This window comes from Lolium perenne, chromosome 4, assembly GCF_019359855.2.
Source record: "Lolium perenne isolate Kyuss_39 chromosome 4, Kyuss_2.0, whole genome shotgun sequence".
Classification (NCBI taxonomy): Eukaryota; Viridiplantae; Streptophyta; class Magnoliopsida; order Poales; family Poaceae; genus Lolium; species Lolium perenne.
Window position 1 is genome coordinate 401,052,882 of NC_067247.2, and position 70,603 is coordinate 401,123,484.

The following is a 70,603-nucleotide window of genomic DNA, read 5'->3' on the forward strand; positions in this document are numbered from 1 at the left end:
GGTTTTTATTCAAGTTGGAGGTTTTCTCTAAGTCTTTAACTCATTTACCTATCAGTCTGATGAAAACAGTTTCTATTGTATAAATATTACTTCTTGCTGTAAAATTTAGTCGCCTTGTCTAGTTTCTAGTATGAATGTAATTACAAATTTTCAAGAAAGGGACACCATTTGGTTTTGCTTGGTCATAGGAATTGTAGAAATACTTTCCTTTTTACACTTGTTAGATTAGTTTTTGGTATTTTGGGATGCGTGAGTGTATTGGTTATTGATCTTTAGTGTATTATTTTTTGTCACTAATCACTTGATTCGATGTAGAAAAAGGAGTATTTCTTCTACCACCAAACAACTAGGTTAATTGTGATGATTAAAAAGAATCCGAGTATTGCCTTTTAAATTAGGAAATTTCCAGTTTCTTATATATTCTCTCGGCATTCATTCCCTTGATGTGTGTATGTAGGTGTTGTCACTTATAGAGGACGGGATGCCAAGCCGCTCGGCATGGTCTTGGTCATTGGATTACATGCATGTTACATATATATACATCATCATCAAGTTGTGTATTGTGCATCGTGATGATTCTTTTTTTGGGCTGACCTTCAAAGTGCATTGTTATTTGATTCATGTTCTTATTGCCATTGTTGTAGTCCTAGTGAATCTCGTCTATTTTAACTAAAAGATAATTGCTGGACCAGTGCTCCCTTGTGTCATGTGGGTCAAGTTTACTCCAAATTTATTCTTGCCAAAACTCATTTAGAACTGATATCATTTGTGTTTTTTTTGTGTAAGGATGTCGAGGAGGAGGACTAGATGATGGCAGCTGCAGCTGGATGCTTCTCGCAGCCTGATGATGTTGTTGGGTCCGACCCCAAACTCAGTCTGACCATGATGTCCAGCCCATACACAAGGTAGCTCGCCTCCGCCGCCACTTCAAGATGGCCCCTTTTTCTTGTTCTGGTGTGTCGTAGCTCATCATCTCATACTGCATGTACCTAATGGATGTTCTTGTTCAATGGCATGCAAAAAATATTCCTCTCAACTTGATGAACATTCTTTTATGCCCCTCTGTGATGCCTGGCCTGGCATAGTGTCTCTTGTTTATGTGTCGAGAGTTATTACGTGCAATGTTGCAATGTTGTCCGGTTTGGGGGGCTCGGGCTCGCCGGGCAGCTCGGGGAGCAGGAACACCTCGTGATGGAGAGAGACGGCTGGATCGAACACGAGATACGCGGCGGAGGAGACCCCCCAGGGCTCCGCGCGCGGGGACGGCGGCGGCGGAAGCGTCGCCGACCAGCGCGTGGCCGGGTTGTAGACGAAGCACGTGCCCTCGGTGGCCTCGCAGAGGAGGAGCCCGTTGCGGTGGTCCACAAAGGCGGTGCACCACGTGGTCGGCGCGTCGGCGAGACGGGCGTCGATGCCACCGCCTCCGCCGCCCACGCGAAGAAGTAGGTGTCGCTGGGAGATTCTATATAGTGACATGTCTCATTCTGAATATTATCATGTAAGTTGCTGTGAAATCCTCGCTATCTATTAGATGTTTGCATATTAGTATTGTTGTGAGCTACAGGTTATCTCGTTATTACTATATGTGTCGTTGCCATGTCTATGAAGATTTGCTTGGAGATTATAGTGACATCCCTCATTCTTAGTATTATTATGGTAGCAGATGTCAAATTAGATGTTTGCATAGTTGTACGGTTCTGAGCTGCAACTGATCTGGTGATTATTGTATGTGTTGTGCATAGTTACCGTGGTGTCTTTCATTAATATAGTGTTTCTCCAAAGTGTCATGTTTTAGCTCGCGTGTGACTGATACAAAACAACTAATGTTGCATACATAAGATGAGATTGCAGCATAGATTTGAACCTTTCATAAACGAATCAGTAGCTATCTATGATGTCTATGTTAGTTGGTTCATGGTTGATTTTCTCGCGCTTGATAAGAATCATTCGAACTGAATATTTGCACTATATAGCCATTTTGGTTAACATGCACTTGGGCTACATTTTGTATATTTCTTAGTGAAGATAGACTAACATGAAGTTTTATTTATATGTTCACTATCAGCTACAAGAGACATACTTGTGTATGGGATGGATCGTGCTGCAATTTGGTACAGCGGACCGGCTTGGGCTGTCACCCTTGCCAGCGGAGAAGATGGCGCAAGATGAGGTAATTGAGGACTTGTCGAGCGATTGCACCATCAAGGTGGGGCTCATCGGGGGCCTTGCCAAGAAACTAATCTTTACGGTTCTGGTTTGCTATTCGAATTGCTCGCTAAACGGATATATAACTGTCCTAATCTTGTTAACATCTATGCGTAGTTCGTAGGTTATCATGATTCTTCTCATAACTTCACTGTAGCTATTTTGTTGTGACCTAATGCTGTTTGTACCCAGTTTTGTTAATTTGTGATGCTCTAGCTGCTAGTTTCCCATTTAGTAGGTTTGACACTAGTTGACGTCATGCTAATTTTGCATTGTTACTCGTGGGATGGTTGCACTTGTTGGAGCTGAGCTTGAGTACTAGATCAGAGTGGTTGCTCTTGTTTGATACAACAAACACAGTATTTGCCAAAGATAGATGGATTCTGTTTGCAACTTTATTGATGCATCAACTGATGGCTATCAAAAGATTGATTTCTGCTCCTAAGATGTTGCAGATTTGTTGCCTTTGTGTCGCTGTTCAATTAGTATCCATACATCATGCCCGATGCATGCCTTAATCCTCATTTTGTGTTTCAAATAATTTATACATGTATCTACAGTGCCTATTATAAATATTCATTGTGAATTCTGGTACTTAGGTGTAGTACTCTCCTTCTTAGCGACAATACTGAACTCGTGTCTCTTTTGGCTGACTAAAGGAATGCCATGCCAATTGTGGGTCAACCTCATAGTGCAAGTTATATTATATTTCTAGTGACAATTGAAATCAATGATATAGCTTAAATTCACATGACGCGTTGCTTTTGTAAAATTCGTTGTTGTGTATAGTCGAAACCCTCTTTTAAATTTATTCTTGTTAAATTTGCTCTGCTGACCATCATGTTTTGCTCTTGTTTGAAGATAACGATGAGGTCTAAATGGTAGCCATGCCTTGGAAGCCGAAAGACAAGAAGACACCATGTTCCTTGCTCGAGCTGGGGCCTCTATGCAACAGGTTTTCTTCTAGCACGACAGCTACACGATATATATGGTTACTACAATGCTTTGATTCGACGTCTCAGAAACATTCATGTTCTGCATTGACTTTGCTTGATGTTCTTTTTTATGTATTAGTTTTGTTGTATGCACCTTAGTGTCTTTTTTTAAGTATACGATCTGGATGTCCAATATAGGGCAAAGGTCATGGCTAAAATTCTAATACTACTGCTAATTAAACTTGTATTTGTTAATTAGCTGAAAAACTACTATTGTTTCTTGAAGAAAAATCATAAGTGGCGTTGATTTTTCTGGTCTTGCATTATTTGTCTATCACAAGCTAGCTAGTTTGTTTATCACTGATCAGGCTGGATTTATTATTTTGGCTATCCTCTGGACGAAGCTAGCGGGTTGTCACTGTTGCTTTGTCCTTTCCTGCTTATTGGTTGGTGTCGGCCCTGGGCTGCACTGATCTATTTTCTGCTATTGCCATTGTAGGTTATATGAGGCTGTGGTCGTCGTTTTTGCTGGCCTTTTCGGATTGAGCTGCGCTGGTTGGCTGCAGCATAACTCTAGGGCTTCGTGACCGAACACCTGTGTCTTGAATTCTGAAGGCTGGGAGTTTGACCATTTTTATCACTAGAGTCTTGGACATTTATATGATTGATGATATCCAGATCGTCTCTTTATACATGCGGTGTGTTGCTAGCTGCTGGATGCAGGGAAGTTGATCATATTGTTTCTGCATTTCTTATGGGCATGGAGGTTGTTGAGCTGCGGGAGGGCGAGAGATACTTTCTGCAGCTCGGCTGGTAAACATTGAGCCAGAACATCGACAAGCTTGCTTGCAGCAATGCAGGCATGGACGGGACGGTTGGCTGCGAAGTGGGATCAAGGTGCCCATGGCCATGGAGTGGACAAGCTATAGAGATTTATCCTTGAATGAAATGAAGCTGATGATGTTTGTATGTAAATAGGTTAGACTTGCTGGGCATAGAATTGGTGTGTCTACTGCTACGATTGTCGACTGAAGTCAAGGATGATTTTTGTAGAGGGATTTGATTTTTTGATGTGAGTTGTGTTTGATTTGGATGTCTAATAAATAGATTTACCCAAAACTGATTCTATACTGTGATTTTGAATATGAAGTGTACTGTGCATGTGCATTCAGTGTCATATCAGAATGAATTGGCTTTGGTTTAAATTACATAATGAATATGTGTGTGTGCTTGCAATTCGACAGCGAGGTCCACCTCCCTGCACAACCACCTTGATATAATAGTAATAAGTATGCTGTTGTTGTTCCTTGTTAGCTAGCCAGCACCCATGGATGGGTCGATTTGCTAGCTCGAGCGAGCGACTGCACACAGATTATTTTGGTTGGTTCCAGCTTGGGCGTAACTGAGGTTATATTCATTTTTATCTCACTAGACGGGTAGAGCAAGCAAATTATGTTGATTACCGTCAAGCCGCCTAGATCAGTAAACATTGTATATTCAATAAACTACCGAGTTGAGGGCAAGGAACATTGAGAAGCACACACGTGTATTAATTAATTCATCATTTTTAATGGATAATAAACGTGTTGATCAAAGGTATATTGGGGAACGGGGCAAATCAGATCAACATTGTGGAGTGGGTATAGAGGTAGAAACCGAGCCGCCTGGCATGCATCAAAGTAGTATGCCTAATAAAATAGAGACACCTCGTTTTTCGCTACGTTCTGTTTTATGAGGAGACTCAATCGTTGTGACTCGTCATTATGTGGACAGCTGTTTCCACCATCAAGCAAGGAAACGAAGAGTTAGGGAGAGTCTAACACCAAACTTTCACACCCGCGCGCTCATCTTCTTCCCGCCCTGCCTCGGCAAAATTCGAACCAGCCAGAAGCCCAGAGCTGCTCTATAAGTAGGAGCCCATCGCGAGGCACCGCGTGCGGGAATCGCGTGTGACTTAGACTTTGACTTTTACTTGTCGAGGAGAGGAGAGGAGAGGCGGGCACCGTCGTCGTCGTCGCCGGCCGGCTGGCTGGACACAGATCGAGCAATGGAGGCGACCATGGACGTTGTTGTCTTCTCAATGGCCTGCGGATCCGTAGGATGCAGGCGAGCGAGGAGGCGAGCAGCGATCCATCCGTAGGATGCAGGCGAGCGAGGAGTCGATCCGTCCGTCGTCGTCGTTGAGGTATTTATATAAGAGCAAGTTTATGATACTGTCATGTTTTCATATAATTAAGCAGAATCAGCAGAACAACTTCTGAATCACAAATCACAGATGCCCAGTCAAATTTTCTGCTTGTGCACACATGCATTGCATGGGCACCTGTTTAGTTGATGGATAACAAGTGGCTTCTGCAAACAAAATCGTAATTAAACAATAGGAATGCTGTCATGGACAGGAGGCACCAGACCAGGCTGCCAGGGAGGGAGGATGAACATATGATGGCCATCAAAATTATTTTTTTGATGGCCAATAAACACTTTTTTCAGATCTATTCCTACGATGCGATAGGCAAAGCCCACCAAACAAGCAGTGCAGCCTAGTGTACATGAGAGTCAGGTCATTTGTTCACAATTTTGTCGTCACTTTTCCGGCTCAGTTGTTCATTAGTAGTGCATGCGCATCGACGCTAGTTAGGGCATCTACTGTGACTCTGTAAGACAGTGATTGAGCGGCGTAGGTAGCAGCCAGACTGCGGGGATCCAGAGTGACTCGGTCTAGTGAGCGGCGAGTAGCGACAGTAAGCCGTCCAGGGTTCCTAGGGCCCCAAATCCCCAATCCCTAGGCAGGGAGTCAAAAGACACACACATGTGGCCTACAGCTAGCAGTGGCTATCCGGCGAGGCGGTGACCTAGGCTCTCCTCTAGTCCCATGTCTTCTCCAATTTTTCTGCTGCGCAAGCCCGCCGGGCAAAGCGCACAGCACAACAAAAGTGACGGGAAATTCATTCCCCAAATCACTTCATGGCAAAATCATTGCATCCTATTCTCCGTCAATACCAAACTTCCTAGTGTTACCAATTTGGTAGGATGAATAATTTAATCCACCATTGTTTACAAATTGCAATTTATCTAGGGGAAAGTACAGTCAGAAAAGAATTTGATTTTCCCTGCAGAAGAATTAGTTTGGTTTTCAAAAGAAAAGGATATGATGCAACTAAATGTTCTTTGTGCTCTATTTTAATTTGGCCAGCCCAAGATTTTCTTTGAAGCTCCTCCATTGCTAGGACCAACATCTTTATAGAAGGTAACCAGCAACTCGTTAGCTCCTCCATTGCTACTAGTATGTTCATGAGAAATTTGGAATTCGTGTTTTCATGAAAAGTAGTACTATCTCTATCTATAAAATGATGTCATAAATTTATGTAAATTTAGATGTAGACACTCTTTAGATTAGTCATAGTGGAAAGTAACATAGAGTAGTAACATACTCTATGTTACCACCTTTATAGAGTGATGTTTTGGCTCCTGGGTGCATATGCTCCCTTTAGTTTGAACTGCGACTTTAATACATTTTGAAATGTCAAAAAATTTCAAAAAAAAAATTTATGTGTACATCTTCACATGCTAAGTGCGATCAAAATATTTCCATGAAAAATCAACTTGTAGTTTGAGCTGTGTAAAAAAGACAAAATTTAGTGCTGAAAATGAGGCTTTTTGTGAGACTTATTTTGTCTTTTATTGATCGATCACAAAAAATATCGTTTTTTTGCGAAACTGCACGAACGCACATAGACTGTCGAGATGTACGTGCGAATTTTTTTTTAATTTTTTTTAACAATTAAAAATATGTTTTTTGGGTGGAGGGAGCATATGCACCCAAGAGCCGAATTGAATTTCCGAACCTTTATAGTGTAGTAACATCCAAGTGGTATACTTCCCACTAACTAGCTATGTTACTATATAATGCATACATCCAACAGAAATTCAATTCGGCTCCCGTCCAAGTAGTATCATAGAGCAGCAGCCAGCCGATGTGGTCGGCGGCATGCTAGGGGTGCGGGTGGCGAGGTGGCGCCGGCGCAGGTGACTTGCCGGCGAGGGCGATGACGGCCGGTGGAGGGGGTCGCGCGAGAGAGGGAAGACGGCGAGGAAGAGATCTCGGGAGCAGGGAAGGAGGAGCCGGTGGTTGGGGAGAGCGGCCGGCGGCGGAGGCGGTTGGGTAGCCGGGATGTTGGGCGGGCAGGGTTATGGCTCTGGCAGTGAATGGGTGACTCCAGGCCATGACGTCGGGAGGGGTGAAGGAAGGGATGCTGGGCGGTGGTCTGCGGCCGGAGGGTTGGCCGGATCGAGCTGGCCAGGATCTGCCGGAGACGGTGGGGGTGGAAAGGGGATCGACGGTGTGGGTGGGAGGTGAAAGAAACGAGGAAGTGGGCGGCCTAATTTAGCAGATACTATTTCGGACTCGAAAATATCTGTCTTGCAGCGCGGCAAACCAAATCCAAACTAGTAGATTGTACCGAATGAGACGGAGGACGATGCCCTACAACACCCGCCGACGCCTCCACCTCCGCCGTTCAACCCGTGGGCTCCTCGACTTTCACCACCGGCGGCACCGTCGTATGTTCCGCCGATTGCCAACTGGCCGTGGTAGAATACCGGAATTCGTCGTGCTCGACGACGACGACGAGGAGTAGGCTAGGGTAGCAGGCGGTACATGTGCCTTTTAGTATTTATATATTTTTATTTTCCTTTATCCAATATGTAAATTATGTTTATGTTTGAAAGAATGCATAACCCAAAAAAATTGCGCCGTGCAGCTGGGGGCACCCAGCGCAAACAGACGCGCGGTCGATTTTGACCATTTTGACCGACGCAAACGGACGCGCCCGTGGCCATTTTAGACGTTCGAAATGCGTCTGGCCATTAGAGATGCCCTAAGCCAACATTACGCGCCCTGTTCATTCCTCACCTTGTTGCGTCTAAACAAATCTTAAGTGACGTAAATGTTGCTACGCCGCTTTACGTATAAAGTAAAGTTGAATTTAAAAGAGTTTGACTCGAAGCTAAAGGTATAATTACCCATGGATGGAGGGAGTTTGACTCAAATTTTGTTGACTTTAATAACTAAACTTAAAACGCGATCTAGTTTTTTTTTTTTTTTGAGATCAAACGCGATCTCCTTGTGAGAGCACGGATGTGATCAGTGCTAGCTTTTGGACTTCTCCGACTTTTATTAATCTTACGCGTGCGTGCGTGTGCATGCGCAAAACACAAGGAGAAAGTTAGAGAGTCGTCCCTTGATAAACACGTACAGTACATGCAGCGGGGGTCTCCAATTTTTCCCGTCGCCTCGCTAAATGCGCGGCATCCTCGATTCACTCTCCATCTAATGACACACTACGGAGAGCCGTCTCCCCGGATCTCCTTTCTTCCTCCATCGCCCGCGTTGGCCGCCATTCGCATGATTCGTGTGGTCGAATGCCATCCTTGTTCTAGCTAGTGGTCGAATGCCATGCATGATTCGTGTGGAGTGAATCTCATCTTGATGCATGTTGTCCTCTAGCTACTAGTAGTAGCTACTCCCCCTTTCCAGGAATAAGTGTACTTCTATCTTTCTTCTAAATTAATCTTATTTGTATTTGATCAACTTTATAGAAATAAGTACCGACATATACGATGTCAGATTGGTAGATTACGAAACTAAATTTGAAAATAGATCTAGTGACATGAGGTTAGTGACGTAAATGTTGTAAAGTAAAGTTAGGGTTTTTTTTAACAAGGAGAGCCCCGAAGGGCCTGAAAGCTTATATTAAAACACAAAGAGTGGAGGTGTACAATATTACACAAGACCCCAAAAGATTGAGAAAATAATACATAGGTCCCCGATTTATGTGGAGGAGACCTCTCTGGAAGATCTGAGAAGCAATCAAGTCCCTCCCTATCTCCTCTGCCGACCCAGAGGTCAGCTGCACCGTCGCCGAGCACCGCCGCGGGGACGGAACCACTTGCTTCAATGCCGGCGTTGGGCGCGGCCGCCGACCTAAAAGAAGGCCTCTGATGGAGGTTGAAAGGACGCCGGAGCTCACCGGATTTAACGAGACGACATGCAGCCGTCGAGATGAAGCTCGCCGAAGTTGCTTCCAAGCTTCGGAAATCCCAGACACAGGAATTCTCAATAGCTCCATTGATGTCGAGTAGCCCGCCTTCTAGCACAACACTCCTGCCACGGGTGGGAGAAGGCGGGCGAAGAAGTTCGGAGAAGCCAGGATTCGGCACAAATTGGCCGCAGAAGCCAACGACGTCGCCACCGTCTTCATCTTCCTCCTCGCTGCCAGGTCGATGTCGAGGACACCGAGGATGCAGCTCTGCGCCCAGAGGTGCTTATTACCGAGGGCCTCGGCAGGAGGAGCATGCGATTTCCACCCCCACCTGAGGGGCATAATTGACATCGCCGGTGCCGCACCTAGTCACCGGGAGGAAGAGGCCCCTGCTCCTCTCTGAATCACAACCGCCCGAAATCATCCTTCCCCACCCCTCACCACCTCGGCCGGGCGGCGAGAGAAGGACGGAAAGAGTGAAGGGGTGTAAAACAGAGAAAGGGAGCAAACCTTGGGCTTGTTGATATGAAAATATAGTTTAGGTCGATTCTACTAGTACTATATAAATTATATATTGTAGATGTCAACTTTTTTTTCTTTCTAAATATCCAATCAAATTTTATTAACTTTGACTAGACTTAAAACACGATCTAATTGTGAGTCTTTGTTTTTTAATTCGATGATGGCCGGTAATCTAAACTTGCTAGCTAAAACATCGTCCGATTAACACATGCAGCGGGGGCAGTTAATAATAAAGTCTCCAATTTTCTCCGTCGCCTCGCTAAACGCGCGGCAATCAATCTTTGATGAGCACTATTTACTTACTTTCTTCCTCCATCGCCCGCGTCGCCGGCCCCTGCATCCCCGCTCGCCGGCACGGCGGCACCCACCCACTCGAGTCCCTCCCCGCGCACGGCCGTATCCCCGGCCACGGTCATATTATGCTCGTCCGCGGCATCAAGCGCCGCTCCAGCTGATCGATCGATCACCCGGGTAAAAGGTCGCCGGCATGGAGGCCTTCCAGCGTCGACGCACCTCGGTCAGCCCCTCCCCCTCCTCCCTCATCCTATGCCCTTCGTCTTCAACTGCCGATTTGCTCACGCCGGGGCTCATCCCCTTCCCTTAATTTGGTCCGGACTTAATTCGGAACACCGACCCAATTGGAGGGGGACGCGCGCGCAGGCTGCCCAGTCCACTCCGGTCTTGAGCTAGCTCAAGGGAGACGTCGACCAGCCCTGCAACTGCAAAAGGTATTTTCTTCCCTCCCCCACCCCCTGCCTCCTCTTCTGTACGTGTTACAGCCTAGTTAGATTCCCACGATTGAATCATCCGGCTAGCTGCCCATCTGTCGTGCTCCACGGTGAGAATGCAAGAGCAGTACTAGTACTGGGTAGGCGGAACCTGCTAGCATGCAAGTCTGGCCATCACGATTTCCTTTCTTGTCCTTTTCCCCTTTTGATGCTGAAAACAGAGGTTGCCAATGCTATCCGTGACAAGCATGGTGAAAAGTTCGTGCCGGACCTTCCTCTGGGGCGGGAGATGGAAGAGCTGTCCTCAGTTCCCAACACCCCGAACTCTAACACAGGAAGCATGATCGAGTGGAAAATGGTCCCAAGATCAGTCCGACGTCTTCGAGTACGCCAAGAGCCGTTAATTACATACCCACACTCATTGAAGGTGATGAAGCTAGCCGTCGGTACCATAACGGTGGACGCGAGTTCGTTGAACAAGTGCTGCAAGTTATTGTTTGCAAAGAGTTCATTTTTGATCTTCTCTAAAGCTCGAAAACATATTAACTAATGTATTGCATTTGTCAGAATATAATTGGATATGTACGGTATAAGTGGCATTTCAAATCAGCAAGTATTTTCCAAAAATGTGTATAGTAACTCTAAATTGCCTTGTGCATAATGTAAGATGTGCTGAACTTGAGTGATCTCGTACCTGGTTGATCAATGTGACGTAGACCAATGATAATTTAAGCCGCTAGGTATTTGTTGTCTCTGTATCAAGCATGTATAGAGAATTCATGCCTAACAAAGGAACATATATTTTTTTCCAATATATTATTGTGTTTGATGACTTCCTGGTTCGGTTCATTTAGGGACTGAATTTGTTTTGAGGGAAGTCAGGGTGCAGTGTAGTTTGCTTGCCATCACAACCTTCTATTCTCTGTAACAGGAGGCTTGCCTATGCTGAATGAGCACGGTGCGATCTAGACAGTTTAACATCATGTTCCTTTTTCTTGCAGCCTTTTTGAGCTAGCATTTTCAAATCATAGTGCACTATTTTTGTGCACAGGAAGACCCTGGGCATGCCCATGATGGCCAGTACAGCAAGACCCATGGGTAAGTCTTGGTGCCAATTTTCCAGTGTAGAGTGAGCGAGTAGTAGTAGGTGTAACCGGCGATTTTGACCCTACTGTATTTCTCATGCAGGACTGCTCATGCTTTGAAGCCAAAGACTTCACTCCAAGAGCATACTACGTTGCGAGCAATACCAACTCAGAGTGCCCTGAGGAGGTCGAGGCGTTGTCGCAAACTCAGAGAGCATAACCTTACGCTGTCGTGTGTGGTGTTGCGGTGGATGGACTCCGTTGCGCGCCGTGGGTCAGTACCATCTTCGGATGGCTTTGGTTAAGAATTTGCAAAGTTGAGATGTTTTCTTGGTATGGCTTTACTTGATTTCTGTTGTTTTGCTCTTCTTCGCTCTAGACTATCAAGTGTAGGTAGCTTGTGCTATGTGATGATAAGCTAGCACGCAGTCTTACTTGTCTGTTCTTTTTCTTTTTGTGGGGAGTAGGCTTGTCTTGCTTGGTCGCAAATTGACTCCTCCTAATATCTAAATCACTTCTACCATTCTAAACCTTTTGGACATACATACATATATTCTGCACATTCAGGTTCATTTTATCTGTTAATGTTCCTCCAGATTATACCCTGCTAGTATATTACATGATGATTATTAAATAACTGATTTTGGATTCCTCTTTTCCACCATGAGTGTATCAGCAGTGTAATCTATTCAGGTTCATTCTATATTATTAAATGATGGATTATCCAATATCCATTAACTCCTATCAAATCTATTAATTTGTACTAAATAAGTTATGTAGCTTCTAGCTCTTTTCATGGAACCTGAATAGATGGTACTCAAGTAAAATAATTTATTTTGTCAAATGGTCATATGTACGACAACTTGACAGTTTCTTGTTTTTAGTTCAGCTCATCTCTCGCTTCTTGTACACTATTTGGTGCAATGTTTTTCTAATCACACCATGTTCCTTGCAGGTTGCTTTGGCTCTTGGGGATGCGAGGCAGCAGCATCAACAAGAGGCAAGTGGAGTTAGACGTGGCTTGGAGGTACCAGCTAAAACCTCTAGCTAAAACCTCTGGCTTGAAAGTTCTAGTGGCCTAGCTTTTTCTTAAAACTCAACTTACATGCTCACAACAATGCCCTCCAGCTCAAAAAAAGCCCTCTTCTATTAACTTCCATCACCTTAAGTGATTCGTTTTCTCCCAAAATACGGGTAAAAGGAATCTGTTCATGCTTTGGAAGGGAGTATTTTCTAGATATTTTGCATTCCTCCTATGTAGTTGGCAACTGAATTATGTACGGAGATGGTCTTTTTATTTTCTTTTGACCTGGAAATGGTATATTCACTTTATACTAGTGATGTGTGTGTTGAATTCGGAAGAAATTTGGGAGTTTGACCATTTTTATCAATAGAGCTCTTTGGACATTTATATGATTGATGATATCCTTTGCTAACTAGTACTAGAGATGATTTTCACAATTTAGACTAGGCATGATTTACATATGTCCTCGTAGTTTCGTGTCAAGCTACTTTCCGTCAAGACCTGAAAGCATTCCTTGTTAGGAAAAAATTACCTTTATGCATTTCCAGCTTTATGGGTGTGCGTAAAGCTTACGAGCTAGATAGTTCTACATTTGTTGTAGTTCCAGTTATAATAGACAACAATTTTTCTACATGTGCGAATGAAATCTGAATCAGACCAGCTCTAGTGTTTGATAACTTGATCAAATTGACAGGTGGATAAGGAACCTTGGAGGAGTAGCTTTGAGTTATTGCCTGGACACAATCAGAAATACTCCCTCCAGTCTCTTTTAATTGACTCGGATTTAGAACAACTTTGTACTAAATTTGAGTCAATTAAAAATGACCGGAGGGAGTACATAAGAAGCTGGTATAGTAACCGGCTTTTACTTCTTGGTTCTTTTCCACACGATAATTATACAATCCCTGGTCCTTTCACACTACATGACATGAAGGTACCAGCTTAGGTGAGGTCATGTAGTAAGAAACGATGGTAGCATATTCATCGTTAGTCTTGCATCTTAGCGAGCATCCCATTCGAAGAAAAAATATTTATATTTTTCATACTCTGCAATAGATAAGCACAAGTATTGCAATTCAATGCAGGAGTTTATTTTTTGTTCATCATCCTATAGGAATACAAATATGCTTATTTGCGGACTAAAGCACGACCAAAATTTGCGCTTTCTGCAGCTTTTCACTCTCCAAATGTTACCGGGATAAGTGTTGGACAAACGAGAACACTCAAGCTATTCTTAGTTAGCTTCAGGAATTGTATATCATGCTTTTCGGTAAATATTCAACATGGATTGATACTTTGTTCATTAAACATGTATATGAATCAAGTGCATTTGGATCTTTGTCTTGCTCGTGGTTTTATTTTAAAAAAGGCTCAGAGATCTAGCAAATATGTTTGAACAGCAACCAAGTACGTTCAGCATCAAAACTGTTCAATTCTGAAGCTTTGTTTTTGTTTTCATCGTAAATTTTCGAGTTAGAAATTTCCCTGTACCGAAGCTTTGTCGTTGTAGGGTTACGTATGCTCCAAGCTAGGATACATCAAGCTGCTAGCTTAGTAGTAGCACGTGCGCAGCTGAGAAGCGTGCCCACGGTATAGGATTCAGGAGTGAGGCATGCATGAACGAAAGCAATAAATAATTTAATTGATAGATGGATTGATATCGATTGATAGGGAACGGGCATCAGCAAGTCTACTTGTTGTTGACTTGGATGAAAAACCATATAGAGAATCCAATGATCTTATTTTCTTTTCTTTTTTGGTGATCTTCGCTTGATGTAAGGGCAGAAAATAGCTATGTAATGACTTGCAGTGGGGTTTGTCTATGCAATACTCTCTATTGCCAGTCCCCCTTTTGTACCTCCAAATTGATTTGCTGTTAAAAAATTGTACTAAAATATCTATGTACACTATGCAATTACTTTGAGTTGTTATGCACGCACAGTGTGCACCATGATCGCCAGGGGATGTTTAACATTCTTTTGTTTTGTTATTTTTTTATCTACTCATTCCTTGTCTCTTTGCACAATATGTTCTTACAGTCACAGGCTCAACTTGCACAGTTGCACCTAAAAAGAAAGATTGGTGTATATCATATATCTTTCCCTGGGTTGTTAATTCATATTAACAAATCCCTTGCATATGATTTGTGCGCAGACTAGACACATGTACCTGATTAAAGATGCAATAGTAGTAGTAAGACCTTGTGTATAACTGCTGCCATCACGGGAACAATTAATCACCAGTTCACCACCAAGTAGAGAGAGAATTTGTCTTTTTCAAATTTCAGAGCTTTATTGTCACTTCTTGCAAGGAAATTCCTGGGAATAGAATGTTAATACCTCCAGTTTGCTGCCATAGCTAAGAGTTTTCTGCATTCATCAAGCATGACCATTTCTTGTCATGCAACGACTGAAAACTGTGAGACCAAATATGTCCTGTCTACAACCTGGCAAGAAAGATGCTCTAATGTCACTTGAAACAGATTTGACAAGAATTTGTCTTAACGGCGAGGGACGCCCTCTCCTAGTTCTTCAACTTCTGCACTTCAGTCCAATTGATTTCATGAGCTTATGAAGTTCAAATTTAAATCATGGAAATCGAGGGTGCATCCAGATACCTTTCAACTATTGTCGTGGACTGAATTGTTTTGTGCGGATTTATTCATGATTTAATATGTTAGTGATTTGAACGTAGTATTTCATAAGGTGGGGATTCCCACGAAAATTACCAACACTCAGACTATTACCATTTGTTAACAGGGAAAAACTTTTCTTATAGTATGAATCATACTTATCCTGCAACTCTTTTGAAGAATGTGTATCAAACCATGAAATAAGGTACTCCCTCTGTCCCGTGAAGGATGTTTCAACTTTATTTAGGTACTCATGTATATAGACGAGTTTTAGGTAGACTCGGATCTAGACAAAGTTGAGACATCCTTTTCGGGATGGAGGGAGGAGTAAAAGATAAGCCTACTGTTAAAGACCTGATTTTATTGGCGAATAAGTAAATGTGGACAATAAATACCTAAGATATCTTAAGTTAGAAAGCATACAATGGGCTATCGATCCCAAACCTTGCATGACATCAACAGCTGAGATTACAACATTCTTAAGACTAACTGCATCCGCCTGTTAATATAATGGCAATACCATTAGTCACAATCTCAAACGTAATTATTTGGGCACAAGTAGAATTGCAACCGCAAAATTATTCCAAGTTTAATCAATGCAGTTTTCACAGCATACCCTTGCTCCTGATGTGATTGGCGATCGCCGTTTGCTTGATTTTAGAGCTTGATTGCCCGGAATAAGAATAGACTATTCTCCTTTTCAAGTGTTGGCAATGTAGCTTGTTGTAGCTGATCTGTAGTAGATATCCATCTTTGAACCTTTCATGAACGAATCAGTAGCTATATGTGACATCTATGTTAGTTTTTTCATGGTTCTTCTTCTTGCACTTGATAGGAATCATCAGATCTGAATATTTGGACTATATAGCCATTTTGGCTAACATGCACTTGGGCTGCATTTTTTATATTTCTCAGCGAGAACAGATTAATATGAAGTTTTATTTATATGTTTGCTATAAGCTATAAGAAACTTGCTTGTGTATAGCAAGGATGACCAAATCAGTCCTCGTGCTGCTATTTGGCACGGTGGAGCAGCTATTTGGCATAGGTCATACTAGATTTTTACTTGTGGGCTGAGTGCACTTATTGGATCAAACATGTTGCTTCATGATTGATTGCATATGCTAGATCTGCCTCTCTTGTATGAGCTGTAGGTCGTCTACTACTGTTTTCCGATAACTTAATGGCTTGATCTAAACATGTATTGAGGTCTTTGGAACTAGTTTTGTTCTCAATGTACTATTGTTCAATGTCTGTTTCTTGATGTGTATATTGAGGTCTGGAAAGCTAGCTATTGCATCTGCTGTGCTTTTGGTTTGGGAAGTGCAACATTTGGTGAGTGTGGAGCGTTGCTCCATTTTACATTGTCTTTACCTGGGACCTCTTTATCTATATACAAATCAAGCAAGCTACATGTTGCATGTACATATCTTACTTCTTTTAGTTCTACACGTAGTTTGACATTGTCAACATTTACTTCGACCTTAGTTTGATTAATATGGTTTTTATTCAAGTTGGAGGTTTTCTCTAAGTCTTTAACTCATTTACCTATCGATCGATGAAAACAGTTTCTATTGTATAAATATTACTTCTTGCTTTGTAAAATTTAGTCGCCTTGTCTAGTTTCTAGTATGAATGTAATTACAAATTTTCAAGAAAGGGACACCATTTGGTTTTGCTTGGTCATAGGAATTGTAGAAATACTTTCCTTTTTACACTTGTTAGATTAGTTTTTGGTATTTTGGGATGCGTGAGTGTATTGGTTATTGATCTTTAGTGTATTATTTTTTGTCACTAATCACTTGATTCGATGTAGAAAAAGGAGTATTTCTTCTACCACCAAACAACTAGGTTAATTGTGATGATTAAAAAGAATCCGAGTATTGCCTTTTAAATTAGGAAATTTCCAGTTTCTTATATATTCTCTCGGCATTCATTCCCTTGATGTGTGTATGTAGGTGTTGTCACTTATAGAGGACGGGATGCCAAGCCGCTCGGCATGGTCTTGGTCATTGGATTACATGCATGTTACATATATATACATCATCATCAAGTTGTGTATTGTGCATCGTGATGATTCTTTTTTTGGGCTGACCTTCAAAGTGCATTGTTATTTGATTCATGTTCTTATTGCCATTGTTGTAGTCCTAGTGAATCTCGTCTATTTTAACTAAAAGATAATTGCTGGACCAGTGCTCCCTTGTGTCATGTGGGTCAAGTTTACTCCAAATTTATTCTTGCCAAAACTCATTTAGAACTGATATCATTTGTGTTTTTTTTGTGTAAGGATGTCGAGGAGGAGGACTAGATGATGGCAGCTGCAGCTGGATGCTTCTCGCAGCCTGATGATGTTGTTGGGTCCGACCCCAAACTCAGTCTGACCATGATGTCCAGCCCATACACAAGGTAGCTCGCCTCCGCCGCCACTTCAAGATGGCCCCTTTTTCTTGTTCTGGTGTGTCGTAGCTCATCATCTCATACTGCATGTACCTAATGGATGTTCTTGTTCAATGGCATGCAAAAAATATTCCTCTCAACTTGATGAACATTCTTTTATGCCCCTCTGTGATGCCTGGCCTGGCATAGTGTCTCTTGTTTATGTGTCGAGAGTTATTACGTGCAATGTTGCAATGTTGTCCGGTTTGGGGGGCTCGGGCTCGCCGGGCAGCTCGGGGAGCAGGAACACCTCGTGATGGAGAGAGACGGCTGGATCGAACACGAGATACGCGGCGGAGGAGACCCCCCAGGGCTCCGCGCGCGGGGACGGCGGCGGCGGAAGCGTCGCCGACCAGCGCGTGGCCGGGTTGTAGACGAAGCACGTGCCCTCGGTGGCCTCGCAGAGGAGGAGCCCGTTGCGGTGGTCCACAAAGGCGGTGCACCACGTGGTCGGCGCGTCGGCGAGACGGGCGTCGATGCCACCGCCTCCGCCGCCCCACGCGAAGAAGTAGGTGTCGCTGGGAGATTCTATATAGTGACATGTCTCATTCTGAATATTATCATGTAAGTTGCTGTGAAATCCTCGCTATCTATTAGATGTTTGCATATTAGTATTGTTGTGAGCTACAGGTTATCTCGTTATTACTATATGTGTCGTTGCCATGTCTATGAAGATTTGCTTGGAGATTATAGTGACATCCCTCATTCTTAGTATTATTATGGTAGCAGATGTCAAATTAGATGTTTGCATAGTTGTACGGTTCTGAGCTGCAACTGATCTGGTGATTATTGTATGTGTTGTGCATAGTTACCGTGGTGTCTTTCATTAATATAGTGTTTCTCCAAAGTGTCATGTTTTAGCTCGCGTGTGACTGATACAAAACAACTAATGTTGCATACATAAGATGAGATTGCAGCATAGATTTGAACCTTTCATAAACGAATCAGTAGCTATCTATGATGTCTATGTTAGTTGGTTCATGGTTGATTTTCTCGCGCTTGATAAGAATCATTCGAACTGAATATTTGCACTATATAGCCATTTTGGTTAACATGCACTTGGGCTACATTTTGTATATTTCTTAGTGAAGATAGACTAACATGAAGTTTTATTTATATGTTCACTATCAGCTACAAGAGACATACTTGTGTATGGGATGGATCGTGCTGCAATTTGGTACAGCGGACCGGCTTGGGCTGTCACCCTTGCCAGCGGAGAAGATGGCGCAAGATGAGGTAATTGAGGACTTGTCGAGCAGTGCACCATCAAGGTGGGGCTCATCGGGGGCCTTGCCAAGAAACTAATCTTTACGGTTCTGGTTTGCTATTCGAATTGCTCGCTAAACAGATATATAACTGTCCTAATCTTGTTAACATCTATGCGTAGTTCGTAGGTTATCATGATTCTTCTCATAACTTCACTGTAGCTATTTTGTTGTGACCTAATGCTGTTTGTACCCAGTTTTGTTAATTTGTGATGCTCTAGCTGCTAGTTTCCCATTTAGTAGGTTTGACACTAGTTGACGTCATGCTAATTTTGCATTGTTACTCGTGGGATGGTTGCACTTGTTGGAGCTGAGCTTGAGTACTAGATCAGAGTGGTTGCTCTTGTTTGATACAACAAACACAGTATTTGCCAAAGATAGATGGATTCTGTTTGCAACTTTATTGATGCATCAACTGATGGCTATCAAAAGATTGATTACGCTCCTAAGATGTTGCAGATTTGTTGCCTTTGTGTCGCTGTTCAATTAGTATCCATACATCATGCCCGATGCATGCCTTAATCCTCATTTTGTGTTTCAAATAATTTATACATGTATCTACAGTGCCTATTATAAATATTCATTGTGAATTCTGGTACTTAGGTGTAGTACTCTCCTTCTTAGCGACAATACTGAACTCGTGTCTCTTTTGGCTGACTAAAGGAATGCCATGCCAATTGTGGGTCAACCTCATAGTGCAAGTTATATTATATTTCTAGTGACAATTGAAATCAATGATATAGCTTAAATTCACATGACGCGTTGCTTTTGTAAAATTCGTTGTTGTGTATAGTCGAAACCCTCTTTTAAATTTATTCTTGTTAAATTTGCTCTGCTGACCATCATGTTTTGCTCTTGTTTGAAGATAACGATGAGGTCTAAATGGTAGCCATGCCTTGGAAGCCGAAAGACAAGAAGACACCATGTTCCTTGCTCGAGCTGGGGCCTCTATGCAACAGGTTTTCTTCTAGCACGACAGCTACACGATATATATGGTTACTACAATGCTTTGATTCGACGTCTCAGAAACATTCATGTTCTGCATTGACTTTGCTTGATGTTCTTTTTTATGTATTAGTTTTGTTGTATGCACCTTAGTGTCTTTTTTTAAGTATACGATCTGGATGTCCAATATAGGGCAAAGGTCATGGCTAAAATTCTAATACTACTGCTAATTAAACTTGTATTTGTTAATTAGCTGAAAAACTACTATTGTTTCTTGAAGAAAAATCATAAGTGGCGTTGATTTTTCTGGTCTTGCATTATTTGTCTATCACAAGCTAGCTAGTTTGTTTATCACTGATCAGGCTGGATTTATTATTTTGGCTATCCTCTGGACGAAGCTAGCGGGTTGTCACTGTTGCTTTGTCCTTTCCTGCTTATTGGTTGGTGTCGGCCCTGGGCTGCACTGATCTATTTTCTGCTATTGCCATTGTAGGTTATATGAGGCTGTGGTCGTCGTTTTTGCTGGCCTTTTCGGATTGAGCTGCGCTGGTTGGCTGCAGCATAACTCTAGGGCTTCGTGACCGAACACCTGTGTCTTGAATTCTGAAGGCTGGGAGTTTGACCATTTTTATCACTAGAGGTACTGGACATTTATATGATTGATGATATCCAGATCGTCTCTTTATACATGCGGTGTGTTGCTAGCTGCTGGATGCAGGGAAGTTGATCATATTGTTTCTGCATTTCTTATGGGCATGGAGGTTGTTGAGCTGCGGGAGGGCGAGAGATACTTTCTGCAGCTCGGCTGGTAAACATTGAGCCAGAACATCGACAAGCTTGCTTGCAGCAATGCAGGCATGGACGGGACGGTTGGCTGCGAAGTGGGATCAAGGTGCCCATGGCCATGGAGTGGACAAGCTATAGAGATTTATCCTTGAATGAAATGAAGCTGATGATGTTTGTATGTAAATAGGTTAGACTTGCTGGGCATAGAATTGGTGTGTCTACTGCTACGATTGTCGACTGAAGTCAAGGATGATTTTTGTAGAGGGATTTGATTTTTTGATGTGAGTTGTGTTTGATTTGGATGTCTAATAAATAGATTTACCCAAAACTGATTCTATACTGTGATTTTGAATATGAAGTGTACTGTGCATGTGCATTCAGTGTCATATCAGAATGAATTGGCTTTGGTTTAAATTACATAATGAATATGTGTGTGTGCTTGCAATTCGACAGCGAGGTCCACCTCCCTGCACAACCACCTTGATATAATAGTAATAAGTATGCTGTTGTTGTTCCTTGTTAGCTAGCCAGCACCCATGGATGGGTCGATTTGCTAGCTCGAGCGGCGTTGCACACAGATTATTTTGGTTGGTTCCAGCTTGGGCGTAACTGAGGTTATATTCATTTTTATCTCACTAGACGGGTAGAGCAAGCAAATTATGTTGATTACCGTCAAGCCGCCTAGATCAGTAAACATTGTATATTCAATAAACTACCGAGTTGAGGGCAAGGAACATTGAGAAGCACACACGTGTATTAATTAATTCATCATTTTTAATGGATAATAAACGTGTTGATCAAAGGTATATTGGGGAACGGGGCAAATCAGATCAACATTGTGGAGTGGGTATAGAGGTAGAAACCGAGCACTTTGGCATGCATCAAAGTAGTATGCCTAATAAAATAGAGACACCTCGTTTTTCGCTACGTTCTGTTTTATGAGGAGACTCAATCGTTGTGACTCGTCATTATGTGGACAGCTGTTTCCACCATCAAGCAAGGAAACGAAGAGTTAGGGAGAGTCTAACACCAAACTTTCACACCCGCGCGCTCATCTTCTTCCCGCCCTGCCTCGGCAAAATTCGAACCAGCCAGAAGCCCGAGCTGCTCTATAAGTAGGAGCCCATCGCGAGGCACCGCGTGCGGGAATCGCGTGTGACTTAGACTTTGACTTTTACTTGTCGAGGAGAGGAGAGGAGAGGCGGGCACCGTCGTCGTCGTCGCCGGCCGGCTGGCTGGACACAGATCGAGCAATGGAGGCGACCATGGACGTTGTTGTCTTCTCAATGGCCTGCGGATCCGTAGGATGCAGGCGAGCGAGAGGCGAGCAGCGATCCATCCGTAGGATGCAGGCGAGCGAGGAGTCGATCCGTCCGTCGTCGTCGTTGAGGTATTTATATAAGAGCAAGTTTATGATACTGTCATGTTTTCATATAATTAAGCGAGAATCAGCAGAACAACTTCGAATCACAAATCACAGATGCCCGATCAAATTTTCTGCTTGTGCACACATGCATTGCATGGGCACCTGTTTAGTTGATGGATAACAAGTGGCTTCTGCAAACAAAATCGTAATTAAACAATAGGAATGCTGTCATGGACAGGAGGCACCAGACCAGGCTGCCAGGGAGGGAGGATGAACATATGATGGCCATCAAAATTATTTTTGATGGCCAATAAACACTTTTTCAGATCTATTCCTACGATGCGATAGGCAAAGCCCACCAAACAAGCAGTGCAGCCTAGTGTACATGAGAGTCAGGTCATTTGTTCACAATTTTGTCGTCACTTTTCCGGCTCAGTTGTTCATTAGTAGTGCATGCGCATCGACGCTAGTTAGGGCATACGTGACTACGTAAGACAGTGATTGAGCGGCGTAGGTAGCAGCCGGGCTGCGGGGATCCAGAGTGACTCGGTCTAGCGAGCGGCGAGTAGCGACGATAAGCCGTCCGGGGTTCCTAGGGCCCCAAATCCCCAATCCCTAGGCAGGGAGTCAAAAGACACACACATGTGGCCTACAGCTAGCAGTGGCTATCCGGCGAGGCGGTGACCTAGGCTCTCCTCTAGTCCCATGTCTTCTCCAATTTTTCTGCTGCGCAAGCCCGCCGGGCAAAGCGCACAGCACAACAAAAGTGACGGGAAATTCATTCCCCAAATCACTTCATGGCAAAATCATTGCATCCTATTCTCCGTCAATACCAAACTTCCTAGTGTTACCAATTTGGTAGGATGAATAATTTAATCCACCATTGTTTACAAATTGCAATTTATCTAGGGAAAGTACGGTCGAGAAAAGAATTTGATTTTCCCTGCAGAAGAATTAGTTTGGTTTTCAAAAGAAAAGGATATGATGCAACTAAATGTTCTTTGTGCTCTATTTTAATTTGGCCAGCCCAAGATTTTCTTTGAAGCTCCTCCATTGCTAGGACCAACATCTTTATAGAAGGTAACCAGCAACTCGTTAGCTCCTCCATTGCTACTAGTATGTTCATGAGAAATTTGGAATTCGTGTTTTCATGAAAAGTAGTACTATCTCTATCTATAAAATGATGTCATAAATTTATGTAAATTTAGATGTAGACACTCTTTAGATTAGTCATAGTGGAAAGTAACATAGAGTAGTAACATACTCTATGTTACCACCTTTATAGAGTGATGTTTTGGCTCCTGGGTGCATATGCTCCCTTTAGTTTGAACTGCGACTTTAATACATTTTGAAATTTCAAAAAATTTCAAAAAATTTTATGTGTACATCTTCACATGCTAAATGCGATCAAAATATTTCCATGAAAAATCAACTTGTAGTTTGAGCTGTGTAAAAAAGACAAAATTTAGTGCTGAAAATGAGGCTTTTTGTGAGACTTATTTTGTCTTTTATTGATCGATCACAAAAAATATCGTTTTTTGCGAAACTGCACGAACGCACATAGACTGTCGAGATGTACGTGCGAATTTTTTAATTTTTTTAACAATTAAAAATATGTTTTTTGGGTGGAGGGAGCATATGCACCCAAGAGCCGAAATGACTTAAACATTGACGCAAAATGACATGGATCACATGGCTATAGCTTTGTGGACTCTGACTGTATTTGTTCAGACAAGTGAATCTTCTAAGTATGTGTTCAGAACCATCCATGGAATAGCCTTGCTCATGGTTTGCTCCATGATGGTTTTAGTATCATAGGGGTCTTTCAATGGTTTTAATGTGTATGCATGGGCTTATAACTTATAAGCTGTGGGGTATGATATTTGTCTCACCTTCTTGCTTGAAAATGGCCATGCTATACTGAAAGAAGTTACAGAAGGAAATGAACCAGATCGACAAACCAAAACATCTACAATTGGTAATTAGTGCTGCTTCTCCGTGGACTATGTGCACATGATAAAATGAAGGTCGGAAAAGCTACCGTGAGTGTCAGATCAGTCTGCATCAATGGTGTGGATTTTCACTCAGATATGCATTTTTAGACACTGGGTTGTCGTCTCTAAGTTCTAGAAAGCAGTAGAACAACTAATTGTTCACGCACATGTCCTATGACGGCATAGAAATACTGTCTTGCATCTCCTTTTCTATATATCACTATCAATTAGCTCAAGATGAAGCAGAGGGTACAATTCTTGATTCCAATTCAATTGGCACAGCTGAGCAAATTAAGCAAACCTGGTACAGCGGAGGGCAGAGGGCCTCGAAGCAGATGGAGCAGTCGAGCAAGTCCGGGTCGATCCGCATGCTGATCCCCGCGTCGCCGTCCCCGCCGACTCTCCGCACCTCCCGACCGCACCCGCCGTCCCCCGCCACTGCCCGCTCCCCGCCCACGCCATCCAATTTCCGGGCCTTGGAGTGTGGTCCTCCACCGACCGCGCCGTCGCCGTCACGCTTCCTCCTGTCGACGCCCCCGGCGTCGGTGGTGTCTGCGGCTGGGGCTGGGGCGGGCGCGGGGGCGTGAGAATGGTCTTCGTCGGCAGCGTCGGCGAAGGAGAACTTGGCCATGGATTTCCCCGGGGAACTTCGCCTGGCTTTGCTTGGTTTCTGGTGTTGTACACCAGCGAGGGGGAATGCACGATGAAGGAGGTCTTTTTTCCCTCGACGGTTATCAAAACTAACTGTATTTTTTGAATAGGAAAAAGATACAGAAAATAAATTTGGTTTCGTTGTACAGTATTTGTTGGAAAATTTACACCTGCAACATGATTTCTTTCACTAATCCTGCAAAAGAAATTGTCCACATAGAAAAATATTCAAATCAAACTAGCTTCTCAAACCCATTGCATAATTGGGTAAAGCACATTTCAGCCATCAAAATTATTTTTTTGATGGCCAATAAACACTTTTTTCAGATCTATTCCTACGATGCGATAGGCAAAGCCCACCAAACAAGTAGTGCAGCCTAGTGTACATGAGAGTCAGGTCATTTGTTCACAATTTTGTCGTCACTTTTCCGGCTCAGTTGTTCATTAGTAGTGCATGCGCATCGACGCTAGTTAGGGCATCTTTGTGACTACGTAAGACAGTGATTGAGCGGCGTAGGTAGCAGCCAGACTGCGGGGATCCAGAGTGACTCGGTCTAGCGAGCGGCGAGTAGGGACAGTAAGCCGTCCAGGGTTCCTAGGGCCCCAAATCCCCAATCCCTAGGCAGGGAGTCAAAAGACACACACATGTGGCCTACAGCTAGCAGTGGCTATCCGGCGAGGCGGTGACCTAGGCTCTCCTCTAGTCCCATGTCTTCTCCAATTTTTCTGCTGCGCAAGCCCGCCGGGCAAAGCGCACAGCACAACAAAAGTGACGGGAAATTCATTCCCCAAATCACTTCATGGCAAAATCATTGCATCCTATTCTCCGTCAATACCAAACTTCCTAGTGTTACCAATTTGGTAGGATGAATAATTTAATCCACCATTGTTTACAAATTGCAATTTATCTAGGGGAAAGTACAGTCAGAAAAGAATTTGATTTTCCCTGCAGAAGAATTAGTTTGGTTTTCAAAAGAAAAGGATATGATGCAACTAAATGTTCTTTGTGCTCTATTTTAATTTGGCCAGCCCAAGATTTTCTTTGAAGCTCCTCCATTGCTAGGACCAACATCTTTATAGAAGGTAACCAGCAACTCGTTAGCTCCTCCATTGCTACTAGTATGTTCATGAGAAATTTGGAATTCGTGTTTTCATGAAAAGTAGTACTATCTCTATCTATAAAATGATGTCATAAATTTATGTAAATTTAGATGTAGACACTCTTTAGATTAGTCATAGTGGAAAGTAACATAGAGTAGTAACATACTCTATGTTACCACCTTTATAGAGTGATGTTTTGGCTCCTGGGTGCATATGCTCCCTTTAGTTTGAACTGCGACTTTAATACATTTTGAAATTTCAAAAAATTTCAAAAAAAAATTTTATGTGTACATCTTCACATGCTAAATGCGATCAAAATATTTCCATGAAAAATCAACTTGTAGTTTGAGCTGTGTAAAAAAGACAAAATTTAGTGCTGAAAATGAGGCTTTTTGTGAGACTTATTTTGTCTTTTATTGATCGATCACAAAAAATATCGTTTTTTTGCGAAACTGCACGAACGCACATAGACTGTCGAGATGTACGTGCGAATTTTTTTTTAATTTTTTTTAACAATTAAAAATATGTTTTTTGGGTGGAGGGAGCATATGCACCCAAGAGCCGAAATGACTTAAACATTGACGCAAAATGACATGGATCACATGGCTATAGCTTTGTGGACTCTGACTGTATTTGTTCAGACAAGTGAATCTTCTAAGTATGTGTTCAGAACCATCCATGGAATAGCCTTGCTCATGGTTTGCTCCATGATGGTTTTAGTATCATAGGGGTCTTTCAATGGTTTTAATGTGTATGCATGGGCTTATAACTTATAAGCTGTGGGGTATGATATTTGTCTCACCTTCTTGCTTGAAAATGGCCATGCTATACTGAAAGAAGTTACAGAAGGAAATGAACCAGATCGACAAACCAAAACATCTACAATTGGTAATTAGTGCTGCTTCTCCGTGGACTATGTGCACATGATAAAATGAAGGTCGGAAAAGCTACCGTGAGTGTCAGATCAGTCTGCATCAATGGTGTGGATTTTCACTCAGATATGCATTTTTAGACACTGGGTTGTCGTCTCTAAGTTCTAGAAAGCAGTAGAACAACTAATTGTTCACGCACATGTCCTATGACGGCATAGAAATACTGTCTTGCATCTCCTTTTCTATATATCACTATCAATTAGCTCAAGATGAAGCAGAGGGTACAATTCTTGATTCCAATTCAATTGGCACAGCTGAGCAAATTAAGCAAACCTGGTACAGCGGAGGGCAGAGGGCCTCGAAGCAGATGGAGCAGTCGAGCAAGTCCGGGTCGATCCGCATGCTGATCCCCGCGTCGCCGTCCCCGCCGACTCTCCGCACCTCCCGACCGCACCCGCCGTCCCCCGCCACTGCCCGCTCCCCGCCCACGCCATCCAATTTCCGGGCCTTGGAGTGTGGTCCTCCACCGACCGCGCCGTCGCCGTCACGCTTCCTCCTGTCGACGCCCCCGGCGTCGGTGGTGTCTGCGGCTGGGGCTGGGGCGGGCGCGGGGGCGTGAGAATGGTCTTCGTCGGCAGCGTCGGCGAAGGAGAACTTGGCCATGGATTTCCCCGGGGAACTTCGCCTGGCTTTGCTTGGTTTCTGGTGTTGTACACCAGCGAGGGGGAATGCACGATGAAGGAGGTCTTTTTTCCCTCGACGGTTATCAAAACTAACTGTATTTTTTGAATAGGAAAAAGATACAGAAAATAAATTTGGTTTCGTTGTACAGTATTTGTTGGAAAATTTACACCTGCAACATGATTTCTTTCACTAATCCTGCAAAAGAAATTGTCCACATAGAAAAATATTCAAATCAAACTAGCTTCTCAAACCCATTGCATAATTGGGTAAAGCACATTTCAGCCATCAAAATTATTTTTTTGATGGCCAATAAACACTTTTTTCAGATCTATTATATGTTGTTTCGCTGAAAGAAACCGGGAAGAAGAGTTTCTCGAAGCCGGTTTCGAAGATATCCTCCACCTTGAGGCATCTAATTCATGACCAACCTCGTCAAACAAAACAATAGCGTCACCGGGGTCCTTTTGATAGAAGCCTCTAACTCATGATCGGACTCATCAAACAAAACAATACCGTCACTGCCTCCTTTTGATGGAAGCTGTTTGGTTTGAGTGAATCTCTATGTGGGCAACCGGCGAAAGCCGGGAGGCAAAGACTTTGTCTGTCCTTTTGAAGATGACATTCATAATGGTGATCAGGCAAAACTTCTTAGTGTGATCCACCTAAAAGCGGTACCAAGGTAAACCGTAAACACCTTGAAGTTCAGTCCGATCCATCCCAGAAGAAGGAATAGAAACTATTCCTACGATGCGATAGGCAAAGCCCACCAAACAAGCAGTGCAGCCTAGTGTACATGAGAGTCAGGTCATTTATTTGTTCACAATTTTGTCGTCACTTTTCCGGCTCAGTTGTTCATTAGTAGTGCATGCGCATCGACGCTAGTTAGGGCATCTACTGTGACTCTGTAAGACAGTGATTGAGCGGCGTAGGTAGCAGCCAGACTGCGGGGATCCAGAGTGACTCGGTCTAGCGAGCGGCGAGTAGGGACAGTAAGCCGTCCAGGGTTCCTAGGGCCCCAAATCCCCAATCCCTAGGCAGGGAGTCAAAAGACACACACATGTGGCCTACAGCTAGCAGTGGCTATCCGGCGAGGCGGTGACCTAGGCTCTCCTCTAGTCCCATGTCTTCTCCAATTTTTCTGCTGCGCAAGCCCGCCGGGCAAAGCGCACAGCACAACAAAAGTGACGGGAAATTCATTCCCCAAATCACTTCATGGCAAAATCATTGCATCCTATTCTCCGTCAATACCAAACTTCCTAGTGTTACCAATTTGGTAGGATGAATAATTTAATCCACCATTGTTTACAAATTGCAATTTATCTAGGGGAAAGTACAGTCAGAAAAGAATTTGATTTTCCCTGCAGAAGAATTAGTTTGGTTTTCAAAAGAAAAGGATATGATGCAACTAAATGTTCTTTGTGCTCTATTTTAATTTGGCCAGCCCAAGATTTTCTTTGAAGCTCCTCCATTGCTAGGACCAACATCTTTATAGAAGGTAACCAGCAACTCGTTAGGTCCAATATCTATTTTTCTGTAATATGGAGCATACTCGAGCTCGGCCATGGAGAGAGAGGCACCGTGAAGGGGGTGGGGTGGTGATTTAGTCATTTGGGCAAATTTTTATTACACATGGGAAGTGCAAAAATAATAGTTGGGAAGTGTGCCCACCCGATGGTTTTTTCGTCTGCCACTAGGTGAGGATCTCACTACCCTAAATGGAGGCTTTCCCCAAACTATATTGTGCTGACTGGGGGAGAGGCCTCAACTCTCTTGTTAGAACCTACCAGATCTTCGAAGGCATAATGTGTTGTTAGAGCTTGTTGGGTTCTCAAAATGCAAGCCTACGTCTTTTAGAAACTGGATGGTGCATCTTCTCTTTCTCTGTTAACAATACGGATGGAAAACGCGATGTTGAGGTCACTTTGATCAACCATTGCTAACTTCATGGAAGCTAAAAATGTAAGTCCCCACAATGGTGTGTGCAGGGATGTTGGCATCATTTTAGAGAGAGAAGAGGCAGCGCGAGCTCGGGAGTGAGGCTCGTATGGTGGGTCCCTGGTGGTAACACATCTGCTCGACGGAATGCCTTACATTCAGGAAACCATTTCAAAAGGAGATGTAGACATAGAGGCATGCCAGGAGCTACGGGCGATAGGTGGTAGGCAAGGTGGAGCAGAGTCACTGCATCCATTATCATGGAGGGCGAGCTCTAGATGCTTGCCAGATTTTAGACAAAATGATGTCGTCCTTGAAAGAGAATGGGGCAATACTTTGGCGCTCGGTGGAGACCAAAAAGTGCTTCCAGGAAAGTGGAGACAAGGGTGTCTTACAGAGAGAAGTAAAGGAGGGTCGTAACATCGTTTTTGGCAAGTCCATGGCGTATTGGCGTCCTGGAGCATGCCATGTCACTGCAGCTGTGTCCCAGCAAGTCCTTGGCAAAAAGGAAAGGAAATACGAGGGGACGTGATGTCGAGTTAGATCTAGGGCTATTGTCATTGAGTTGAAATACAAGAGTGCGTAGTGAGATGAGTGAGAGGAGGTTTGGAGGTCAAAACTTCACAAGAAAGGTTACAGAAAAATCAAGATTTGAAAATTTTTTGCACCAGGTTCAGAGGGTCTAGACAAGGAAAGGATGTCAACTAGATAGGACATGGAGCAATGAACCTCCAGGAATTTAATGGGTATTTTTGGATGATTTAACATGAGAGTTTGATCCTTTATTCAAAATGAGGAAAAAATGTTCTTGTGATTAAACTGTGAAAACTTGAACATACCGAAGTGGGTTTTTTTTCTGAAATAAGTTATAAATACCAGTTTATAGTTTGGGTGATGTTTCCATAATTTTTAGACACAAATATATTCCTGAAACGGGGTTGTCCCATTTCAGTTCATTTGAAAACATGGAAAAGAATTTTTAAATAGATTTAAAATAGTAATTTTGAATTAGTATGAGATAATATATAACATTTATCTAAGAAATGACTTTCATAAACTACTGTTTTGTGTAAAAACAATAATTTATGTAAAAATATTGGTTTGGGAGTTTTAGGAAAAGAAGATAAATAAAAGGGTTTTAGGGCCAAAATCATTTGTAATAAAATATTTCAATGCTTTTCCATGTGTAGTATGATCAAGGAAATAATGGGAGATGATATTGATCATAAAGTTTCTTTTGGAAAAGTTGGGTTCTATCAAGGGTTAAGGAAATAAGGAAAGTACAATTTAAAATCAAGTAAATCCGAATTCATCATCGAAAGCCATATGGTTGATCCTATGCTAAAGGATGGCTATGTCAACATGGTTGGAAGGGATTTCTAGTAATGTAGCTTGGTAGTTTTCCAATAAACTTGTACAAGAAAATACATGGGATAATATAGCTTGTTAGTTTTCCCATTTGTAGCCCTCCAAACGAAGTTTAAAACAAGGGCTTAAAATACTTGCAAAACTATAAGTTTTGAGAATTTTGGGGAGATAATGTTTTATAGATTCCCATAGTTTCATAAATGTTTTATGGGATGAAGCCTGCTACCCGCATGGGTAGCTACGCACCCCTGCATTATAACAATATTCAAGCCATATTAACTCGTTTTAGATTAGTTTCCTATTAGAACTTGGAATTCTAGTGTACAAAAGTGGTTTCCCAATTTTGATTTTTTTTTTGTCAAAGTCAACTCAGTATTCAAAAAGTCAACACAAAAATACGTTGTTGAGTTGACTTTGACCAAAAAATATTCATATCAAAATTTTGAAACCACTTTTGTACACCAGAAATATGTGTTCTACTAAGAAAACAAGCTAAAATAGGTTCATATGGTTTGAATCAGCATTTAACACAGATGTGCGTAGCTACCCATGCGGGTAGCGAATGCACTCTCAATGTTTTATTTTGGAAACATTTATGGCTTGCACAAAAACAAACTTTGTAGGCCTGTTGCTAAATCAAAACTTCAAATATGAGTTTGGTCAAAATAGTGGTGAAAATAGTTTTGGTATTTTCTTGTCAAGACACGAGCACAATTAGGAAATATTGATTGTGTTATTTCAAATAAAACAAATACAAGCATATTTCAATCAAAACATTTTTGTTGACTTCGTAATTTTGGCTAATTAATAAATTAAGAATTCATACTTCGAATAATTCGAGGTATGGCTCTAAGTTGGCCGACCAGACCTTAACGAAATTGGAGGATACATCTCACGCAATGCTGCCACAAATCGACTACATCGCACAACTGGCCGTAGCGGTGAGGCAAATATGGCATATCTCCAACTATTGGGACCGAACCCGCTTCGAGAACCCTAGATGTTCCAACCATTATTTTTAAAAAAATATATGTGTACTGCTCGAGCGACAACCTTTGCTAGAATCAAGAACTAAGAGGCAGAGATTGACGACCCAATGGGCCACAACCGGAAGGAAGCATAGGGGACCACCTCCATTCACCGGAGGCAAAATCTCTATCTAGGACACATCGGGTTAAGTCAAGGTGTTTGTTCATCCATGTGAGCCTAGCCCCACACCCGACGCGCTCGAGCACATTTCAGATTTTTTGGGAAAATAATACTACTACTTCACAAAATAATTTATCAACCTTTTCGAAGCGGAATATACATGACCATCATTCATCTTGGAAGTATATTACTAGCAAACGAGATGCTGAGTGCACAACTACATACTTCCGGTACAAATCAAACATTGTACCACTTAAGCAACATAGGTAAAAATCACTTATTAGGCCACCATGAGCCTGGCTGGGATTGTCTTGGAAGAACTGACTCGGTAATATACGTGCGCTCATTTCAGGCCACACAGAGTCTTGGCCGGATATGTGTGACAAGTCATATAGAATCATACATCAGTCATCAAATCCAGGGCCAGCTTCGCTTCCCGCGTGAGAAAATACAACCTGCATGCAACACGAAACCGCTGTCAGCACATGAAGTAATAAATATCAAGATGGAGTTATATTGGATTGCATATATACACATATACACAAACATAAAAAGTACGCACCTGGCAATCTCCAAGTGTTTGGGTCTTGAAACCAGCTGCACAGTATAGGAAGTAGTACTCCCATGTGCGGATGAACTTGTCATCAAAGCCCAGTGCCGAAATTTCACTACGAAGAGAGAGTGAGAGGAAATCAGGAGTAATACTGTTATATACTACATATAACATACTCCATCCGTTTCTGAAAAAGTACTATATATATTGTTCAAATGTCTGTAAAATTTGGCCGACTTTTATAGAAAACATAACCAACAACTATAATACTTCACGACTTGCCTAATGACACTGGTTTAGCATAGTACTGTTCATAATTTTTTATATAAGCTAGGTCAAACTTCGCACTGTTTGAGTTTAGACAAAATTTATAAGTCCTCTTTTTACGGCACGGGGAGGATGTACCCACCTACAGATGTACTAGATGCTTAGTGGTACTTACTCTTTGTTGGCCATTAAGTTGTCCCTCCAGCTTCTGAGAGTTCGGTAATAATGGTTCCCATTAATATCCTCGAGGTTCTCTATGCTATACAGCAATGTATATCATCTAGATCAGGGAGGGCTTAATCAAGAGATTTATCAAATTAAACATCGACCGATCGTGCTAAACTGTACCAGAGCCCAGATGAAGCGGAAATAGACTTTATACGGGACAAAGAAGGAAGTGACCCCCCAGGGAAGATATATTATTTTATGAAGCCTGGGCTTCTAATATATTCCTCGTAGAGTTCGCCGGGCATTGTGATGGCCTGAATGGACAATATGCATACATATGTATATAGAAATGAAAGTTTGTTGCCGATTGCACAAACTTATTGTCTTTTGGGAATAAGACCAGCAACTCTCTCACATGGGCATGCATTCTCATTTAATTAAGTTCCCCGAATAGAAAGGAATAGGCGTGTAACCGAAATAAGGCACATATAACTCGCTGATTGCAGCAGGTAAAAAATGCATCCATGTATTCATGGCCAACATGTTCGATCATCTCGCTGATTTACAGAAGATGGACAAACAATTGTTACCACACGAACTAGAGACATATGTATACAAGATAATATAAGTACTACATATACCAGCTTATGATCCTGTCATATTTGCGAGTTGGTATTTCACGGTAGTCGCACAGCAGGAAAGTTATGTGATCCTGAAAATTAGTGAAGAGACAGTGGAGTTGTCAGGTAATATTTCACTGTGCCGCCGTAAGTAGGTCACACAAGGAGTAGCAGATAACTAACCTCTAATCCAGCTTCTTTCACTTTCCTCTGGGCGAATTTAAGCTGTTCCTCCGACAAAGTTATTCCAGTGTATTTGCAGCCAGTTTGCTTGACCAACTGCATCGCTAAGCTTCCCCAGCCGCTTCCGATGTCAAGAACTTGATGATCCCTCTGGACTTTAGCCTTTGGTTATATGCATAATCTAATTAGTATTACTGATCTAGATGATTTCCTAACATTGTATCTGGAGGAAGTACGATTATTACCTTGTCAATTAGAAGGCTCAGTTTACGTAGCTGGGCTGCTTCTAAGCTTTCGTCCTCCTTCTACAAAGTCAACCTCAGTACCCATGTATTTGTATTTTACTTATTTATGCAAGGTGCAGAACAATAATAACCACAGAATTGACAAACCTTGAAAATTCCACAGGAGTACGTCATCGATTTGTCCAGAAAAAGCGAGAAGAAATCGTTATTCTGCACGAACATATATGCGAAGCAAATAAGGGGCTTGCTTCGGTGTCCCCCCCCTCACCAAAATTTAAAGGGGTAAGTTTTTTCCGGTGCCTTCTATTTTTAGCCCGTAAAAACTCATATCAAGCCCTATATATCCTCATATAGATATACTAGGTGTACTTAATGTTCTTACCAGCCGATGTGGCCGACGGAATATTTTACCCACGGATGTTTCGGTTTTCAGCGTACACCAGCGTCTGACTACTGAACAATATAGAGTTAAATGGATTGTACGGGCTACTCTAGGGCTTGTTTGCACGTTTTTTTATTCACTTTTAGTCATTGCGTCCCTGGTTACAAGAGGCATGAAGAGATTTTGGTTATTCATGTGTTTTAATTCACCAAAGTTTGAACCAGGGGGGGGGGGGGGGGGGGGACACCGGGGTTCTTTTTCGATAAAGGCTAATTTATTAATATTAAGATGATATTAAGCACCTAGTTATATTAAGTGTAATGACTAGACAAAAAGGAAGACACATATGCAGATACTAACCAGATCATAGTGCTGTGAGATGTTTCGACGAGTTTGTGTTACGGAGTTGTTCCTCGAGAGGTGGCGCAAGAAATATTTTGCAGATGACACCCCAGCTGTTAGAATCATGGGTGTCCACCAGCCTCTTTTGCTGACAATGCTGCTACTGCTCTTGTCTCTGTTGGCAATGAAAATCTGCAGAGAAGTGAAACATGGGTATAATCTGAGAGAAGAAGAAATAGCCAAAGCTGGACAATGAAATAATTTTACCAGGAAAAGATTTAGAAGGCCTTCTTTCTCATCGAGAAAAGAGAGCACCAGCCGTTGATGTAGGCGTCTGCCAAACCAAGGTCAGATTCCGTTGCGATCTGAAATATGCCAAAGCAATTAAGCGAAATGACTAGACACATTTCATCCAAATGAGAGATGATTGTATCGAGCATTTGGAGCAAGGGAATGAGGCATGCACGCAACATGAATCCTAAATATGTAGCTATCTAGCTAGGCACATACCTTCCAGTAGAACACGGGGTCATGAACTCGCAGAGCCGATTTTACTTGGCATTCGTCACTGGAATCGCCGAAGCTCAACGTGCTGCCTCCATCTTCGAGCAATCTGCGAGACAAATATGCGAAGGTGAGAAATGGGAAATCATCATGCATGGTTAGATGTTGGCATAGCGCGCACGATGCAAAGAAAGAACTTACGTCAAGCTGCCGATGGATACGAATCGGTTGAGAAATCTTGCTACCAGGCAGCGCGCCACAGCCTCGGTCCATGATGGAACCATCTGCTTGATTTGTGTTCTTGGCCAGCACTACGATTCTCGTAACTTGGAGCAGTCGATTTGATGCATGTGCTGCTACAACATATTATATACTGATCGATTTTTTCCCTCTATTATCGTCTAGCATGTTCACAGTGATGATGTTTTCCGTGAGAACCCCTAAAAAATGGTATCCGCGCCAGGGAAGCCACACAACTTGCATGCACTGCTTCCACGTAATATCCTCCACAGTGCACACGATCTGATCTGATATGATCTGATTGTTGGCTGGCCAGAGGGTCCACGCTCAACTGTAGACCGTGTTTGCGGGCACGCCTCACGTGTATCCGCAATCACGAACATGATAGACTCTTCGTTTTCAAAGCTAAACAGCAAAATATGTGCTGGGCCACTTCACAAAGCCATGGACAGTAAACTATCAATTTCCATCCCAGATGAGTCAAACCAAATTGTTGGTTTGTTTATGCATCGGTGCTCTATTATGTGCAGAACCGATTCAATGGACGTTTGGGTTCGCTTTTGACACACATAGTGCATGATTTTAAAGCACTGTGCAATCGTATCTCATGCATCAAAACGGCCAGGGTCGGGCCTGATAAAACCCCAGCTAGCTATATGGTGGTTTATCTCGTGTTGTATCAACAACTGGAGCATGGATAAATGTAGGCTGAACAGAGCTACATGTATATCTTTATATTTAAACTTTGAAAATTATATTTATAAGATTTAGAAAATAATATTTTTTTAGATGTAGTCAGTAATATATCCTACAAGCGTGCAAAATGTTAATGTGAATTTTTGTATAAGCTAGGCTACATAAAATGAGAAAATCTGAAAAAAATGAAGTTTTAAAACATGCACTATTCACTATACTCATACCCACACTTGTCATTTTTGTGTAGCCTATAATACATAGTGGTTTCTATTGAAATTTTACACGTTTGTACTATACATCATTGGCTACAGCCAGAAAAAATTGGAACTTCGAAATATAATTTTTAAAAATAAAGGCCTACTTGTAGCTCTCCCTCCATTTGGAGTTTCCATCAACAAGTGTGCTCTCTTATAAGAGCATCTCTATCAGATCCCCCATCCGACCCCCATCCGCATAATAACCGCCGATTTGCAGTTCGGAGACGAAAAAATGGACCGTTCCGATCCCGCATCGGACCCCCATTTCCAACAAAAATTCCAGGCCGCCCCGATTCGAGTCGCGCAAACCTCAAATAACCAGTTTCGCGAGCCCTTCCGAGAGCGAACCCCATCCCAACTCCCGTGTTGGCGCCAAGGAAATTTCAGCCCGTACGAGCGCCGGAGTCTACCAAACTTCGCCGGAGTCGCCAGAATCGAGCCAAAGTTCGCCGGAATTTGGACTAAAATATCTCTTCATCGACCACCACCTCGCTGAATATATTGGTGGTCTCTGTCTGCACTCTTTTCGCTCAACGTCTGGCTATGACATGGGAATACTCAATCAGGTAGCCCCACAAGACGGAGACGGACCACGTACCTGGTTAGGAAGGCTTATGGCCTACTTATACCCGCCCTTCCCTGATGGGCTTACACGAGAAAGAATTGGCCCGGCTCTAGCTCGACTAAATCTGGTGCAATTTTCATTCTCCTCTCCACCTCATATGCTACTTTCTACTAACTGATATATTTGATATATTTACATGGAGTACTACTACTAAGCAAACAATGAATGCTCGATTTGATTTCATCTGTACATGTGTAGCTCTATCCATCTAAATGGGTTTTTGAGAGGTCAACCTGGCAGAGCTGAAGTTTTTGATATCCAAGGTGTCATCGCGTATGGGTTTATAGCAGCGCCTTCATTGGAATCAAGGCAGAACAACACTGACAGGCCTATTAAAGATCCAACTAAACGTGACCGGGGTGGGCTCCTTCCGCACCCGGTCGTGGGCCTTCTCCTCCATTCTCCGGATTTTCTCCGGCAGACCGGAGACATAGTCCCGCGCGCGCCTCCCCTCGCTGGACAGCCCAGCCGCGAGCTCCTCCACCCGCCACTGCCGGATCAGGTGCTCCAGGATGCCGCGGTAGTCGGACGTCGTGTACACCCCGGCCTGCTGCGCGGCGGCGGCGTAGTGCGCGAAGAGATCGGTGTCGCGGCCGTCTTCCATAAGCGCAGCCGGCATGGTGATCCGGCGCCGCATCATGTACGCCATGGCGCGCACGGTGGCGTCCGGGTCGAGCTCGAAGAGCTTGGCCACGACGCGGGTGTATGCGGCCTCGTGTCGCTTCTCGTCCGCGGCGATGGCGCCGCAGATGCGGGCCAGCGACGCGTCGCCGTGCGCACCCACCTGGCGTGCCATGTTGCCGTGGGAGATGGAGGTGGCGCGCTCCTGGAAGGCGACGTAGACGAACCCGTGGTAGGAGGACGCCGGAGCGTGCATGGCCATGCCGGAGGCGATGAGGCGGTGCACGGTGCGCTCCACCTGCCGCATGTCGAGGCGGCCGGAGAGCGACATGTACCGGCTCAGCACGTCGCCGTGGCGGTTTTCCTCGGCGGACCAGCCGCGGATCCACCGCGCCCAGGCGGTACCGTCGGCGCCCGTGGCGTCGCGGGTGGCCTCGAAGCGGTTCGACATGCTCTGGTACGTGGGGAGCGCCTCCTCGGTGACCATGTTGCCCACCAGGCACACCAGCTGAGCGTCAGGCACGCCCTCCGCTCTCGCGCGGAGATCGAGGCACGCCTGGTGGAAGCCATCCGCGCCCAACGCCGCCGCGTCCGGGAGCAGGTCCGACGGCTGCCACGCCTCGTCCGCCGGCTTCAGCAGCGGCAGCATGTGCGCCTCGGCCCACGGCTCCAGATGCGCGAGCACCTCGAACCTCTCCGGCGTCACATACCTCATCCATTCCTCCTCCTCCTCCCGCCGCCCGGCCACCATTGATCTACTATTCACCGCGCTCCGACACCTCCTGGTGCTCATCGCAGCTGCTGGTGCCTTGCTGCAGTAGTTGCGGCTGCTTGCTGGTTTGCATGACGACGGGCATCCGAACCTAGCTAACATCGTTGCTGCTTCTGCTGCCGTGTTTGTACCAGATCAGATGAAGCAAATCGATCTACGCAGCGTCACATATGTATAGACGATTAAACGTACATAGCCGAGCGTGGTTGGCAACTACAGTATTCATTGCACTACATGTCACATGTGCTACTTAATATGTCCATATTTCCAACGCACAAACCTGACTTTTCAAACACATATGTCAGTGGATTGTGTAGAACTGTCAACTACTATGTATGGACACATTTTCATGAGAAATTTGGAACTCGTGTTTTCATGAAAAAATAGTACTATCTCTATCTATAAAATGATGTCATAAATTTATGTAAATTTAGATGTAGACACTCTTTAGATTAGTCATAGTGGAAAGTAACATAGAGTAGTAACATACTCTATGTTACCACCTTTATAGAGTGATGTTTTGGCTCCTGGGTGCATATGCTCCCTTTAGTTTGAACTGCGATTTTAATACATTTTGAAATGTCAAAAAATTTCAAAAAAAAAATTTATGTGTACATCTTCACATGCTAAGTGCGATCAAAATCTTTCCATGAAAAATCAACTTGTAGTTTGAGCTGTGTAAAAAAGACAAAATTTAGTGCTGAAAATGAGGCTTTTTGTGAGACTTATTTTGTCTTTTATTGATCGATCACAAAAAATATCGTTTTTTTGCGAAACTGCACGAACGCACATAGACTGTCGAGATGTACGTGCGAATTTTTTTTTAATTTTTTTTAACAATTAAAAATATGTTTTTTGGGTGGAGGGAGCATATGCACCCAAGAGCCGAATTGAATTTCCGAACCTTTATAGTGTAGTAACATCCAAGTAGTATACTTCCCACTAACTAGCTATGTTACTATATAATGCATACATCCAACAGAAATTCAATTCGGCTCCCGTCCAAGTAGTATCATAGAGCGGCGACCCGATGTGGTCGGCGGCATGCTAGGGGTGCGGGTGGCGAGGTGGCGCCGGCGCAGGTGACTTGCCGGCGAGGGCGATGACGGCCGGTGGAGGGGGTCGCGCGAGAGAGGGAAGACGGCGAGGAAGAGATCTCGGGAGCAGGGAAGGAGGAGCCGGTGGTTGGGGAGAGCGGCCGGCGGCGGAGGCGGTTGGGTAGCCGGGATGTTGGGCGGGCAGGGTTATGGCTCCGGCAGTGAATGGGTGACTCCAGGCCATGCCGTGGGGAGGGGTGAAGGAAGGGATGCTGGGCGGTGGTCTGCGGCCGGAGGGTTGGCCGGATCGAGCTGGCCAGGATCTGCCGGAGACGGTGGGGGTGGAAAGGGGATCGACGGTGTGGGTGGGAGGTGAAAGAAACGAGGAAGTGGGCGGCCTAATTTAGCAGATACTATTTCGGACTCGAAAATATCTGTCTTGCAGCGCGGCAAACCAAATCCAAACTAGTAGATTGTACCGAATGAGACGGAGGACGATGCCCTACAACACCCGCCGACGCCTCCACCTCCGCCGTTCAACCCGTGGGCTCCTCGACTTTCACCACCGGCGGCACCGTCGTATGTTCCGCCGATTGCCAACTGGCCGTGGTAGAATACCGGAATTCGTCGTGCTCGACGACGACGACGAGGAGTAGGCTAGGGTAGCAGGCGGTACATGTGCCTTTTAGTATTTATATATTTTTATTTTCCTTTATCCAATATGTAAATTATGTTTATGTTTGAAAGAATGCATAACCCAAAAAAATTGCGCCGTGCAGCTGGGGGCACCCAGCGCAAACAGACGCGCGGTCGATTTTGATCATTTTGACCGACGCAAACGGACGCGCCCGCGGCCATTTTAGACGTTCGAAATGCGTCTAGCCATTAGAGATGCCCTAAGCCAACATTACGCGCCCTGTTCATTCCTCACCTTGTTGCGTCTAAACAAATCTTAAGTGACGTAAATGTTGCTACGCCGCTTTACGTATAAAGTAAAGTTGAATTTAAAAGAGTTTGACTCGAAGCTAAAGGTATAATTACCCATGGATAGAGGGAGTTTGACTAAAATTTTGTTGACTTTAATAACTAAACTTAAAACGCGATCTAGTTTTTTTTTTTTTTGAGATCAAACGCGATCTCCTTGTGAGAGCACGGATGTGATCAGTGCTAGCTTTTGGACTTCTCCGACTTTTATTAATCTTACGCGTGCGTGCGTGTGCATGCGCAAAACACAAGGAGAAAGTTAGAGAGTCGTCCCTTGATAAACACGTACATGCAGCGGGGGTCTCCAATTTTTCCCGTCGCCTCGCTAAATGCGCGGCATCCTCGATTCACTCTCCATCTAATGGCACACTACGGAGAGCCGTCCCGTAATGTCCAGCGGCTGGGTCTCCGGATCCCACGCCGGCCCACCGTCGTCGTGGTCGTAGTCTGCGCGCTCCGCCTGCTCGTCCGCGTCCTCGTCGTCGTTCTCCTCTTCTTCCGCAGTGATCTCGCGGTCGAAGTAGTCGAGGTCGCCGAGGGAGCCAGCGCGGCGGCGCGCGTCGAACTCCCACGTCCCGAACGAGATCCAGTTGCAGGAGTTGAGCGCGTACGTCGGATCTTCTCGGAGATCGGCCGGCAAGATCGCTCGGCGGCGGCGCACCTCGTCCCGGTGCTCTCGGCCCTCGCGCGGCACGGGGGGATCGGCACGCGCCTGGAGTTGAGGTACCGGCCTCCTCCAGGCAGGTTTGCGTCCGGCCATGGCACCGCCCGGTTTTCGTCCGAAAGGCGACGCGCGAACTCGATGCGGACGTACTGCCCGACCCGTGGCTTCTTGCCGGACCGCGAGCCGCTAGCCTCGTGGTCGTTCTTGATCTTGCGGAACGGTCAGCATTTCTTCCCCATGGCGTCGGTCGGGTGGATAGGGTGGGCTTTGGCAATGGTGTGGTCGGGAAAATGGGCGCCGGCAGCGTTCCTTTAAGAGGCTCGGACGCCATCTCACCTTCAATGTCCTGCCACTGCGACGCCGCCCAGCAGCGCACGCTCGCGGAAGCCGAGGCGCGCCATTAACGCGGCCCTGAAAAGGTGCAGCGCGCCACCCGTAAGTTATGCGGCAGAAGACGAAGCATTTGTGCCCCTGCCAGGCGGGCCCGTGCGGACGACCGCAGCGTCAGCGCAGCGTCCGCAGAGACGCAAACTGGGTCATATTTGCGTCCCCGCGGATGGTCCATTCACTATGCGTCGTCCCGCTCGAGGGTGTACCAGATGCATTTTCGACATGGACGGACCCAAACGGACGCTCCCAGTTGGAGATGCCTTTAGATGAGGCTGGGCCGGCCTGGGTGGCTACCCTACTCGTCCAAGATTGTAAGAACGATGTTTGACTTTAATAACGATAAAGCTCACTGTTACCCTCAAAAAATCGTGTTGCAGGATTAAATCTAATAATGTGAATTTTCCAACGAATAGGACGAAATCAAATTTATTTTCTGTATTTTTACCTTTCATTAAAAAACTACAGCCCGCAACCATCTTCTTCATCGTGCATTCCCCACGCTGGTGAAGCCAAGCCAGCAGTTGCTCCATTCCCTGGTGAAATCCATGGCCAAGTTCTCCTTCGCCGACGCTGCTGACGAAGACCATCCTCCCGCCCCCGCAGCAGACACCACCGACGCCGGGGGCGGCGACAAGAGGAAGCGTGACGGCGTCGGCGGCCCTGACGACGACGCGGTCGGTGGAGGACCACCCTCCAAGGCCCGGAAATTGGATGGCGTGGGCGGGGAGCGGGCGGTCAAGGGGGACGGCGGGGGCGGTCGGGAGGTGCGGAGGGTCGGCGGGGACGGCGACGCGGGGGTCAGCATGCGGATCGACCCGGACTTGCTCGACTGCTCCATCTGCTTCGAGCCCCTCTGCCCTCCCCTCTACCAGGTTGCCTAATTTGCTCAGCTCTGCCAATTGAATTGGAATTCAGAATGTGCAACCTCCATATGCGTCCACAGTTAGTAGTTCTACTGCTTCGCTTTCCAGTATCTAAAAATGCATATCTGACTGAAATTCCACACCAACTGATCTGACACTCACGGTAGCTTTCTGACATTCATTCTATCATGTGCACATAGGCCACAGAGAAGCAGCACCAATTTAGGGATTAAAGATAACCAGTTCCCATTGTAGACATTCTTCTTTCGATTAGTCAGTCTGGTTTATTTCCTTCTATAACTTCCTGCAGTATAACATGGCCCATTGCTAACTTCCTTCTGTATAACATGGCCATTCTCAAGCAAGAAGGTGAGACAAATATCATACCCTGCAGCTTATAAGCACACGCATTACAACTCTTGAAAGACCCCTATGATACTAAAACCATCATGGAGCAAACCGTGAACAAAGCTATTCCATGGATGGTTCTAAACACACGTAGAAGATTCACTTTTCTGAACAAATACAGTCGAGTCCACAAAGATAAAGCCATGTGATCAATGCAATTTTCGCGCTATGTTTAAGGCGTGAAGCAAGCTGCAGACTCGCAGAGGCATGCACAATTAGTTCTGCTGCTTTGTATAACTCCGAGTGGACAAACAGTTGTGTAGAAATGCATATTTCAGCGAAAATGCTCATTATTGCGGCCAAACTGATCTAGCTCTGGCCGTACCTTTCTGATACTTCATTCTATCCCTGCATATGCCAGCACCGTTACTTTAGGGATTCTGATAATCAGTTCCCATGTTAGATATTTACTTTTGATTAGTTGCTCTTTTCGTTTAACTCTGATCATTTGCTGTATTTTAGGTTCTAGCAAAACTATATAGCGTGGCGATTATTATCATCATCAAATAAGAAAGAAGAGTGAAACATAGAGCACACCGATTGTCATGTATTCCACTGTTTCTCCTACAAGTTTATACCTTTCACGGGGTGCCGCTCAACCTCTTTCTCTATGGCAGTCGCCTCGTTATGTTCTGAAGGTCTCTACATTTTTTAACTGAAAAACCACTAATGAAGAGTCAAAACTCGTAAAACTGTATCATTTGTATTTGCTTTTCTGAGCACATAGGCTCGAGTCAAGAAAAAGCCATGTGATCGACATAATGTTTTGGTGTGTCTTAAGGTGTGAATTAAGCTGCAAAGGCAGAACTGGCGTCTCAGCTGGCATAACTACTGGTCCTTTGAAAGACCACACTTTAGAGAAGTTCTTTTTTCATAAGCAAAATTTTAGATTACCCTTACATGATCACAGCTTGTTTTGTGTATTTCACAGTGCCAAAATGGCCACGTAGCATGCTTTTCCTGCTGGTCCAGGCTCAGCAACAAGTGCCACGTTTGTTCTCACGATGCTATCTTTGCGCGAAACATTGCGCTGGAGAAGATCGTCGAGTCCATCAAGTCCTCCTGTGCATATGCCAAGTGGGGCTGCTGCAACCTGGTTAGCTATGCGCAGAGAAGCACCCACGAAGAAGCCTGCCTCTTTGCCCCTTCGACATGCCCTATTCCTGGTTGTGGATATAGAGGCTTCACTGGATGTTGGTCAGGTCACTTCCTTGTCGACCATAGTGCTGATTGCTTGCATTTCGTCTATGGCCAGCCCTTTGAAGTGAATCTGGAGGTGTCCCTGCCTTTTCTAGTTCTTCTTGGAGAGGACGATCACCTATTCCTGCTTCTGAACAAGAACATGATGCCCTTAGGGCACGCATTTACGGTGGTTTGTCTGAGGACCGGTAATCTGAATTGGAAATTCTCCTATGAAATTAAAACAGCTAGTGGAGGGAACCCTGAAAACTCTTTGCAGCTGAAGGCTTCTGTCACAAATACAAAGGAGTGGGCCGGTGTGCACCCTGCAGAAGCATTTCTCCTGGTTCCATATGATTTCTGCAGTTCTACCAACCTAACGCTCCATGTCACTGTTGCAAGGTCTGCCTCTGTATGATGTGATTATGTGATGTCCCCTTCGTTTCTCCGTATTCTAATATGTAGAAAGTGTGTAGCAGTGTAAATTTGTCATCCAAAGTAGTTTCAGGGTGTAGATGTATATGCAAAAGCACTGGTTCACATTGCTATTACAACATTGCAAATTGCTAGCATAAATTTAGAGAAGTAAAAGTTTCAGAGTTCATTTATGTAAGAGCAAAGTTTATGATACAGCCATTGTTTTCATATAATTTAGCAGGATCAGCAAACCAACTTTTGAATCACAAATCACAGATGCCCTGTCAAATTTCCTCTTGTGTACACATGCATTGTATGGGACACATGTTCAGTTGATGGATAACAAGTGGCTTCTGAAAACAAAATCGTAATTAAACAATAGGAATGCAGTCTTTACAGGAGGAACCACACCAGGCTGCCAGGGACGGAGGAAGAGCATATGACTGATATCCCACATATGTTTCATAGGCTGGCATATTAAACCCAGTTACTCAGATCAACGGAAGTACCATTCCGATCAGAAAGCATGTCGATCCTGCACGGGGTATACACAAAAGACTCTTGCACGTAAGCAGGAAAACAGTGATCGTCTGATATCGGCTCAGGACGACCAAGATACTCAAGCTTGGAGGTGCGCAGGTAATAGGCAAACGCGCAATGCTTGTGCTGGTAACCGAAGAAGACAATCTCCTTGTGAGGATGGTACCCTAAGACATCCAACCAACCCATGTACTGGTTTAAGGCGTTGTTGCCGGCTTGTTCCGCAACATTGGCGCCACCGTCATCATCATCATCGTCGTCGGAGTCCCATTCGCGGAATGCCTGCTCCATTGACTCCCTTCTCAGGGGATCGTCCAGGATCCAAGACTTGTTCTTCTCTTGATTGGACTCGTACGACAGTTGCCTGAGGGAGGGCCTGAGATCCGCACGATGCACCATCTCCCACCTTGGCGGCACCATCGTCGATTCTTCATTCAACACCCATATCCAGAGATTTACATCGGCAACAGCCGTGTAGTAAACCCCTTTCCGAGACTTGCTCAGGTACGGTGTAGCCCACCTATGCCCGGCGAGTTTGGCAACTTCCGGGGTCTTGATGACCGCATACTTTCCAGTCAGCAGCGACAGCCTGCAGCGGAAGATCAATTCAGTCTTTTATTTAGCAAGAAAATCGTCAGATCATGTTTTGGTTTCGGAACCAAATTGTCAGTATATATATTGGCCAGCAATGTGATGTTGCGATGATGATTGGTTCAGAGCTACCTGATGATGAAACCGCCGCGGCAATGTACATACAGAGATCGCCGCCAGTAAACGGCGTGACGGCGGCGCGGCCCGCACTGAGGCACCACACATCCGTAGTTGGGTGACGGTGGATCCGACCACATGCCGGCCACGGTCCCCGCGGCGCTGCCTTCCCGGACGAACGCCATCTCCTCCCACCGGTTGGTCATGGAGGAGAACACTTGCGCCACATACAGCGACGGTGGCCATTCCATGAGTCCCAAGGTGTCCTTCGCCTCCTTGGCCTGGAGGTGCTCACGTCGGCCCGCTCTTGAACGCCACCGGGGTTCGTCGTCGGTGTACAGCCAGTCCTCCCCGTCGTCTTCGTCGCTGTCGATATGAGGCGGCGCCGCACTGTCCGCGAAGAAGAGACGCCCCACGTTGAACGTCGGAGGCGGCGGGTCGTCCGGTTTAGGGGGCTCGGGCTCGCCGGGCAGCTCGGGGAGCAGGAACACCTCGTGGTGGAGAGAGACGGCCGGATCGAACACGAGGTACGCGGCGGACGAGACGCCCCAGGGCTCCGCATGCGGCGGCGGTGGCAGCGTTGCCGATCGGCGCGTGGCCGGGTTGTAGACGAAGCGCGCACCCTCGGTGGCCTCGCAGAGGAGGAGGCCGTTGCGGTGGTCCACGAAGGCGGTGCACCACGTGGTCGGCGCGTCGGCGAGACGGGCGTCGACGCCACCGCTTCCGCCGCCGCGCGCGAAGAAGTAGGTGTCGCTCCAGCCGTCGGCCGTGAAGTTGATGAAGGCCCCGCGCGGCGCGCCCGGCAGGAGGTGCGGGAGGACCAGCCTGCGGCCGTCGATGGTGGCGCGCCCGGCGGCCGCAGACGCGCCTGCACTCGGCGAGGTGGCGCAGCGGGACCACACGGCGGAGGATGCCGGCGAGCAGCTCGTGGGGGAGATCCATCGGATGCTGGCGGTGCTGCAGGCCTGCAGCAACCGCCGCCGCCGCCGCCGGGCTCTATCAATCTTGGCGCGTAGGTACAGATGAGGTTGAGACCGGCTGTAACAAGTAACAAGTAGGAAAGAGAGTCAAGGACTTGTTGCAGTGAAGGCCCATTTAGTTTTAAAGCCCGGGAGGCCTGACCGGAAGGAAGACTTGCCGATGAAGGCCCTAATAAAACCAAAACTCTGAATTCCGATTCAATTGGCAGCTCCAAGCCAAGCCGGGGCAAAAAGAAAAAGAAAAAAGAAAAAAAAAAACCGTCGCGCGCGCGCATTAACCGCCCGCCCGCGTCTTAATTTGCTCCACACTCCACGTCGGATGGAAGTAAAACCGAACCGAATTAAATACGGATGCTACACATAGACAGAGACTCTCGGCTGGTCAACGACGAATAATTAAAGGAAGGCCGACGATACTCCTACCTGCGTGCGCTCCGCTGAGAGCAAGTACAATAAGGCTGACTCAGCAGGCTATAAGAATTAAAATAGTGTTGTTTTGCTTAGGTGGATAAGAGAGAAGTGGAGAGAGAAGAGAGATGGGCTCGCTCTTACGCGTCTTTCCTGAAAGACTTTGTGAGTATGTGTGGTGGGCCTTTTACACATAAAGTTATCAATCCTTAAAACCAACTATTGTACAAGTTAGCTATAAGCTGACTATAGCTGGTCTTATAAGCCAACCATTGCACTATTGGAATTGCTCTGAGTCCACAGATTAAAAAAGAAGAATATCACACCATTTACTCCTCCTCCTCGTCATCCTATACAACAATAACACCACTAATTGTGCACTTGGAACATGCACAATTCAACTCCGCCTAACAAATCCTAGCTAAAACCCACATATCCAGCAACCAAAAATTAATGCCTGTATGCCAATATCATGTATGTACGTACTACTTGAAGCAAAAGAGAGATTCACGAGACCTAATAACACAAAGAGATCTGAATCGAGATCGTTGCTCCAAACCAACCAACCAACCAACAGTTTAATCTGGAGCCCCGTTTCAGCACAGTCCACCTTCATAGCATGAGTAATCAACATGTAGTAAAAGAGAGAGGGAGTCAGGGGTGGTGCTCAACTAGAGGTGGCCGGCAGGAGGAGCAGCAGCCAGCCGATGTGGTCGGCGGCAGCTAGAGGCCGTGGAAGACGCCGACTTTTCGACCGTGTGAACGCCGGCCGGCAGCTGCTGCTGCTGCTTGCCCACCCCGACAGCAGATGCTGCACGGCCGTGGTGCAGCGTGACCACTCGCTTTTTTATGGGCCCGCCTGACAGCGACCTAGAGGCATGTATCGAGCGCATCGCTTCTGCGACCGTCGCTTCGGCGGTCTACGCTTCCGCGTCTGCGCCGACAATGACTGACGAGGAGATCGCGAAGCTCAGTGTCCTCGTGTCGCAGGTCGACCGACATCATGCCGCCAAGCCTCACGGAGGACATTATGCCACCAGGCCTCACGGAGGACATTATGCCGCCAGGCCTCACGGAGGACGATGCCCTACAACACCCGCCGACGACTCCACCTCCGCCGTTCAACCCGTGGGCTCCTCGACTTTCACCACCGGCGGCACTGTTGTATGTTCCGCCGATTGCCAACTGGCCGTGGTAGAATACCGGAATTCGTCGTGCTCGATGACGACGACGAGGAGTAGGCTAGGGTAGCAGGCGGTACATGTGCCTTTTAGTATTTATATATTTTTATTTTCCTTTATCCAATATGTAAATTATGTTTATGTTTGAAAGAATGCATAACCCAAAAAAATTGCGCCGTGCAGCTGGGGGCACCCAGCGCAAACAGACGCGCGGTCGATTTTGACCATTTTGACCGACGCAAACGGACGTGCCCGCGGCCATTTTAGACGTTCGAAATGCGTCTGGCCATTAGAGATGCCCTAAGCCAACATTACGCGCCCTGTTCATTCCTCACCTTGTTGCATCTAAACAAATCTTAAGTGACGTAAATGTTGCTACGCCGCTTTACGTATAAAGTAAAGTTGAATTTAAAAGAGTTTGACTCGAAGCTAAAGGTATAATTACCCATGGATGGAGGGAGTTTGACTCAAATTTTGTTGACTTTAATAACTAAACTTAAAACGCGATCTAGTTGTGAGAGGCCGGAGGGAGTAGTCTTTTTTTTTATTTCGATTAACACATGCAGCGGGGGCAGTTAATAATAAAGTCTCCAATTTTCTCCGTCGCCTCGCTAAACGCGCGGCAATCAATCTTTGATGAGCACTATTTACTTACTTTCTTCCTCCATCGCCCGCGTCGCCGGCCCCTGCATCCCCGCTCGCCGGCACGGCGGCACCCACCCACTCGAGTCCCTCCCCGCACACGGCCGTATCCCTGGCCACGGTCATATTATGCTCGTCCGCGGCATCAAGCGCCGCTCCAGCTGATCGATCGATCACCCGGGTAAAAGGTCGCCGGCATGGAGGCCTTCCAGTTCCAGCGTCGACGCACCTCGGTCAGCCCCTCCCCCTCCTCCCTCATCCTATGCCCTTCGTCTTCAACTGCCGATTTGCTCACGCCGGGGCTCATCCCCTTCCCTTAATTTGGTCCGGACTTAATTCGGAACACCGACCCAATTGGAGGGGGACGCGCGCGCAGGCTGCCCAGTCCACTCCGGTCTTGAGCTAGCTCAAGGGAGACGTCGACCAGCCCTGCAACTGCAAAAGGTATTTTCTTCCCTCCCCACCCCTGCCTCCTCTTCTGTACGTGTTACAGCCTAGTTAGATTCCCACGATTGAATCATCCGGCTAGCTGCCCATCTGTCGTGCTCCACGGTGAGAATGCAAGAGCAGTACTAGTACTGGGTAGGCGGAACCTGCTAGCATGCAAGTCTGGCCATCACGATTTCCTTTCTTGTCCTTTTCCCCTTTTGATGCTGAAAACAGAGGTTGCCAATGCTATCCGTGACAAGCATGGTGAAAAGTTCGTGCCGGACCTTCCTCTGGGGCGGGAGATGGAAGAGCTGTCCTCAGTTCCCAACACCCCGAACTCTAACACAGGAAGCATGATCGAGTGGAAAATGGTCCCAAGATCAGTCCGACGTCTTCGAGTACGCCAAGAGCCGTTACATACCCACACTCATTGAAGGTGATGAAGCTAGCCGTCGGTACCATAACGGTGGACGCGAGTTCGTTGAACAAGTGCTGCAAGTTATTGTTTGCAAAGAGTTCATTTTTGATCTTCTCTAAAGCTCGAAAACATATTAACTAATGTATTGCATTTGTCAGAATATAATTGGATATGTACGGTATAAGTGGCATTTCAAATCAGCAAGTATTTTCCAAAAATGTGTATAGTAACTCTAAATTGCCTTGTGCATAATGTAAGATGTGCTGAACTTGAGTGATCTCGTACCTGGTTGATCAATGTGACGTAGACCAATGATAATTTAAGCCGCTAGGTATTTGTTGTCTCTGTATCAAGCATGTATAGAGAATTCATGCCTAACAAAGGAACATATATTTTTTTCCAATATATTATTGTGTTTGATGACTTCCTGGTTCGGTTCATTTAGGGACTGAATTTGTTTTGAGGGAAGTCAGGGTGCAGTGTAGTTTGCTTGCCATCACAACCTTCTATTCTCTGTAACCAGTGGCGGACCCAGGAAAAAACTTGAGGGTGGGCACACTCCAAATTTTTTTTGCACTAACCATTCTACATAAAAATTGGCTACATAAATAATATCAATTGGCAATCGATTCAAAAATATTGTGTGTTAATTCATACCTGATGTAGGTGAAGGAGCTCCTCAATGATGCATCCAACAAGGGGATCCATGTCCGAGGACGTCGGCATCCCTGTCAACGAGGTCGGTGCAGTGCTTTTGTGCTGAGTTCACCATACGTCAAGTCATTGAAGCCTGCCAACTAAAGGCGAAGTTGGCACACCCGCCTTGCAGCTTGCCGCCACATGAAGACCGCCATGGAACCTCACACCACGATCGCAGCCACCATTCAGGACCACTGTCCCGACATCCACATCGTGCCGATGCTTTTTTTTGGACCAGCGAACTATTTCTAACCACGTAAACATTTTTTAACCCGAGGAGCAACTTTTGAATCGGCCAATTATTTTGAACTACGTGGACATTATTTAACCCGATCAACAATTTTTGGATCAGGGTGAATTATTTTATTTTGAACCGCGTGAACATTTTTTTGAATCCATGAGCGTACTTTTTTTAACCCATGCCATTTTCTCAAACCTTGTGATTTGAATGGATAAAATACCACTTTTTCGAAACCGTGATCACGTTTGAAACCTCTTGAAAAAACAGAGAATAAGAAGACGAGAAATGGAAGGACAAACAATAAAATAAAGACAAAAGAGCAAAGAGAAAAAAGTTATCAAATTTGAATGAAAATTGTTAGGTAGTGGATGCGCCTTAGTTCATGAACTATAAATCCAAAAAATTGAAAAGCTTTTAAAAGAAAAAGGAAGTTAAATAAGAAAAGAGAAAGAGAAATATAAGAACATGAAAAGAAGACCCGAAATGTCTTCTTATCATACTAACGAGAGATGTAGCTAAGCCGCAGCTAAAAGCAGAACTGTAATTAATTTTGATTGATTTTTGGATGCTCCAGAGTCCCTAGTGTGGAATATTGGGCCATGTTTTCTTTTGTAGAGTCTGAATAGTAGCAGGTATAGGTTAAACTGCAGAATTTTAGGGTGGGCCACGGCCCACCCGGCCCACCCTGTGGGTACGCCCATGTCTGTAACAGGAGGCTTGCCTATGCTGAATGAGCACGGTGCTCTAGACAGTTTAACATCATGTTCCTTTTTCTTGCAGCCTTTTTGAGCTAGCATTTTCAAATCATAGTGCACTATTTTTGTGCACAGGAAGACCCTGGGCATGCCCATGATGGCCAGTACAGCAAGACCCATGGGTAAGTCTTGGTGCCAATTTTCCAGTGTAGAGTGAGCGAGTAGTAGTAGGTGTAACCGGCGATTTTGACCCTACTGTATTTCTCATGCAGGACTGCTCATGCTTTGAAGCCAAAGACTTCACTCCAAGAGCATACTACGTTGCGAGCAATACCAACTCAGAGTGCCCTGAGGAGGTCGAGGCGTTGTCGCAAACTCAGAGAGCATAACCTTACGCTGTCGTGTGTGGTGTTGCGGTGGATGGACTCCGTTGCGCGCCGTGGGTCAGTACCATCTTCGGATGGCTTTGGTTAAGAATTTGCAAAGTTGAGATGTTTTCTTGGTATGGCTTTACTTGATTTCTGTTGTTTTGCTCTTCTTCGCTCTAGACTATCAAGTGTAGGTAGCTTTTGCTATGTGATGATAAGCTAGCACGCAGTCTTACTTGTCTGTTCTTTTTCTTTTTGTGGGGAGTAGGCTTGTCTTGCTTGGTCGCAAATTGACTCCTCCTAATATCTAAATCACTTCTACCATTCTAAACCTTTTGGACATACATACATATATTCTGCACATTCAGGTTCATTTTATCTGTTAATGTTCCTCCAGATTATACCCTGCTAGTATATTACATGATGATTATTAAATAACTGATTTTGGATTCCTCTTTTCCACCATGAGTGTATCAGCAGTGTAATCTATTCAGGTTCATTCTATATTATTAAATGATGGATTATCCAATATCCATTAACTCCTATCAAATCTATTAATTTGTACTAAATAAGTTCTGTAGCTTCTAGCTCTTTTCATGGAACCTGAATAGATGGTACTCAAGTAAAATAATTTATTTTGTCAAATGGTCATATGTACGACAACTTGACAGTTTCTTGTTTTTAGTTCAGCTCATCTCTCGCTTCTTGTACACTATTTGGTGCAATGTTTTTCTAATCACACCATGTTCCTTGCAGGTTGCTTTGGCTCTTGGGGATGCGAGGCAGCAGCATCAACAAGAGGCAAGTGGAGTTAGACGTGGCTTGGAGGTACCAGCTAAAACCTCTAGCTAAAACCTCTGGCTTGAAAGTTCTAGTGGCCTAGCTTTTTCTTAAAACTCAACTTACATGCTCACAACAATGCCCTCCAGCTCAAAAAAAGCCCTCTGCTATTAACTTCCATCACCTTAAGTGATTCGTTTTCTCCCAAAATACTGGGTAAAAGGAATCTGTTCATGCTTTGGAAGGGAGTATTTTCTAGATATTTTGCATTCCTCCTATGTAGTTGGCAACTGAATTATGTACGGGAGATGGTCTTTTTATTTTCTTTTGACCTGGAAATGGTATATTCACTTTATACTAGTGATGTATGTGTTGAATTCGGAAGGCTGGGAGTTTGACCATTTTTATCAATAGAGCTCTTTGGACATTTATATGATTGATGATATCCTTTGCTAACTAGTACTAGAGATGATTTTCACAATTTAGACTAGGCATGATTTACATATGTCCTCGTAGTTTCGTGTCAAGCTACTTTCCGTCAAGACCTGAAAGCATTCCTTGTTAGGAAAAAATTACCTTTATGCATTTCCAGCTTTATGGGTGTGCGTAAAGCTTCTGCCGAGCTAGATAGTTCTACATTTGTTGTAGTTCCAGTTATAATAGACAACAATTTTTCTACATGTGCGAATGAAATCTGAATCAGACCAGCTCTAGTGTTTGATAACTTGATCAAATTGAGGTGGATAAGGAACCTTGGAGGAGTAGCTTTGAGTTATTGCCTGGACACAATCAGAAATACTCCCTCGAGTCTCTTTTAATTGACTCGGATTTAGAACAACTTTGTACTAAATTTGAGTCAATTAAAAATGACCGGAGGGAGTACATAAGAAGCTGGTATAGTAACCGGCTTTTACTTCTTGATTCTTTTCCACACGATAATTATACAATCCCTGGTCCTTTCACACTACATGACATGAAGGTACCAGCTTAGGTGAGGTCATGTAGTAAGAAACGATGGTAGCATATTCATCGTTAGTCTTGCATCTTAGCGAGCATCCCATTCGAAGAAAAAATCTTTATATTTTTCATACTCTGCAATAGATAAGCACAAGTATTGCAATTCAATGCAGGAGTTTATTTTTTGTTCATCATCCTATAGGAATACAAATATGCTTATTTGCGGACTAAAGCACGACCAAAATTTGCGCTTTCTGCAGCTTTTCACTCTCCAAATGTTACCGGGATAAGTGTTGGACAAACGAGAACACTCAAGCTATTCTTAGTTAGCTTCAGGAATTGTATATCATGCTTTTCGGTAAATATTCAACATGGATTGATACTTTGTTCATTAAACATGTATATGAATCAAGTGCATTTGGATCTTTGTCTTGCTCGTGGTTTTATTTTAAAAAAGGCTCAGAGATCTAGCAAATATGTTTGAACAGCAACCAAGTACGTTCAGCATCAAAACTGTTCAATTCTGAAGCTTTGTTTTTGTTTTCATCGTCAATTTTCGAGTTAGAAATTTCCCTGTACCGAAGCTTTGTCGTTGTAGGGTTACGTATGCTCCAAGCTAGGATACATCAAGCTGCTAGCTTAGTAGTAGCATGTGCACAGCTGAGAAGCGTGCCCACGGTATAGGATTCAGGAGTGAGGCATGCATGAACGAAAGCAATAAATAATTTAATTGATAGATGGATTGATATCGATTGATAGGGAACGGGCATCAGCAAGTCTACTTGTTGTTGACTTGGATGAAAAACCATATAGAGAATCCAATGATCTTATTTTCTTTTCTTTTTTGGTGATCTTCGCTTGATGTAAGGGCAGAAAATAGCTATGTAATGACTTGCAGTGGGGTTTGTCTATGCAATACTCTCTATTGCCAGTCCCCCTTTTGTACCTCCAAATTGATTTGCTGTTAAAAAATTGTACTAAAATATCTATGTACACTATGCAATTACTTTGAGTTGTTATCTGCACAGTGTGCACCATGATCGCCAGGGGATGTTTAACATTCTTTTGTTTTGTTATTTTTTTATCTACTCATTCCTTGTCTCTTTGCACAATATGTTCTTACAGTCACAGGCTCAACTTGCGAGTTGCACCTAAAAAGAAAGATTGGTGTATATCATATATCTTTCCCTGGGTTGTTAATTCATATTAACAAATCCCTTGCATATGATTTGTGCGCAGACTAGACACATGTACCTGATTAAAGATGCAATAGTAGTAGTAAGACCTTGTGTATAACTGCTGCCATCACGGGAACAATTAATCACCAGTTCACCACCAAGTAGAGAGAGAATTTGTCTTTTTCAAATTTCAGAGCTTTATTGTCACTTCTTGCAAGGAAATTCCTGGGAATAGAATGTTAATACCTCCAGGTTTGCTGCCATAGCTAAGAGTTTTCTGCATTCATCAAGCATGACCATTTCTTGTCATGCAACGACTGAAAACTGTGAGACCAAATATGTCCTGTCTACAACCTGGCAAGAAAGATGCTCTAATGTCACTTGAAACAGATTTGACAAGAATTTGTCTTAACGGCGAGGGACGCCCTCTCCTAGTTCTTCAACTTCTGCACTTCAGTCCAATTGATTTCATGAGCTTATGAAGTTCAAATTTAAATCATGGAAATCGAGGGTGCATCCAGATACCTTTCAACTATTGTCGTGGACTGAATTGTTTTGTGCGGATTTATTCATGATTTAATATGTTAGTGATTTGAACGTAGTATTTCATAAGGTGGGGATTCCCACGAAAATTACCAACACTCAGACTATTACCATTTGTTAACAGGGAAAAACTTTTCTTATAGTATGAATCATACTTATCCTGCAACTCTTTTGAAGAATGTGTATCAAACCATGAAATAAGGTACTCCCTCTGTCCCGTGAAGGATGTTTCAACTTTATTTAGGTACTCATGTATATAGACGAGTTTTAGGTAGACTCGGATCTAGACAAAGTTGAGACATCCTTTTCGGGATGGAGGGAGGAGTAAAAGATAAGCCTACTTGTTAAAGACCTGATTTTATTGGCGAATAAGTAAATGTGGACAATAAATACCTAAGATATCTTAAGTTAGAAAGCATACAATGGGCTATCGATCCCAAACCTTGCATGACATCAACAGCTGAGATTACAACATTCTTAAGACTAGCGCATCCGCTTTGTTAATATAATGGCAATACCATTAGTCACAATCTCAAACGTAATTATTTGGGCACAAGTAGAATTGCAACCGCAAAATTATTCCAAGTTTAATCAATGCAGTTTTCACGACATACCCTTGCTCTGATGTGTTGGCGATCGCCGTTTGCTTGATTTTAGAGCTTCGATTGCCGGAATAAGAATAGACTATTCTCCTTTTCAAGTGTTGGCAATGTAGCTTGTTGTAGCTGATCTGTAGTAGATATCCATCTTTGAACCTTTCATGAACGAATCAGTAGCTATATGTGACATCTATGTTAGTTTTTTCATGGTTCTTCTTCTTGCACTTGATAGGAATCATCGAGATCTGAATATTTGGACTATATAGCCATTTTGGCTAACATGCACTTGGGCTGCATTTTTTATATTTCTCAGCGAGAACAGATTAATATGAAGTTTTATTTATATGTTTGCTATAAGCTATAAGAAACTTGCTTGTGTATAGCAAGGATGACCAAATCAGTCCTCGTGCTTGCTATTTGGCACGGTGGAGCAGCTATTTGGCATAGGTCATACTAGATTTTTACTTGTGGGCTGAGTGCACTTATTGGATCAAACATGTTGCTTCATGATTGATTGCATATGCTAGATCTGCCTCTCTTTTGTATGAGCTGTAGGTCGTCTACTACTGTTTTCCGATAACTTAATGGCTTGATCTAAACATGTATTGAGGTCTTTGGAACTAGTTTTGTTCTCAATGTACTATTGTTCAATGTCTGTTTGCTGATGTGTATATTGAGGTCCTGGAAAGCTAGCTATTGCATCCTGCTGTGCTTTTGGTTTGGGAAGTGCAACATTTGGTGAGTGTGGAGCGTTGCTCCATTTTACATTGTCTTTACACAGGGACCTCTTTATCTATACACAAATCAAGCAAGCTACATGTTGCATGTACATATCTTACTTTTTTTAGTTCTACACGTAGTTTGACATTGTCAACATTTACTTCGACCTTAGTTTGATTAATATGGTTTTTATTCAAGTTGGAGGTTTTCTCTAAGTCTTTAACTCATTTACCTATCGATCGATGAAAACAGTTTCTATTGTATAAATATTACTTCTTGCTGTAAAATTTAGTCGCCTTGTCTAGTTTCTAGTATGAATGTAATTACAAATTTTCAAGAAAGGGACACCATTTGGTTTTGCTTGGTCATAGGAATTGTAGAAATACTTTCCTTTTTACACTTGTTAGATTAGTTTTTGGTATTTTGGGATGCGTGAGTGTATTGGTTATTGATCTTTAGTGTATTATTTTTTGTCACTAATCACTTGATTCGATGTAGAAAAAGGAGTATTTCTTCTACCACCAAACAACTAGGTTAATTGTGATGATTAAAAAGAATCTGAGTATTGCCTTTTAAATTAGGAAATTTCCAGTTTCTTATATATTCTCTCGGCATTCATTCCCTTGATGTGTGTATGTAGGTGTTGTCACTTATAGAGGACGGGATGCCAAGCCGCTCGGCATGGTCTTGGTCATTGGATTACATGCATGTTACATATATATACATCATCATCAAGTTGTGTATTGTGCATCGTGATGATTCTTTTTTTGGGCTGACCTTCAAAGTGCATTGTTATTTGATTCATGTTCTTATTGCCATTGTTGTAGTTCTAGTGAATCTCGTCTATTTTAACTAAAAGATAATTGCTGGACCAGTGCTCCCTTGTGTCATGTGGGTCAAGTTTACTCCAAATTTATTCTTGCCAAAACTCATTTAGAACTGATATCATTTGTGTTTTTTTTGTGTAAGGATGTCGAGGAGGAGGACTAGATGATGGCAGGCTGCAGCTGGATGCTTCTCGCAGCCTGATGATCTTTGTTGGGTCCGACCCCAAACTCAGTCGACCATGATGTCCAGCCCATACACAAGGTAGCTCGCCTCCGCCGCCACTTCAAGATGGCCCCTTTTTCTTGTTCTGGTGTGTCGTAGCTCATCATCTCATACTGCATGTACCTAATGGATGTTCTTGTTCAATGGCATGCAAAAAATATTCCTCTCAGCTTGATGAACATTCTTTTATGCCCCTCTGTGATGCCTGGCCTGGCATAGTGTCTCTTGTTTATGTGTCGAGAGTTATTACGTGCAATGTTGCAATGTTGTCCGGTTTGGGGGGCTCGGGCTCGCCGGGCAGCTCGGGGAGCAGGAACACCTCGTGATGGAGAGAGACGGCTGGATCGAACACGAGATACGCGGCGGAGGAGACCCCCCAGGGCTCCGCGCGGGGACGGCGGCGGCGGAAGCGTCGCCGACCAGCGCGTGGCCGGGTTGTAGACGAAGCACGTGCCCTCGGTGGCCTCGCAGAGGAGGAGCCCGTTGCGGTGGTCCACAAAGGCGGTGCACCACGTGGTCGGCGCGTCGGCGAGACGGGCGTCGATGCCAACGCCTCCGCCGCCCCGCGCGAAGAAGTAGGTGTCGCTGGGAGATTCTATATAGTGACATGTCTCATTCTGAATATTATCATGTAAGTTGCTGTGAAATCCTCGCTATCTATTAGATGTTTGCATATTAGTATTGTTGTGAGCTACAGGTTATCTCGTTATTACTATATGTGTCGTTGCCATGTCTATGAAGATTTGCTTGGAGATTATAGTGACATCCCTCATTCTTAGTATTATTATGGTAGCAGATGTCAAATTAGATGTTTGCATAGTTGTACGGTTCTGAGCTGCAACTGATCTGGTGATTATTGTCTGTGTTGTGCATAGTTACCGTGGTGTCTTTCATTAATATAGTGTTTCTCCAAAGTGTCATGTTTTAGCTCGCGTGTGACTGATACAAAACAACTAATGTTGCATACATAAGATGAGATTGCAGCATAGATTTGAACCTTTCATAAACGAATCAGTAGCTATCTATGATGTCTATGTTAGTTGGTTCATGGTTGATTTTCTCGCGCTTGATAAGAATCATTCGAACTGAATATTTGCACTATATAGCCATTTTGGTTAACATGCACTTGGGCTACATTTTGTATATTTCTTAGTGAAGATAGACTAACATGAAGTTTTATTTATATGTTCACTATCAGCTACAAGAGACATACTTGTGTATGGGATGGATCGTGCTGCTATTTGGTACAGCGGACCGGCTTGGGCTGTCACCCTTGCCAGCGGAGAAGATGGCGCAAGATGAGGTAATTGAGGACTTGTCGAGCAGTGCACCATCAAGGTGGGGCTCATCGGGGGCCTTGCCAAGAAACTAATCTTTACGGTTCTGGTTTGCTATTCGAATTGCTCGCTAAACAGATATATAACTGTCCTAATCTTGTTAACATCTATGCGTAGTTCGTAGGTTATCATGATTCTTCTCATAACTTCACTGTAGCTAGTTTGTTGTGACCTAATGCTGTTTGTACCCAGTTTTGTTAATTTGTGATGCTCTAGCTGCTAGTTTCCCATTTAGTAGGTTTGACACTAGTTGACTTCATGCTAATTTTGCATTGTTACTCGTGGGATGGTTGCACTTGTTGGAGCTGAGCTTGAGTACTAGATCAGAGTGGTTGCTCTTGTTTGATACAACAAACACAGTATTTGCCAAAGATAGATGGATTCTGTTTGCAACTTTATTGATGCATCAACTGATGGCTATCAAAAGATTGATTTCTGCTCCTAAGATGTTGCAGATTTGTTGCCTTTGTGTCGCTGTTCAATTAGTATCCATACATCATGCCCGATGCATGCCTTAATCCTCATTTTGTGTTTCAAATAATTTATACATGTATCTACAGTGCCTATTATAAATATTCATTGTGAATTCTGGTACTTAGGTGTAGTACTCTCCTTCTTAGCGACAATCGAACTCGTGTCTCTTTTGGCTGACTAAAGGAATGCCATGCCAATTGTGGGTCAACCTCATAGTGCAAGTTATATTATATTTCTAGTGACAATTGAAATCAATGATATAGCTTAAATTCACATGACGCGTTGCTTTTGTAAAATTCGTTGTTGTGTATAGTCGAAACCCTCTTTTAAATTTATTCTTGTTAAATTTGCTCACGACCATCATGTTTTGTTCTTGTTTGAAGATAACGATGAGGTCTAAATGGTAGCCATGCCTTGGAAGCCGAAAGACAAGAAGACACCATGTTCCTTGCTCGAGCTGGGGCCTCTATGCAACAGGTTTTCTTCTAGCACGACAGCTACACGATATATATGGTTACTACAATGCTTTGATTCGACGTCTCAGAAACATTCATGTTCTGCATTGACTTTGCTTGATGTTCTTTTTTATGTATTAGTTTTGTTGTATGCACCTTAGTGTCTTTTTTTAAGTATACGATCTGGATGTCCAATATAGGGCAAAGGTCATGGCTAAAATTCTAATACTACTGCTAATTAAACTTGTATTTGTTAATTAGCTGAAAAACTACTATTGTTTCTTGAAGAAAAATCATAAGTGGCGTTGATTTTTCTGGTCTTGCATTATTTGTCTATCACAAGCTAGCTAGTTTGTTTATCACTGATCAGGCTGGATTTATTATTTTGGCTATCCTCTGGACGAAGCTAGCGGGTTGTCACTGTTGCTTTGTCCTTTCCTGCTTATTGGTTGGTGTCGGCCCTGGGCTGCACTGATCTATTTTCTGCTATTGCCATTGTAGGTTATATGAGGCTGTGGTCGTCGTTTTTGCTGGCCTTTTCGGATTGAGCTGCGCTGGTTGGCTGCAGCATAACTCTAGGGCTTCGTGACCGAACACCTGTGTCTTGAATTCTGAAGGCTGGGAGTTTGACCATTTTTATCACTAGAGTGTTTGGACATTTATATGATTGATGATATCCAGATCGTCTCTTTATACATGCGGTGTGTTGCTAGCTGCTGGATGCAGGGAAGGTGTGTTGCTAGCTGCTGGATGCAGGGAAGTTGATCATATTGTTTCTGCATTTCTTATGGGCATGGAGGTTGTTGAGCTGCGGGAGGGCGAGAGATACTTTCTGCAGCTCGGCTGGTAAACATTGAGCCAGAACATCGACAAGCTTGCTTGCAGCAATGCAGGCATGGACGGGACGGTTGGCTGCGAAGTGGGATCAAGGTGCCCATGGCCATGGAGTGGACAAGCTATAGAGATTTATCCTTGAATGAAATGAAGCTGATGATGTTTGTATGTAAATAGGTTAGACTTGCTGGGCATAGAATTGGTGTGTCTACTGCTACGATTGTCGACTGAAGTCAAGGATGATTTTTGTAGAGGGATTTGATTTTTTGATGTGAGTTGTGTTTGATTTGGATGTCTAATAAATAGATTTACCTAAAACTGATTCTATAATGTGATTTTGAATATGAAGTGTACTGTGCATGTGCATTCAGTGTCATATCAGAATGAATTGGCTTTGGTTTAAATTACATAATGAATATGTGTGTGTGCTTGCAATTCGACAGCGAGGTCCACCTCCCTGCACAACCACCTTGATATAATAGTAATAAGTATGCTGTTGTTGTTCCTTGTTAGCTAGCCAGCACCCATGGATGGGTCGATTTGCTAGCTCGAGCGAGCGACTGCACACAGATTATTTTGGTTGGTTCCAGCTTGGGCGTAACTGAGGTTATATTCATTTTTATCTCACTAGACGGGTAGAGCAAGCAAATTATGTTGATTAAACAAGCGTCTTTGCGTTGGTCTGTTCCACTGTTGTAGAGACGAAAACAAATGCGTCTCATATATAGCGTCTCCACGTGATGATTTTCTTGTAGTGTTCTGAACAAGAACATGATGCCCTTCGGGCACGCATTTACGGTGGTTTGTCTGAGGACCGGTAATCTGAATTGGAAATTCTCCTATGAAATTAAAACAGCTAGTGGAGGGAACCCTGAAAACTCTTTGCAGCTGAAGGCTTCTGTCACAAATACAAAGGAGTGGGCCGGTGTGCACCCTGCAGAAGCATTTCTCCTGGTTCCATATGATTTCTGCAGTTCTACCAACCTAACGCTCCATGTCACTGTTGCAAGGTCTGCCTCTGTATGATGTGGATCTGTCCACATGTCGGCCACTGTCCCCGCTGCGCCGCCTTCCCGGACGAATGCCCTCTCCTCCCACCGGTTGGTCATGGAGGAGAACACATGCGCCACATACAGCGACGGTGGCCATTCCACGAGTCCCAAGGTGTCCTTCGCCTCCTTGGCCTGGAGGTGCTCACGTCGGCCCGCTCTTGAACGCCACCGTGGTTCGTTGTCGGTGTACAGCCAGTCCTCCCTGTCGTCTTCATCGCTGTCGATATGAGGCGGCGCCGCACTGTCCGCGAAGAAGAGTCGCGCCACGTTGAACGTCGGAGGCGGCGAGTCGTCGGGTTTGGGGGCCTCGGGCTCGCCGGGCAGCTCGGGCAGCAGGCACTACGGGAGAGACGCCGTGGGCCGACGGCCAGCCCATGTGCCGACGGCCAAATGTCGGGGCCGTCGGCACAGAAGCGCTCGTCGACCGGCGACGGAGCTGACCGTCGGCACACAGTCACCGTCGGCACACTGCGGGCTACACCGACGGCCACCGTCGGCGCAAAATGGACCGTCGGCACACGAAGCTGGCGCCCGAAGGTCACCGTCGGCACTGTGACAGCCGTCGGTACATGCGCTGACAGGCGGGCCCAGCCGTTAAACTGTCACGGCGCCGTCTGCACTGTGCCGACGGTAGCCCTCGGCGCAACGGTGGCCGTCGGCCCCTCGCCGGCCTGCCGGGTCCCTCGACTGCTGTGCCGACGGTGACCCACGGTGCAACTAAGGCCGTCGGCACAGACTAATATGCACATTTTTGTTTTTTCATTTTTTTGCATCAAAGAGATAATTATTACCCATATAATTATTAATCCCAATCATTTTTTTTGTTTATTTATTTCTCACTGCTATTTTGGCGAACCCCTTTGCGGGAAACCTATATATATGTATAAGGGCGGTATAGATCCCCCGCCGGGACCCCGGTCTAGGGTTTTCTCAGAAATCGAGGATCAGAGAGTGATTTGAGATGGTTTTATATCCAATGCTACCCCCCAGGTGTGTCCGGCTTCTCGGACATGGGGTTCTACCCTTAGGCAGATTCTGGATGTATTGGGGGAACTCGCTCGGAGGTGAACCGGAGAGAACCTTGAGATTATATGGGACGATCCTTGTTACCACATGTACCTATGACCTACAGAGAGAAGTAAAGGAGGGTCGTAACGTTGTTTTTGGCAAGTCCATGGCGTATTGGCGTCCTGGAGCATGCCATGTCACTACAGCTGTGTCCCAGCAAGTCCTTGGCAAAAAGGAAAGGAAATACGAGGGGACGTGATGTCGAGTTAGATCTAGGGCTATTGTCATTGAGTTGAAATACAAGAGTGCGTAGTGAGATGAGTGAGAGGAGGTTTGGAGGTCAAAACTTCACAAGAAAGGTTACAGAAAAATCAAGATTTGAAAAAAAATTGCACCAGGTTCAGAGGGTCTAGACAAGGAAAGGATGTCAACTAGATAGGACATGGAGCAATGAACCTCCAGGAATTTAATGGGTATTTTTGGATGATTTAACATGAGAGTTTGATCCTTTATTCAAAATGAGGAAAAAATGTTCTTGTGATTAAACTGTGAAAACTTGAACATACCGAAGTGGGTTTTTTTTTCTGAAATAAGTTATAAATACCAGTTTATAGTTTGGGTGATGTTTCCATAATTTTTAGACACAAATATATTCCTGAAACGGGGTTGTCCCATTTCAGTTCATTTGAAAACATGGAAAAGAATTTTTAAATAGATTTAAAATAGTAATTTTGAATTAGTATGATATAATATATAACATTTATCTAAGAAATGACTTTCATAAGCTACTGTTTTGTGTAAAAACAATAATTTATGTAAAAATATTGGTTTGGGGGTTTTAGGAAAAGAAGATAATAAAAGGGTTTTAGGGCCAAAATCATTTGTAATAAAATATTCAATGCTTTTCCATGTGTAGTATGATCAAGGAAATAATGGGAGATGATATTGATCATAAAGTTTCTTTTGGAAAAGTTGGGTTCTATCAAGGGTTAAGGAAATAAGGAAAGTACAATTTAAAATCAAGTAAATCCGAATTCATCATCGAAAGCCATATGGTTGATCCTATGCTAAAGGATGGCTATGTCAACATGGTTGGAAGGGATTTCTAGTAATGTAGCTTGGTAGTTTTCCAATAAACTTGTACAAGAAAATACATGGGATAATATAGCTTGTTAGTTTTCCCATTTGTAGCCCTCCAAACGAAGTTTAAAACAAGGGCTTAAAATACTTGCAAAACTATAAGTTTTGAGAATTTTGGGGAGATAATGTTTTATAGATTCCCATAGTTTCATAAATGTTTTATGGGATGAAGCCTGCTACCCGCATGGGTAGCTACGCACCCCTGCATTATACCAATATTCAAGCCATATTAACTCGTTTTAGATTGGTTTCCTATTAGAACTTGGAATTCTAGTGTACAAAAGTGGTTTCGAATTTTGATTTGAATTTTTTTTTCAAAGTCAACTCAGTATTCAAAAAATCAATGCAAAATACGTTGTTGAGTTGACTTTGACCAAAAAATATTCATATCAAAATTTTGAAACCACTTTTGTACACCAGAAATATGTGTTCTACTAAGAAAACAAGCTAAAATAGGTTCATATGGTTTGAATCAGCATTTAACACAGATGTGCGTAGCTACCCATGCGGGTAGCGAATGCACTCTCAATGTTTTATTTTGGAAACATTTATGGCTTGCACAAAAACAAACTTTGTAGGCCTGTTGCTAAATCAAAACTTCAAATATGAGTTTGGTCAAAATAGTGGTGAAAATAGTTTTGGTATTTTCTTGTCAAGACACGAGCACAATTAGGAAATATTGATTGTGTTATTTCAAATAAAACAAATACAAGCATATTTCAATCAAAACATTTTTGTTGACTTCGTAATTTTGGCTAATTAATAAATTAAGAATTCATACTTCGAATAATTTGAGGTATGGCTCTAAGTTGGCCGACCAGACCTTAACTAAATTGGAGGATTCCTCTCACGCAATGCTGCCACAAATCGACTACATCGCACAAGTGGCCGTAGCGGTGAGGCAAATATGGCATATCTCCAATTATTGGGACCGAATCTGCTTCGAGAACCCTAGATGTTCCAACCATTATTTTTAAAAAAATATATGTGTACTGCTCGAGCGACAACCTTTGCTAGAATCAAGAACTAAGAGGCAGAGATTGACGACCCAATGGGCCACAACCGGAAGGAAGCATAGGGGACCACCTCCATTCACCGGAGGCAAAATCTCTATCTAGGACACATCGGGTTAAGTCAAGTTGTTTGTTCATCCATGTGAGCCTAGCCCCACACCCGACGCGCTCGAGCACATTTCAGATTTTTGGGAAAATAATACTACTACTTCACGAAATAATTTATCAACCTTTTAGAAGCAGAATATACATGACCATTATTCATCTTGGAAGTATATTACTAGCAAACGAGATGCTGAGTGCACAACTACATACTTCCGGTACAAATCAAACAGTGTAGTACCACTTAAGCAACATAGGTAAAAATCACTTATTAGGCCACCATGAGCCTGGCTGGGATTGTCTTGGAAGAACTGACTCGGTAATATACGTGCGCCTATTTCAGGCCACGCAGAGTCTTGCCCGGATATGTGTGACAAGTCATATAGAATCATACATCAGTCATCAAATCCAGGGCCAGCTTCGCTTCCCGCATGAGAAAATACAACCTGCATGCAACACGAAACCGCTGTCAGCACATGGAGTAATAAATATCAAGATGGAGTTATATTGGATTGCATATATACACATATACACAAACATAAAAAGTACGCACCTGGCAATATCCAAGTGTTTGGGTCTTGAAACCAGCTGCACAGTATAGGAAGTAGTACTCCCATGTGCGGATGAACTTGTCATCAAGCCCAGTGCCGAAATTTCACTACGAAGAGAGAGTGAGAGGAAATTAGGAGTAACACTGTTAGAGGTCCTCTAGTGTTATATACTACATAGCCTTTCGAAGATCTTCTCCAAGCTGTTGGCCAACCGTCTAGCACCGATTCTCCCGGACATTGTCTCCAAGTGCCAGAATGCTTTTGTCAAGAAACGCAGTATCCACGACAACTTTCTTCACGTCCAGAACCTCATCAAGGAGCTTCACTCTTCCAAGACTCCGAGCCTTTTCCTAAAGTTAGATATCTCCAAGGCCTTTGACTCCGTTGGCTGGGCTTACCTTCTGAAGGTCCTTACGGCTCTGGGTTTTGGTCAAATATGGAGGAATTGGGTATGCCTGTCTTTATCCTCTGCCACTTCCAGGGTGCTTCTCAACGGTGAGCCTGGCACCCCCTTCTGGCACGCTCGCGGTCTTCGTCAGGGGGACCCGCTATCCCCCATGCTCTTCCTCCTGGCAATCGACCCACTTCAGCGCATCCTCTCCCTTGCCACTCAACAGGGTATCCTCACTCCCATTCGCTCCAGGATCACAAGCTGCCGGATTTCGCTTTACGCTGATGATGCTGGGATTTTTGTGAACCCCCGCAAGGACGACCTCATTGCCATCTCCTCTATCCTTGACTGCTTCGGAAAAGCTAGTGGGCTTGTCACCAACATGACGAAGACGGAGATTTTTCCGGTGCGCTGCGCTGACATTGACCTGGTGGACATCCTCACTGACTTCCCGGCAAAGCTGGCCAGTTTCCCTGGAAAGTACCTGGGCCTACCTCTCCACTTTCGACGCCTCCGAAAGGTCGATCTGCAGCCACTCATCGACAAGATCGCTGGAAAGTTGCCGGGTTGGATGGGGAAGAACCTCGCGCGGCCTGGAAGAGTCATCCTAGCTAAGACGGTCCTCATGGCTACCGGTATATACCACGCTACGGTCATCCCGCTGCCTAAATGGGCTAGGGATAGAATCAACAAGATTGCCAGGATCTTCGTTTAGGCGGGGGAGGAAGGCGAACATGCGGCCCAAGGGAAAGCCCTCGTAAACTGGAAAACGGTGTGCAGACCGAAGACTCTGGGGGGCTTGGGAATGCCGGATATTGAGAGATCTGGAAGAGCCTTAAGGCTGCGCTGGCCTTGGCTGCAATGGACCGACCCTGAGCGCACGTGGGCTGGGTCCAAGCTTCCTTGTGACGATGCTGACATGGCACTTTTTAGGGCTTCCACCAAGATCACTATTGGCAACGGGAAGCTAGCCTCCTTCTGGCACGACAACTGGTGTGGACGGAGCCCCCTTTCCCTTTGGGCGGCTGATCTCTTCAAGATTGCCTCCAGGAAAAATCGCACAGTTGCCAAAGAGTTGAGCGACAACAATTGGATCCGCTCTGTCATCAAGATTAGCACGCCCACCCAGCTGGCACAATATTTGGAGCTTTGGGACATCATCCAATCCATCACCCTCGTCCCTGAGCAACCAGACTCCATATCTTGGACCCTCACTTCCGACGCGACTTACAGTGCCAGCTCTGCTTACAAGGCTCAGTTCTTCGGCGGTCATGGAAGATTCCTCGCCACGAAAATCTGGGCTACTCACGCCGAGCCGAAGTGCAAGCTTTTTGGCTGGCTTGCCCTGCACGGAAAGCTGCTCACTGCGGATATGCTTGCCATTAGGGGCTGGCCACATGACCCTCTATGTCCTTTATGTCTACAAGCGCCCGAGACGGCCAACCATCTCTGCAAAGATTGCCCCTTCACTATGGCCATTTGGAACCGGATGAAGTCCTGGGACAACGACGACAGCCCTGACAATCGCCACGTCTACCAAACTATCTCGGAGTGGTGGGATGCCTTGATCTCCGGAAAGGCTAATAAGGAACAAAAACGCATCAGCGGCCGTTTCATATATGTTCTATGGAACGCTTGGAAGGAACGAAATAGACGCATCTTCACTGGGCGTCGGCTAACCTATCTTGAGGTTGCGGATATCACGAGGGAAGACGTCCTTCAGAGGGATCGTGCCATCAACGGCTTCGGGCCGGCCATCCCGGCCGAACCGGACTAGTTTCTTCCCCCCTTTTTTCTTTTTCTCCTTTTTTCCCTTTGTGTGGTTTTCTGGGGCATATTTCCACCTTAATCTAAATATGCCCTCTCTTGTACAGTTTGGTTGGTTTTTCCCCATTGCTTAATGAAAAGGCAGTGCTCCTGCCGGTTGCTCCAAAAAAAAAGTGTTATATACTACATATAACATACTCCATCCGTTTCTGAAAAGAAGTACTGTATATTTTGTTCAAATGTCCGTAAAATTTGTCCGAGTTTATAGAAAACATAACCAACAATTATAATACTTCAGGGCTTACCTAATGACACTGGTTTAGCATAGTACTGTTCATATTTTTTTATATAAGCTAGGTCAAACGTCGCACTGTCTGAGTTTAGACAAAATTTATAAGTCCTCTTTTTACGGCACGGGGAGGATGTACCCACCTACAGATGTACTAGATGCTTAGTGGTACTTACTCTTTGTTGGCCATTAAGTTGTCCCTCCAGCTTCTGAGAGTTCGGTAATAATGGTTCCCATTAATATCCTCGAGGTTCTCTATGCTATACAGCAATGTGTATCATCTAGATCAGGGAGGGCTTAATTAAGAGATTTATCAAATTAAACATCGACCGATCGTGCTAAACTGTACCAGAGCCCAGATGAAGCGGAAATAGACTTTATACGGGACAAAGAAGGAAGTGACCCCCCAGGGAAGATATATTCTTTTATGAAGCCTGGGCTTCTAATATATTCCTCGTAGAGTTCGCCGGGCATTGTGATGGCCTGAATGGACAATATGCATACATATGTATATAGAAATGAAAGTTAGTTGCCGATTGCACAAACTTATTGTCTTTTGGGAATAAGACCAGCAACTCTCTCACATGGGCATGCATTCTCATTTAATTAAGTTCCCCGAATAGAAAGGAATAGGCGTGTAACTGAAATAAGGCACATATAACTATATTTTCTACTCCCTCCGTCTCTAAATAGGTGGCGTACGTATATAGCTAGTCAAAAAATCGCTTATTAAGTCTGACCAAGTATATGTATAAATACATGAGGTTTTACAAAACATATCAATATCAATTGATCAATGATATATAAGATATACTCCGTATATAATTTTTTCATAATATATTTTCTCAGTATAATAGTTGTTGATATTCTATTCTATGTATCTGATCGAACTTACAAGTTTAGGCAAATAGAACTGTCAAATAATGATGATTAGCTTCTTTCAAAAAAATAATAATGATGATTAGCACTGAACCTGGAGGACAAATATGCCATCTTCAGTTAAGTGAGACTTGCAGCAGGTAAAAAATGCATCCATGTATTCATGGCCAACATGTTCGATCATCTCGCTGATTTACAGAAGATGGACAAACAATTGTTACCACACGAACGAGAGACATATGTATACAAGATCATATAAGTACTACATATACCAGCTTATGATCCTGTCATATTTGCGAGCTGGTATTTCACGGTAGTCGCACAGCAGGAAAGTTACGTGATCCTGAAAATTAGTGAAGAGACAGTGGAGTTGTCAGGTAATATTTCACTGTGCCGGCGTAAGTAGGTCACACAAGCAGTAGCAGATAACTAACCTCTAATCCAGCTTCTTTCACTTTCCTCTGGGCGTATTTAAGCTGTTCCTCCGACAAAGTTATTCCAGTGTATTTGCAGCCAGTTTGCTTGACCAACTGTATCGCTAAGCTTCCCCAGCCGCTTCCGATGTCAAGAACTTGATGATCCCTTTGGACTTTAGCCTTTGGTTATATGCATAATCTAATTAGTATTACTGATCTAGATGATTTCCTAACATTATATCTGGAGGAAGTACGATTATTACCTTGTCAATTAGAAGGCTCAGTTTATGTAGCTGGGCTGCTTCTAAGCTTTCGTCCTCTTTCTACGAAGTCAACCTCAGTACCCATGTATTTGTATTTTACTTATTTATGCAAGGTGCAGAACAATAATAACCACAGAATTGACAAACCTTGAAAATTCCACAGGAGTACGTCATCGATTTGTCCAGAAAAAGCGAGAAGAAATCGTTACACTCTGCACGAACATATATGTGAAGCAAATAATTAATTAGCGGGCTGAAGCACGGGGTTCTTTTTCGATAAAGGCTAATTTATTAATATTAAGATGATATTAAGCACCTAGTTATATTAAGTGTAATGACTGGACAAAAAGGAAGACACATATGCAGATACTAACCAGATCATAGTGCTGTGAGATGTTTCGACGAGTTTGTGTTATGGAGTTGTTCCTCGAGAGGTGGCGCAAGAAATATTTTGCAGATGCCACCCCAGCTGTTAGAATCATGGGTGTCCACCAGCCTCTTTTGCTGACAATGCTGCTACTGCTCTTGTCTCTGTTGGCAATGAAAATCTGCAGAGAAGTGAAACATGGGTATAATCTGAGAGAAGAAGAAATAGCCAAAGCTGGACAATGAAATAGTTTTACCAGGAAAAGATTTAGAAGGCCTTCTTTCTCATCGAGAAAAGAGCACCAGCCGTTGATGTAGGCGTCTGCCAAACCAAGGTCAGATTCCGTTGCGACCTGAAATATGCCAAAGCAATTAAGCGAAATGACTAGACACATTTCATCCAAATGAGAGATGATTGTATCGAGCATTTGGAGCAAGGAATGAGGGATGCACACAACATGAGTATGTAGCTATCTAGCTAGGCACATACCTTCCAGTAGAACACGGGGTCATGAACTCGCAGAACCGATTTTACTTGGCATTCGTCACTGGAATCGCCGAAGCTCAACGTGCTGCCTCCATCTTCGAGCAATCTGCGAGACAAATATGCGAAGGTGAGAAATGGGAAATCATCATGCATGGTTAGATGTTGGCATAGCGCGCACGATGCAAAGAAAGAACTTACGTCAAGCTGCCGATGGATACGAATCGGTTGAGAAATCTTGCTACCAGGCAGCGCGCCACAGCCTCGGTCCATGATGGAACCATCTGCTTGATTTGTGTTCTTGGCCAGCACTACGATTCTCGTAACTTGGAGCAGTCGATTTGATGCATGTGCTGCTACAACATATTATATACTGATCGATTTTTTCCCTCTATTATCGTCTAGCATGTTCACAGTGATGATGTTTTCCGTGAGAACCCCTAAAAAAATGGTATCCGCGCCAGGGAAGCCACACAACTTGCATGCACTGCTTCCACGTAATATC

The 70,603-nt window shown here is 44.2% G+C and overlaps 4 protein-coding genes, 3 long non-coding RNA genes and 2 pseudogenes across 9 annotated transcripts; 5 read left to right on the plus strand and 4 right to left on the minus strand.

The window, feature by feature from the left end:
• Nucleotides 1–514: 514 nt before the first annotated feature.
• LOC139830760 (uncharacterized) lies at nucleotides 515–4,353 on the plus strand. The gene is made up of 2 exons (XR_011744235.1): nucleotides 515–905; nucleotides 3,993–4,353. It is a non-coding gene; the product is annotated as an uncharacterized lncRNA (long non-coding RNA).
• Nucleotides 4,354–10,190: 5,837 nt separating this feature from the next.
• Nucleotides 10,191–13,877, plus strand: LOC139830414 (uncharacterized). Its single transcript, XM_071818412.1, has 6 exons — nucleotides 10,191–10,220; nucleotides 10,348–10,431; nucleotides 11,483–11,529; nucleotides 11,620–11,790; nucleotides 12,472–12,543; nucleotides 13,713–13,877. The coding sequence occupies exons 1-6, from the start codon at nucleotides 10,191–10,193 to the stop codon at nucleotides 13,780–13,782; spliced, it is 474 nt and encodes a 157-aa protein (XP_071674513.1). The 3' UTR covers nucleotides 13,783–13,877.
• A 3,310-nt stretch (nucleotides 13,878–17,187) lies between these two features.
• On the plus strand, nucleotides 17,188–21,026 carry LOC139830759 (uncharacterized). Its single transcript, XR_011744234.1, has 2 exons — nucleotides 17,188–17,578; nucleotides 20,666–21,026. It is a non-coding gene; the product is annotated as an uncharacterized lncRNA (long non-coding RNA).
• Nucleotides 21,027–32,128: 11,102 nt separating this feature from the next.
• LOC127321830 (uncharacterized) lies at nucleotides 32,129–35,272 on the minus strand (annotated as a pseudogene).
• A 1,678-nt stretch (nucleotides 35,273–36,950) lies between these two features.
• Nucleotides 36,951–38,304, minus strand: LOC127321810 (acyl-[acyl-carrier-protein] desaturase 7, chloroplastic-like). The gene has a single exon (XM_051350785.2). The coding sequence runs from the start codon at nucleotides 38,299–38,301 to the stop codon at nucleotides 37,111–37,113; it is 1,191 nt and encodes a 396-aa protein (XP_051206745.1). The 5' UTR covers nucleotides 38,302–38,304; the 3' UTR covers nucleotides 36,951–37,110.
• Nucleotides 38,305–41,750: 3,446 nt separating this feature from the next.
• Nucleotides 41,751–44,323, plus strand: LOC127321811 (putative E3 ubiquitin-protein ligase SINA-like 9). The gene is made up of 2 exons (XM_051350786.2): nucleotides 41,751–42,146; nucleotides 43,477–44,323. Exons 1-2 carry the CDS (start codon nucleotides 41,820–41,822, stop codon nucleotides 44,140–44,142), a joined length of 993 nt encoding a protein of 330 aa, XP_051206746.1. The 5' UTR covers nucleotides 41,751–41,819; the 3' UTR covers nucleotides 44,143–44,323.
• A 94-nt stretch (nucleotides 44,324–44,417) lies between these two features.
• Nucleotides 44,418–47,670, minus strand: LOC127321829 (uncharacterized). Its single transcript, XM_051350798.2, has 3 exons — nucleotides 47,525–47,670; nucleotides 45,405–46,427; nucleotides 44,418–45,270 (listed from the first exon to the last, which is right to left on the minus strand). Exons 1-3 carry the CDS (start codon nucleotides 47,668–47,670, stop codon nucleotides 44,619–44,621), a joined length of 1,821 nt encoding a protein of 606 aa, XP_051206758.2. The 3' UTR covers nucleotides 44,418–44,618.
• Nucleotides 47,671–48,662: 992 nt separating this feature from the next.
• Nucleotides 48,663–59,741, plus strand: LOC127321817 (uncharacterized). 3 transcript variants are annotated; one of them, XR_011744238.1, is made up of 6 exons: nucleotides 48,663–49,044; nucleotides 51,218–51,264; nucleotides 51,355–51,584; nucleotides 52,207–52,278; nucleotides 58,476–58,580; nucleotides 59,472–59,741. It is a non-coding gene; the product is annotated as an uncharacterized lncRNA (long non-coding RNA). The 3 variants fall into 3 exon arrangements; XR_011744239.1 differs by lacking the exons at nucleotides 58,476–58,580; nucleotides 59,472–59,741 and adding an exon at nucleotides 53,448–53,612 and having other exon boundaries at nucleotides 48,677–49,044; XR_011744240.1 differs by lacking the exons at nucleotides 58,476–58,580; nucleotides 59,472–59,741 and adding an exon at nucleotides 52,970–53,035 and having other exon boundaries at nucleotides 48,677–49,044.
• A 5,346-nt stretch (nucleotides 59,742–65,087) lies between these two features.
• The window catches only part of LOC127321828 (uncharacterized), a 6,810-nt pseudogene continuing 1,294 nt past the window's right edge, over nucleotides 65,088–70,603 (minus strand).

What these genes read in the sequence shown, in the direction of transcription:
- LOC139830414 (XM_071818412.1), top strand. Translation starts at nt 10,191, where the DNA reads ATGGAGGCCTTCCAGCGTCGACGCACCTCG. An exon ending in CAGCCCTGCAACTGCAAAAG is followed by an intron (nt 10,432 to 11,482) that starts GTATTTTCTTCC and finishes TTTTGTGCACAG; the next exon opens with GAAGACCCTGGGCATGCCCA. An exon ending in CAGTACAGCAAGACCCATGG is followed by an intron (nt 11,530 to 11,619) that starts GTAAGTCTTGGT and finishes TTTCTCATGCAG; the next exon opens with GACTGCTCATGCTTTGAAGC.
- LOC127321811 (XM_051350786.2), top strand. Translation starts at nt 41,820, where the DNA reads ATGGCCAAGTTCTCCTTCGCCGACGCTGCTGACGAAGACCATCCTCCC. An exon ending in TCTGCCCTCCCCTCTACCAG is followed by an intron (nt 42,147 to 43,476) that starts GTTGCCTAATTT and finishes TGTATTTCACAG; the next exon opens with TGCCAAAATGGCCACGTAGC.
- LOC127321829 (XM_051350798.2), bottom strand. Translation starts at nt 47,670, where the DNA reads ATGCGCTCGATACATGCCTCTAGGTCGCTGTCAGGCGGGCCCATAAAA. An exon ending in GGCGTTCACACGGTCGAAAA is followed by an intron (nt 46,428 to 47,524) that starts GTCGGCGTCTTC and finishes TACTTGTTACAG; the next exon opens with CCGGTCTCAACCTCATCTGT. An exon ending in CGCGGCGGTTTCATCATCAG is followed by an intron (nt 45,271 to 45,404) that starts GTAGCTCTGAAC and finishes CTTCCGCTGCAG; the next exon opens with GCTGTCGCTGCTGACTGGAA.
- LOC127321810 (XM_051350785.2), bottom strand. Translation starts at nt 38,301, where the DNA reads ATGTTAGCTAGGTTCGGATGCCCGTCGTCATGCAAACCAGCAAGCAGC.